At 32.0% G+C, this 72,089-nt stretch overlaps 1 protein-coding gene across 1 annotated transcript; it reads left to right on the forward strand.

The window, feature by feature from the left end:
* Positions 1 to 29,337: 29,337 nt before the first annotated feature.
* Positions 29,338 to 49,603, forward strand: ChAT (Choline acetyltransferase). The gene is made up of 10 exons (XM_089639341.1): positions 29,338 to 29,526; positions 32,026 to 32,198; positions 34,231 to 34,423; positions 35,644 to 35,824; positions 36,292 to 36,497; positions 37,142 to 37,368; positions 37,564 to 37,686; positions 44,428 to 44,599; positions 46,129 to 46,332; positions 47,930 to 49,603. Exons 1-10 carry the CDS (start codon positions 29,368 to 29,370, stop codon positions 48,134 to 48,136), a joined length of 1,845 nt encoding a protein of 614 aa, XP_089495467.1. The 5' UTR covers positions 29,338 to 29,367; the 3' UTR covers positions 48,137 to 49,603.
* Positions 49,604 to 72,089: the final 22,486 nt, after the last annotated feature.

The following is a 72,089-nucleotide window of genomic DNA, read 5'->3' on the forward strand; positions in this document are numbered from 1 at the left end:
CAGATTATTCCAACTTTCCATTTTTCTTCCTAAATGGGGAGTGCCATAGTCCCACTGGCTCCAGAAATCTGAGATTTCGTAAATTTAAAACATAAACACAAATAACTATAACTGTTGATGCAACTAAAAAAACCTCCCTTTAACATGTTTTGTTCCTTCATTCCCCCTCCCAACCTGTTACCCAATTACCTGTCCATTTCTGACAATGTTGGAATACTACTTGAGTAACCTTGCAACAATTCTACCGGTCAGTCTATTACGGAAACTTGTGCAGTGATCATCCCAGTGATTCTTAAGTGTCATAATACCGATTGTCAACAAAAATTTGCAAGTCTAAGGACGGGTTGTTTCGGAGAATTTGAACAATTCATCAAATTTCAACCTTCATTTCCAGGTTTTGTGAGAGTCCTATTCAAGTTCTGTTATTATATTGTCGTAGGCTAGTTGCATGACAGAACTGAATTGATAACAGAACTTGAAAAAATCTTTCACAGAACTTGAAAATCAACTTTGAAATTTGAAGAATTGTTCAAATTCTCCGAAACAACCCGTCCTAAGTCTAAAAACTAAAGTAAGTCAGATTCCTCTATTCACCGTACTATACCAGTTGTTGAGTCACTTTTTTGTGACAGTCCACCTTATGTATTAAAAAAAATATATATTGCAGATAAATATTGCTACTGCAATAACACATACATAAAGTTTAAAGGAAAAATAAAAGCATTTTTCAAACCCCAGTTAGATTTGTGTCCATGGAATAAATTTGAATATGTTTATAGTAGACCGGGATAAAAGTATTCCCCATAGACGTAGATCGGAATGGAAACACATTTCCAGCACATAAGTGACATCTATCACTTTTTCTCGAAGCTCGACGAGTACATTTGAATACCAAATGTCGGAGTAAAGAGATCGGTTTTCTTTAAGGCTCGTAGTAAGCGTTCAAAGATGGTATGAAATGGAGATATATAAATACGATTAGCGGGAGCGCGCCAATATTAAAAAAAAAATATATTGAAAATGGTGAAAATATTTAATAAAACACGACTCGTTTGAAATAGAGCAAAAATCTCTCGAGAAATGTTTTAGTTGCATTGAAAGATACACTGTGAATTTTTTCATGCCTATAACATATTAAATAAAAGAACAAAAAATGTTTTTAATAATTTTCGAGGCTTTCTTTGCGATTTTTTTCTATCGAGTGAATTTTATATAATTAAAGTTTTAGCTATAGATATTATCTTCAGAGAAACTTGTTATAAATCAGTAGAAATTGGGAATGCTGGGGCTCAAATGGCTTGCTGTACGAAGAAAGTTACGTTAATAAATTTTGTATTCGTGTATTTCGAATACTGTCGAGTATTTTGCAAATATTTTTAATTTACTGAACGTAAGAACGTTTGTCCTTGAACACAATTCATTGGAGAATACGAATAATAAATAGTGGTTAAACAAATATTTATTACATATAAACTTGAAAAAACTACTTTTGTTCAAACTAAATTCTCGGCGAATCAGTTCTAATTTTTAAATTGCAATTGAAATAGTTTTCGGTTAAAAATATCATTTTGTAGGTAGGTACTTAATTGTTTGTCGGAATTCTTAAAATATCACTTTCAATTTTGAAAATGACACTTAAATTTTAAGCTTAAGGCGATGCCATACGTAGTAATGCAAAATCATGTGTTTTTGGTTTGAAAATTTGGTCGCCAAGAAATGTTTTAGATGCTTTAATTAAATACTGCGAGTAGAATACATCTTGGCCTTTGAAATAATCGAAGATTTTTTAGATTAGTCTTTTTATAAGCTCAGAAAAAATAATATTTAACACCTATGAAAACTGCTTTAAAGTTCAAAATCTCCTACTTACGAACCCATTTTCGGTTATGATTTTATTGTATAATTTGGCACATTAAGTTATTTATAAAATGATCAAAAAAAATTTCAAATATTTATGCCTGAACAATGAACATCCACAAAATAAAATAAAAGGCACTTTTTGTCCATGTTTTTTTATTGAATAAATCAAAACAGGCGGATGGTGTTATGCGAGAATTTAAACCTTATCGCCATCTACGTAAGGGTTGTTATTGATAGCGGCTCATTTTAAAATATTACATGACGTAGTGTATCGCATTAAGTATAAAAAGTTCATCGAACGGTAGTTACAGGCAAACAGAATTACCACCCAAATGTTATATGTATATACAAATATCTATACCATATTTTCACTTCTAGAGTGAAAGATATTTCAGTATCGCAATTGTTAGAAGCCAACATTCAGAAATGCAATTAGAGAAACATTTATTTTTAACTAACTACAGCTGTTACCTATAGTGATTTGTTTTAGTGGTTTTACCTATTTTACCTGTTCGTGCCTTATTTAGCCAATATTTCGGAAAACGTTATTGTCCATCATCAGGGCAGACCATGAAAGAATATGATGGACACTACCTGTCCAAAACATTGGCCAAAGAAAGAGGAAGCGCCACACGGCATAATATCCCTAAAATAAATCACCATAATACTTTGCTTGAGAAAATCATATATTTTCAATATTCAGCTACAGCTGTGGTTAGTTAGCGACCGCACCTGTACAGTTAGTACCCACCTACTTCAGACAGCCATACTTTCATAATATGTCAGAACTTGGATAGAACTTTCACAAAACATTGTTCAAATTGATTCACAGAATTTGAACAATTCTGTGAATCAATCAATCCTTCGTGTCTTCCAAGCATAAATGTTGAGCTCTGATTTTATTAAATATGCACAGTTTGTGAGTCAACGTGGAATTTTCAACTGGCAACGTCACTTTCATTATAAGCATATATTGTATAATATTCATTCGACGTCTTCCGTGATAGAGGGGTGAGGCTCTCGACTAGCAAGCTAGAGGTCGCGGAATCAAATCTTGGCGTGCGCAAGTAATTTTTGTTTTGATTGATTTGTGTTATTTCACAAATTACTCGTTTAAAATAATATATAGTATATTTGCGGCACGTTTCAGAGTGGAAAACACTCTCAGCATCACCCTGGTGTAAGACCACCATTCAGAATTGAAACGTTGCATAAAATGACTTAGGCCACGTTTGGTGATCAGATCTGACTTGCCAGGTACTCCCCCACATTCCTCTTCTGCGTCTCCTTCCCCTCCCCTCTACCTTCAGCCTCATAACATACCCCGATTGGGGATGCCATAGCCTCACTGGCTCTAGTGGTTGGGAGCAGTAGGTACTCTTGTGCGGTGATCACATAAAAATATGTCATTTTAATAATATCACATTCTTTGCAGGAAAACCTTGTCCTTAAATGACTGTATTATAATACGGACGAAAGAACTCGAAAATAATACATGGCTAATGTAAGTTAACCCCTCGAGGCTCGGAAGGACACAACAGCCTGAGGGGTTAACTTCCATCATAGCCTTCTGCCTCACAACATACCTCGATTCAGGATGCCATAGCCTCACTGGCTCCAAGCGGTTGGAAGCAGTCTGTCAAAATGCTATTTATAAATTGAATAATTTCCAAATTTGCGCCATTCAACAGAAGTTTGTGCTACTTGAATAATAAATCATTAGCATTGATTTAACTTTATGTTCGACATGGAGCGGAGTTTGTCATTGGTTATACCAAGATTAAACTTTGTGTGTAGTTTGCAACTTGGAGACCTCATTACGAAATGGAACAATGCCAGGATTTAAATGAACAGTGTTGTTTTAAACACGAACGTGCTGTCATGACTTTGTAACAGTTTTGATTCCATTGCATGGTAGAATGACTGAGAAGTAAAATAATATTACTTGATCGAAAAAGGTAGAGTAAACTACACAATGCTTGCCCGTTACTAATGATTGTCCTCTCTCACTTTGATTGTTCTTTTTTAACTAACTGAATGCTAATATTTCACAAAAATCAGTTGTGTCTATTAGTTTAGGGTGAATTTACAAACTGCCATTTCGGCAGAAAAGTTGTTGAAAAATGAAATCAAATTTCGCGAAGTTTTTATCAATTTTGCAGATATTTATAATGTTATCAATTTACTATCTATAATTATTGATAGTAATCAAAATGAATATGTCATCTTCTGTTTTATTAACAATTGTTTATCGAATCACTATAGTGGGCAATTACTCCCATTATTGTTGGAATCACTGCAAACAAGTAGGCAATCACTCTGATTATAGTTGGAATCACTGCAAACAAGTGGGCAATCACTCTGATTATAGTTGGAATCACTGTGAACAAGTGGGCAAATACTCTCATTATTGTTGGAATCACTGTTAACAAGTGAGCAATCACTGTGTATTTAGAGTTTTTTTTGTCAATTTAAAAGATTTCATTTAGTTATGGTGTAACATAATCGATGGATGGATTCTATAGATAATTAATTAAATATTACACAACTTTTTATTATTTTGGAATATCTTTGGTAGTACCAAACCTACACCCTTTCAAAGTCAAAATATTCGTATGTTGGAATTCATTGACTTTTTCATACCTACTTTAAAGATTTTTGAAGGTTGATGAATTCTACGGGATATTTTTTTATTTTATTGATGTTTTTTTAATGTGAAACCCCACAAAGTCCTAAATGTTTTCAACCCTCTGGAGCCAGTGAGACTGTGGCATCCCCAATTGTGGTATGTTGTGTGGCTGAAGAAAATATATGAGGAAGAGGAAGGTGGCTATTCAGATCTGGTCATCAAACACGGCGAAAGCCATTTCAAGCAATCGATTAAACACAATGTATTTACAAACATCAGATGAAAGACTAAAATGGCTTAAGAAGAATTTGGTGACCAGATATGAATGGCCATCGCCCCCTTCCTTACTTCCTTCACTTCTTTACTCCCTTTACCCTTAAAAATATATTCGGTATTCACATAAAAAATATCCAAATCGTGTAATAAGTATAATAAGTATGCTATTTTTTTTGTAGGTTTCGCTGTATACTCGAGTAATTTCGGCCAAGTATTGTGTAAATTGCTTAACTTTATCCATTTCAAACATTTAAGAGTCATCCTTTATTTTGAAAGTACTATAATAATATCCAAGTTAAAGTGAAGGAGGCGCAATATTATATCTTGGAAACTAAGCCGCACAGAATTCTATGCAAGCGGGACTCTATTTAATTTGAATATGGTAATATTAGCAACCAAAATCACTGCGGGGGATATTTATATGAAGAGAAACTCGACCGTCTGAAAGCAAAAGGACGATTCCACAAAGTCGTGAATATCTGTTGAAATTATATTATTTTAGGTGGTAAGCTATTTTTGGATCTCGCCACTCGCATAAGTTTATTCAAAATAGCTAAACATACGTTTTAAGAATGTATGAAATGATTTGTGACAGATAATCATTGAAACCACAATACCAATAAATTTGAACCTAACAAGAGACAGAAAAAAGATAACGGTCTCAATTGGCAATCGAACCCAGGATCTTTGTCTTTCGACCGATACCTTTTTTATTTAGTGTTCTCTTTCATGTTTCGCCAAGACTTAGGCACTAGTATTGTCTCCTTCTTTAATTTTAAGATTTGTAGAAAAAGTCAATAGGTGTTTTATGTAATTAAAAATCTAATAGATATATCCGAGACGCTATCTAGATTACAAATAAATTCATAAGGAATGTTGTAATCATACACAAAAAGATAGCAGAAATTATAAAAAATTAGGTGACCGAAAAATTGTGATTTTTGAATTTGAGATATTTGAGAAAATTACGTAAAAAAATCAGGTCACAGTGGCTGAGTGATTAGATGCGTTGTACCCGTAAGACTGAGATCATGTGTTCAACTCGCAATTGCGACTCTTACCTATTTATTGTATGTATCTTGTCTTGTTCTGTTTCTACCTCTGCAATGATTAAATATTACATTGATGGGTATAACCTCCGAAAGTACTTAAATTAGATAATACATTCGCCATGCTGTTTTTAAAATGCGCAAGCAATTGCTTGGCGCATGGAATATGTTTTAATATCAACCCGTCCGGGGTATTTCAAACGAAAATAATAATATTAATATTATTATAGGAAACTGAGTGATGCCCTCAACGGGGCTAATGCTTGAACAGAGCTAATCCCTAAACAGAGTTAATCCCTCAACAAGGCTAATCTTTCAACAGAGCTAATCCCTCAACAAGGCTAATCCCTCAACCCGAAATGTGCTTTATTTCAAATAAATCCATTTCAAATGGAAACGCAAAATGCAAAATGGGTATTTTCCATTTTGCATTTTAAATGCTTTTCTAAAAACCATTTTGCATTTTGCATTTTAAATGCTTTTCTAAATGCATTTTCCATTTTACATGCTTTTTTGCAACATTCTTCCTACTATCTCCACTCTTTTTTTAATTTTTTTTATTTTTTTTTGTTTTTTTATATTTATTGTAAATTTTTAAAGATACAAGTTTTATGCAGTCCCACAAAGCTGTCACACATGACGGCTTGTCTGTAGGTTCTACAAATAATATATATAAACATTTTTAGTTTTTAATACATGTATGACACAAAATTATACAATAAACAATATCACAAAATAATATATATCAAAGTACCTACCTATATACAAATTATTTAGGCAGGTACGTTGAGATGTTCAGGAATACATCAATAATAAAGTTCAGAGATACATTGATTCGTCGCTTATTACCCAACGCTTAGTGTTTTTGGGGCAGGGTCTCTCATTATTCTGAGGTTTAAAAGAATTATTAAATTTATTGAAAATCTCTGGTATTAAATATTTAAGCGTTCGGTTTCCATACTTATTTGTTACTCTTGGAATAATGAGGCCCTTATTTTCAGTGAATCTTGTTGTGTGATTATGCACCGGTTGCTTTTTATATTTGCTATCTCCCTCATTATCCATTATAATAATGTACCAAAGAAGACCCTTTATTGGAAGTAGGCCCTCAGAACCATACAGTAGTTTTAGATTACTTCTTTTTCTGTAGATATTCGGTGGTACAATTTTTTTTATTATAGCAATTTGTAAGTTTTGTATATATTTAATATAAATATTGCTTGAGTGCCCCCAAGTTCGTATGCCATATCTGAGTATGGATTCGACCATAGAAAAATAAATTATTTTAAGAGTACAATGAGGCAAAACAAATTTCAGTTTATAAAAATTACTTGCAAAAGATCGGAGCTGGTTACAGATTTTAGCCACTTGTTTATCCCATTTAAATTTATTGTCTACTATTAGTCCCAGATAAGTATATTCGTTAGTAAAGTCAATTGTTTCACAGTGGCAAATATTTTCAATTTTTCTATGAATACATTCAGAATTATGAGCAATTATTTTGGGTATATTCCATATTCCCAGGCTTGGTGATTTTACATACATACATTTTGTTTTTTTAACATTAATAATTAAACCAACATCATGAGCCCATTTAAGTAGCTCGTTAAAGTCACTTTGCAATTGTTGAATAGCTATGATAGGATTTTCATTGGATACTACAAGTGCAGTATCGTCAGCAAAAATGAATCTAAAGGCCTTTTTAAAGAGTTTTGACATAACAATAACATATATAATGTACAATTTTGGACCTAAAATTGATCCTTGCGGTACTCCTGATTTAATATGTCTTCCTTTACTCATATCATTTAAAATCTTTACGTTCATTTTTCTATTAGTTAAGTAGTTTTTAAAAAATGAGAGGAGTTTACCCCGGATTCCAATGTTTTCAAGAACCTTAATTAATTGTATATGGCTGAGAGTGTCAAAAGCTTTTGAGTAGTCAATAAAAAGCACCAGTACATGTTTTTTAGAATTAAGTTGAGAATTTATAAAATCAGAAAAATTTTCCAGCAATTTATCACAACTTTTTTTTTTCTGGAACCCGTACTGGCACTCATCTATAATATTGAAATTATTCAAATATTTATCTAAATTTATCAAAATATATTTTTCTAAAATTTTTTCTAGTGCCGGGAGAATAGAAATTGGCCTGTAATTGTTAATTTCGGAGTGATCTCCATTTTTGAAAATAGGCCTTACAATGCTATTTTTTAATTCATCGGGGATGAGGCTCGTATCGATTATTCTGTTGATAAAGTGAGCAATAACAGGGCTAAGTAATTTGACATGTTTTTTTAAATCAAACATACGAATTAGATCTATGCCCGGTGACTTTGAATTTTTCATACCTCCGATAATATATTCAATTTGCTTAGCATTAGCTCTAGGTAAGTACATTGAATGCGGTAGGGATTCTTGCAAGTGATTAGACGCTCGGAAATCACATTCATGTAACAACTTATTAACTCCTTCATCAAAAAAGTTAGCAAAATTTTCTGCCACTGCATCAGAAGATTGTGACTTTAGGAAATATTTAGATAAGACTTCATCGCAACCAGATTTATTTTTCCTACCCAAAATTGTATTAATTTCATTCCATGTTTTTTTAATGTCCTTGAAACAGTGATTAAATTTGTTATTATAGTATGCCTTTTTTGTGTTTAATATTTTTTTATTAAGTTTATTTCTATATTTTTTGAAAGCGATTTCATATTTTTTATTATTAGGCGTGTTTTTCCACTTTTTCCACATGGCATCTCGTATTAGAATACTTTCAGCGAGACTGTCATTCATCCAAGTTTTTTGGTTATTTCGAAATTTTTTTGTTTTTAATTTTGTTAAGGTACTTTTTTCATAAATATTTTTAAAAATCGATTTTAATTCTGCATAAATAATGTTTGGTTCAGACAAATTTAACATTACATTCCAATCGGTGATTTCGATCAATAAATCAATCCTTTTGTCCGATAGTGCAGTGTAATACTCTTGGTGCGATTTGTCGACGGTACATTTATCATAGTAACAGAAGTTAATACTAGCTGCAGTTAGGTAGTGGTCAGCTATTATTGAATCGCATACGCATGAACTGATTTCGGTCGTCTCCTTCACTCTTACATAGATATGGTCTAAACATGAAGCCGTTACATAGTTAGTCAATATCGCTTCTCTAGTCACATCATTTATACATCTGGTCATTCCAAAATGAGACATGAGGTTTTCATATTGCATAGTTATGGGTTCGTGTACATTTAATAAGTTAATATTCGTATCACCTAGAACCAATACGGATTCTTTTATATCAATATTTCCCAATATTGTCTCCAGCTCATCAAGAAATAATTTTTTTTTGTATTAGGCGGTCTATATATTGCTAAAAGATGTAAGCGAATATGTTTGTTTACTGAAATGGTTCCGTAAACGCATTCAAAATTATTAGTCATAATATTTATTTTTTCAAATGTAAGGTGATCTTTCACGTACACAATAATACCGCCACCCGATCTTTTTGTTCGACAAAAATGGTACGAATTAAATCCCGGTAATTTATAAAGATTTATATTATTTTCATTAATAGACGTTTCGCATAGCGAAATTAAGTCGATGATTCTCAAAGAGCTAGAAACAATTAATAGTAAAGTGTCCCAATATTTAGATAAAGATCGTATATTTAAGTTGAGGGCAGTTATTTTATTATTTCCTAACACATGTTTGTTTGTAGCCCAGTTTTCAAAAATTGACGTGCGTTCATAATCTATTTCTGCTGTATCAAAATCACAGTTCAAGTCACCCATATAGAATAATATTTTAATTGGCAGCAATAATATATAAACATGTATTGGGATTTATAAATATAAATACGATAGATACATAACAATATAGCAGTAAGTATTTCCGATATGTTCCAGGTTAGATTATAGTTTTGTACAGAACAAGGTAGGTTTACTAATTGGCACCAATAATTACATATTGAACTTTTTCTACACATACGAATACACGAAGAGTGCGCGAACATCAATATAATCATAGATTTCAGTTTACTAGCGTTTAACACTGTGGCAATGGGATAATGCATTATAACATAAATGGCAAAATTTTTCGGCAAGGATATTAAATATTTATGTCTCAATAAATTATATACATTACGATGCATAAATGAAAGTGATAATATGAAGTTAAAAAATGAAAAAATTGTGATTAGCATTGTAATTGTTTTTTAGAATTATAATACATACCTAATCATAGTCTATACGACTTTGAGCGATATGCATCATCTTTTTGTAGTAAGAACAATTAGTATTATTAGCTTTGTGATTGGTATTTAGGGTCATCTTGAATAAGGTGTTCTGATGTGCACAGTTACTACATTTTTCTTCAGTGTTTTTGTTAGGGCATTCCTTCCATTCGTGATCTTTTGCGCAATGTAAACACGTCGCACGTTTGTCCTTATTAAAACATTTTAATGCAGTGTGACCAAATTTGAGACAATGGTAGCATTGCGTCAAGGGGCTGGCATCTTCCACTCGTACTCTGCTAAAACCAATGTTAATTTTTTCCTTTTCCATGAGGTATGACCTTACTGCTCCGCTGGTTTCAAATATATAATTAGTGAGTGCATTTTGGTTTTTTGGTTTAAACATTTTTATTAGTTTAATCGTGTTTTTAGTATCGCTATTCATGATATCTTTTATTCCATCGTTTTGTGTTTTTATTGCCTCAATTATGTCCTCTTCAGTTAAATCTACTTGAAGATTTCTTATGAATATTTTTGGATTTTTCTTTCTTAATTCCTCTGCAACCATGTTTTTTTTAAGGGTTTTATTGATTTCATCTGTCAATTTCTCTGCATGTTTTTTTGAAGGACAAGATATAATTAATTTATTTTGCGAGGCTTTTCGTATTCCGTTCACTGCGATACCCAAGTTTGCTATTTTAATTTTCTTTACGATTTGTTCTTTAATAGCATCCGATGTCATGTTCGAATCTTCACCTTTGATGATCAATGAGAATTTGGATTCCGGGATTACTTTGAGACAACTTGCGTATGTTTTTTTTTCAAAATTGCTCGTATTCTCGATTTTTTTTTCTAATTTTTCAATTAGTTTTGACTGGAGACAAACAATCTCGTTTTGGAAAGATATTTTTTCCTGAGTCCATTTTTCTTCTAATAGTTTAATATTTAATTCCAGATTATTTTTAGCTTTCGAGTCCTTTACCGTAGAAATATTTGAAATTTCTAATTTTATGTTTTCTATTATCGACAGCACGTCCATAATGGGTTAAGCTTGTGACCGCCTCGCGGAACACCTCGCTCCCGGCAAAACTTAGATAAATGTGACAATTCTCTAATAATGTATTGTCTTTCTATAAACACGTCTACACACTACCACGGTAGAATGACGAATGTCATTTCATTATTAATCCCCAAATATCAGTCGGTCCTCAACCTCGCTATGAGAGATAATTTACATTTGTCAAGTTGCTCCCTGGTAGGAGCCCTGGCAATTGAGGGATACCATTACACAAAATACTGATTCAAATACTGAACATGGCCATGACGCTATAATATTAAATGTTAGATAGCAGTTTCTATGTTTTTACGTTGGCAACATTAGTCCCGCGCAAATTTTTTGTGGTTTCATAATCTGTAGTAGTGTTGAAAAAAATACTGATTCAAATACTGAACATGGCCATGACACTATAATATTAAATGTTAGATAGCAGTTTCTATGTTTTTACGTTGGCAACATTAGTCCCGCGCAAATTTTTTGTGGTTTTATAATCTGTAGTCGTGTTGTGTTTGGATTTACCATCATGTAATATGTTTGTTCTACATTGATGTCCATTATTAAATGACAAAATTGATTAAAAATCCTTTAATTATTTTAATTGTTTGACTTGAGAAACCATTTTGCATTTTCAATGCATTTCGAAAATAGGTATTTTGCATTTTGCATTTCAAATGCTTTTCTAAAAACCATTTTGCATTTTCAAATGGAAATGTTTTGACCCATTTCCATTGTGCATTTCAAATGGTTTTGGGTACCCATTTTGCACATCTTTGCCCTCAACAGAGCTAATCCCTCAACAGGGCTAATCCCTCAACAGAGCTAGTCCTTCGATGGGAAGGCCGAAATTCACTGTTACAGTCAGAGTTGATTTCATACACCTTATTTTTCCTTTTTGACTACTCTACTGTTCGTTGTGAATTTTGTTTTTGTTATTTATTTGCTAGTTCGGAAAGGCACCCAAAATTACAAAAATGATAAAATTAAATACCTATTCTAAAAAAATTGTTTTACCAGAGCGCTCGAATCGTTTGACTAATTTTACTTTGATTTATCTTCATTCTAATATTCAAAATCTGCAGATATAAAAAAAAAATTGACTTCCAATCAATTTCACCCCGTCCTTGTAGAGCTGCCGATACCATTACGTATCAAAGCCTTCGACAATGTTCACATGTAAGCCCAACTTTTCTGGGGGGTTGAGAAGGAGGGTAATATGGGGTGACTTGATGAATTGCTGTGGATGGGAAAAGTTAGGGACGGCCAATTTGTTACTTATTTTGGATGGAAGAAAAAGTTTTATTCTTATAGTTACATCTTTAATACTATCATAAACAAAGTTACTTTTTTCATCTAATTTGCAATATTACAGTATTTTTCTTTGTAAGTGTTAAAATATTTTTACGATAGTTTTTAACTTTAGGTCGTTGTATTTATGTAGTCAAGATTTTGTTCATAAATTTTCCGTTATTTCTCGGAAATCGATTACATATTTTCAAAATTATTCTGTTCCGTAAGAAAGAAGTTTTGATTTATAAGCATAACCTAAATTCACAATTTTAATACTGGAATATTCTAAGATACATATTTATAGACGCTTTTAATATTAAATATATAAATTGTCTAATATTGATAATATGTTCTACTATATATTCTATATAAATAAAAAATTAAATTATTTTACAAGCAATAATTATTCGCCTGAAACACTCATCCACATTGAAAAATCTCCTGATAAAAGATACATGACGCCAACGGGACTCGAACCCGTGTCCCTTCGATTTCCGGTCGACAGCTCTGACCACTGAGCTATGGCGGCTTATCTCTTACCCGCGAAATTATTCAATATATACTAGTGTTTCATTCAACAATTACTGCTTGTTACATTTTTTCACCTGAAAACAACCAACTTTATTTTATATGACAAAGGCATTGTAAGTGCTAACTCTCTCACTAGATGGCGTCGAGACAAATTGTCTACATTTTTAGGTGAAATACTTGAACTTGTCAAATATTAATTATTATTTTTTTGGTAAACTAATGTTTTTAAGACAAGATTTTTTTTATGCATAGCACATAGGGTAACAATTATTTTACATTATTTAAAAAAAAAAAAAAAAAACATTAGTTTACCAAAAAAATAATAATTAAAAATTTAAATGTTCGTTTATTCAAAATCTTAAATCTCTGAAAGTTCGTTATCGATTGAATTGAAATTTTGATACAACGTTGCATTTGAATACACGTGTGTTTTAATATACCCATATTATATAGATGTAATCTGTGACATTGAAAAACAGCGCCATCTGTTGGACAAACATGCTTTTTTTAAGCATCAAGCATTATTTTTTCTCTATCTGCACAGACAGACTGAGTCACAGCAACACGTGGCTTGGTACAGCTAGTACCAATATAATATCATACGAATCTAGAAATTGAGAATTATTTTTTTCTTGTTATTATAACATTAATTATGTTATTTATAACATTTGAGTTTTACAGAATTATAAAACAGTAATCCTGTGAATAGAAGATCTCACGTCGCGTCTGATTTTCTCTTCTTTTAAATCAAAACAAACAATTTCCTCTGGAATGATAAGATTTGTAAGTCGACACATAAATCTCACTTATTTATGATTTTAAAAAGTACTAGGATTTCACATTTGAAAAAAGAATCTTCACTGAACCATTAAAACGGCCACCATCTTGAACCGGAACCGGAATGCGAGCTGGGGAGTTAAAACCGGACTTCGATACCCTCAGTTAAACTTTTGTGCAGTGTAAATTTTCAGAAATAGTCAAACAAAAAGTGCGTCTATAAATACTATAAAGTCCATTATTTGGTATTGTTGCGAGAATTGCGAGGAACGGATAGTGAAATGTACGTACTTGAATACTTTAACCAGGGATTCTTGAAATTATTTGGAGTAAAAATATAAAATTAATTTTCGGTCTCCGGTGACGTTAACGATGTTTTTTAATACTTAAAACATTAAAAAATCTGTACGCATGAATGGATGAATTTTTTTTGTCTAAATTTGAAAAAAAAAATCCGAATATTGTCAGGAATCTCTGGTTAAAGTATGTTAAGTACATTCCTTAAAGCCCCCTAGTAAACGTTCAGTGGTGGTTTGGAAGGGAGATATGTAAATACTAACGTTAGAGCGAGCGCGCAAATATTAATGAACCATAATAATTAAACGGAAATGGTGAATATATTTAATAAAACAAGACTTGTTTGAAGTAGAGCAAAAACCTCTAGACAAACGCTTTATTTGCCTTTGAAGATACACTTCGATTTTCTCATGCCTATAACATATTAAATAACAGAACAAAAAATGTTTTTAATAATTTTCGGAGCTTACTTTGCGATTTTTTTGTATCGAGGGAATTTCATATAATTACCGTTTCGGCATAACAAATTTATAGATATTAGCTTAAAAAATAACTTCATTTTTTTAACTTAAAAAATTAAAAGAGTTAACGAGGAGCTTAACATCCTGAATATTAAAACAATAATTGTTATTTTTTAAATTATTTCTATTACTGTTCGTCTCCCGGCCCTGTTTCTTTCCAAGGCAGCCAGGGGTAATTTGTGGAACAGATCGGTCATTTAGCCACCAGTCTTGTACATTTCCTTGGGTAGGTACCTATCTACTCTATTCCCTTCGTCTCTTTCTTTATCCGGCTCCTACCCAGATGGGATATCGCGTCTCTTTGTTGGATAAATCGCCAGACACGAATTCCATTTGTTCATTTATTGAAGGAACAAATTATACTTTAGTTTCATCGTAGAAAAAACTACGTACATACACATTATATAGGTAAAATGTTTATGGTTTTAGTTCGTTTGTAGTTTTTATGCGTCTCGTTCGTGTGGTTCTTTTCCTCCACGTCTGAAGTTGGACGTAACTGAGAAAGTTAGCGAGCTAAATTAAACAATATGGGAGTTCGAGGCGAAGTATTTAGCCCAGCTTTAGTCAGGGGAACGTAGTAGTCAAACGTGGTTGTAATTTAGAATTAAAGTAAACGTGTTAGTTAACTTAACCCTTATTATGCCGGGGGTAAAATTCCAATCGACCGCCGTATTATTAACACACTATTTTCGTAATTTGTTCCCTGTATTTTACAAAATTATGTTTTTATAAATTGTATTGTCTTACCAGATAATGTGTATATATATTAATCATTTTTTTGAATATATTTATCTTCTGTAGTTTCAACAGGATGCATACTTATATTCAGAGAAAGGTTTATTTCTATATAATGTTATAAAAAAATATAATGTAATGAAGATATAGGAAAATATTCTTGTTATTAATTATACATGTTATCCAGCTAAATAAGCAATCTTCACAGTTAAAATAAGTGGTTAAGGCGATGCCATACGTAGTAATGCAAAATTATGTGTTTTTGGTTTGAAAATTTGGTCGCCTAGAAATGTTTCAGATGCTTTAATTAAATACTGCGAGAAGAATACATCTTGGCATTTGAAATAATTGAGTATTTTTCAGGTAAATCTTTTTATAAGCCCAGAAAAAAATAATGTATAGGCCTATGAAAACTGCTTTAAAGTTCAAAATCTCCTACTTACTAACCCATTTTTGGTTATGATTTTATTGTATAATGTGGCAAATTAAGTTATTTATAAAATGATCGGAAAAAAAATTAAATATCTATGCCTGAACATCTACAAAATAAAATAAAAGGCACTTTTTAGCCATGTTTTTTTCTTGCATAAATCAAAACAGGCGGATGGTGTTAAGCGGGAATTTAAACCTTATCGCCATCTACGAAAGGGTTATTATGGATAGCAGCTCAATTTAAAATCCCACCCAGGCGTAGTGTGTTCAATTCCTCGACTGGCTAAATCCTCCATCAGAACACAAGTAACATTTTCCGCTTAATGTGGTGGTAGTAGGATATTTTCAAGTTTTGTCAGATTATTCGTAACCCGGGAATGTTTATCTGTAGTTTTTAATTTACGTTTTGATTTCTTCATAAAACTGCCTTTGTCCAAAACTAAAGAAGTAGAGTATTATCTACTTAATAAAGTTTAAATTAATGGTTATATACTTAAACATATTGAAATAATTATCTGTCAATCGAGTTTTTTGAAATGGCTAAAACATTAACCTACTTCTCACCTAATTTGTTAGTAGTTGATTAAGAAACATTGTAAAAAAAACAACTTAATGGCAAAACAGGGGGGGGTGTGTTTTTCCCCTTTGATTGTGTCTGATGATGTTTTGCATCTATTATCCCCCTAGTGAAGTGTTTTCTCCCCTGGGACCGCAACAGAACATTTCTATTATAGCTTACTCCCCAGAAACAAAGAATGGTGGAACAATTCGATTACTTACTACTTATTCGATTGCTTATCTTGCCATAGAACTCACCAAGTGGTTTGCTACATTTGGTGACTTAGCAGGGGTGCCCGGGTCCATAGGGTGAGGTTTGTATTAAATTAGTTATGTATGTGACCGGTCGGTGGCCGAGTTGACATCGCGCTTGGGTCCCACTCAGGCGTATTGTGTTCAATTCCTCGGCTGGCTAAGTCCTCCATCACAACAAAAGCAACATTTTTGTATTAGAAGATTTTCAAATATTGTTAGGTTATTCGTAACCCGGAAATGTTTGTCTTTTTTAAAAAAAAAAAAATTAAATAAAATGTTGAAAAATCATGAAAAATGTTACAGGATGGGTTGTTTCAATGAATTTGAACAATTCATCAAATTTCAAAGTTGATTTTCAAGTTTCGTGAAGGTCCTATTCAAGTTCTGTTATTATTTCAGTTTTGTGAAGCAACTGGCCAATAATGATGTAATAATAGGAATTGTGTAAAACAAACAACAAAAAAGTGTAGTAATTGTTCACTGTGGGTATGAGTTGAGATTGCTCGGGTAATTTGTGAGTTATTGTCTTCGTTTGTATTGTTGACTTCTATATGAAAAGTCGTATTGTGTCTGGTATGCCTCATTGGAACATTTAAACCAATAACGGATAGCAATTCAGAACAATCTATTTTATCATTCATCAGATTATTTAGAAACTAATATATAAATGGGGGATACTCTTTCATGGGAAAGATTATCCTTATTTACGCCATGGGCTCCATTTGCGGTCGTGGTGAAGACGTGCTTTAAAAAACTGCCTTTGTCCTAACAGTAACATTACCATAGCGCTGCAGTACCCCGGGAGCCAAAAGAATTGGAAAATTAATTTTTCACTTTCGCAAAGCAATATATTTAGTTATTTGCATATTTTTTTAACATATTCTTTAAACTACACAGTGAAATATACTTGTCTCAAATTTTCAGTAAAATTGAACAATTTTGATTAGAAACCATATTTATTTTATATCCTTGACTTCCTGCCATCCCGTAACAAAGGCTGCGTTGGATTGGGTGTGTGAAGGGATGACGCCACAAAGGGATGAGTTTAAGTGGCGTCGAGCCTTTGAAAAGAAATAAAAGGCTCCCCCGGAGACTCCCCCTTTCGCTACAGCCGCTTTCTCGTCACCAGAGTAAATCCTTTAATACAAGTGACACTCAAGCCACTTAAATGTAAAAAAATTACAGTTCTTTACAGAAACACAGAAATAGTAATAAAGTTTGTGTGTATTGGATTCGTTTTGAAAAGATGATAAAGGTTAGAATAGGTTATGAACTTGAAAAACAGTGGAAAATATCTGGTACTAATAAATAACAAAATAAAACTTATTTGAGCGAGAGAGTTTCAACACAAGTTTTTTTTAACAGTATTTTGAAAATGAATGAAAACGAGCTATCAGAGAAAAAAATCATGTTTTCTGTCAAATTTCCTTATAGAACCATTACAATTTTTCTATATATAGAAAAAAGAGGAATTGGTTGTAAGTTTCGACACTGTTCGTCTATATTGTTATCTGACGTATCCGTTATTTTACAATTCGTGCAACGCTTGACCATTAACCATTAACGATTATGTGCTTTAATAAAAAAGGGCCTCTATACCCCTATAGGCAAAAGTTAAGAATGTAAACGAGGTGAAAATGTATGTCGTTTGACCTTGACATTATCAAACTTTGTTACATACTTTCTCAAGATTTGACCTTCAAAGATATTTTTAACAACATTATTTACCTTATTAAAAATTTTAAAAAAATCCATAAGATTTTTAGGCTGACGGTTTGTTACGAGTTCAAACCACAATTAAGGGATTCTCTTCATCTCATTTATCTGTACAGGGTGTTTTTAGGGACGTATTTGACTTCCTTACGAATGAATTTTTGGTTTCCGGTGACCAAAAATCAAAATTTGATTTACATTTTTTCCTCAAAATAATGTCAGGAATCGCCGGTTAAAGTAAGTCAAGTACGTTCCTCGACAACCTGTAATACCTATATATGAAGAAGAGTGTCTTTGGGTCTATTTTTTAATACAAATCTACAGTTTTATTCCGAGATTAATGAAATTTTTTGCACTTGATCTTCAAAAGAAGAGCAAGATGTTATAAAGTTTCTAAAAATCATCCTCATCTCCTTTCACACCCTGTAAAGCAGAATAGAGCCCGGGCAACGCCGGGTGATTCGGCTAGTTTAAAAGATTGGGGATTTAGTGTAGATTGATAAGATCGACTTAATTTTTTTTATTACTGCCACACCTTATATTCTGTAATATCCTTGAAATTAGTACGTGAACTCACCCACAGATGGCAGTAGATTAGTCTACTAGGTTCTACGCCGGAGATTTATTGAATAAGAGAGCAAACCCCGGAGATACAACATTTTTTCTTGTAAATAAGTTCCAGTGTAATCCTAATGCACATATTTAAATTGAACTTAAAACTTTTTGGGGCCTAGAAGTCGAAAAGTCTATGTAAATTTACGAATTTAACTTTTTATCACTTTATAGTGAAAGTACACACTACCACACAAATACGACAAATTTTAGTCATAGTTTAGAATGAATCATTAAATAGGTTATAGTGCTGCGCCAATGTAACAAGCACGTGTTTGTATTTATTGACCAGAAATCTATGTAAGTATTAGCTTGGTATTGTTCTCATAGGAATCATAAATTCTTCCAAACGCCGGAATTCACGGGAAACGCCGACGATTTCCTCCGGAAACACCCTTGATTAGTTTTGTTTTCTCGGTTCGCCTTTTGGAGATAAGTCAACTGGAAAATTCTCCACCCTTACTTGAGAGATAAAACCTTCATAATTAAGTAAATATATAAAACAAACTAACCATCATAATATTAAAAGGAATCACACAAAAAAATATTTATTCCTATTTAACCCCAAATTTCTCGTTATTTTAACAGCACGAGTGTAACCTGAAAAAATGTGTACTACTTTTGATGTCGAGTACAGGTTTTATTGAGAGGTGTTACCCACACCTTTCGATTATTTCGTTTGGTATTTTGAGGATGATTATGGAGAGCACCTTTGACTGTTATAAATGAATTTATTGACAAGGACATTCGACATGTTCTTTCAACAGGGAATCGATTATCCAGGCCGCTCGCAATCGCCGTTGAAAGTACATACATTGGTCGACGTTTTTATTCTTGAGTCTCTTCAAAGGTACATACTTAAATACGCCAAATGTCAAAAGTCATTCCACTCGAACAACGAGAGGGTCACATTTGACCGTGATAAATGACTTCATAACGGCATTCGACATGTTCTTTCAACAGGGTATCGATTATCCAGGCCGCTCGCAATCGCCGGTGAAATTACATACATTGGTCGACATTTTTATTCTTTAGTCTCCTCTAAGGTACATACTTACATACGCCAAACGTCAAAAATCATTCCACTCGAGCAAAGAGTAGGTCGAATCACTCGTTGTTCAAGTCGAATGACTTCGTCGAGAATCGAGGCCCTCATCACCAGACAATAATAATCTCACTACCCACATTAGTGCTGTGACCTACTTAAGAATAGCGATGTGACATCCTCTTTCTTAATTTATTCAATAAAATACAATCATAAAATCAGTAACATAAATAAAAATCTTAAAATCCATCCAGTTAATATAGAGTTACAAACACGTTGAACACTGAACACTCTTTTAATAATACCAAGTTCTTTAATAGTTAGAAGACCTAAGATAGTTTGACATTCTATTTTAGAGACAAAGAATTTAATGTTGTTTATGACTTTTCGATTATGGAGAACACTTTTGACTGTTATTAGTGACTTTATTGAAAAGGACGACATTCGACATGTTCTTTCAGCAGATCACTAGACAATAATAATCTCACTATCCGCTGTAGTAATGTGACCTAATTAAGAATGGTGATGTAACATGATAAATTTATGGTCGTGTAATATATAAATATTTACAGCCCCTTAAAAAATCGCGAGGTATTAAAATTCAAATTTTTAAAAAGGCAATTGAAATATTTTCTATTTAAATACTTATTTTTTGCATAGACAGGAGATAAAAATCTTATCGCTTGTATGAATTCTCAAAGTGAATACTTCTAATTTTCTTTGTTATAAACATAAATTTTGTCAAAAGGAAATAAGATTTTTTTTAATCACATTAATTTCACGCATGAGACCCTGATAAAAGTATTTTCCCTCGAGGCCTAAGTCATCTTTGGGGATACTGTTGGAAGGGTATTTTTGTGGAAAAGAAGGAGTGAACCTGAGTCTTGGTGGAGTTCACCAAATCGTTCCACATCCGAGATGTCAAACTCAAGAACGAGTCGTAGAAACAACCCGTTCTCATGTGACAAATATCAAATCTGTACATATGTTTGGCGTTCGTTTGGCATGATTCCCGACTATGCACCGGTGCCGAAGGAATCAATGACGCTTATTTCTCTGGGCATCTTCCATTGAAATACCGGTAGAAAATGGAAAGCATTCCCACCCGACGCCTGTACTCTGAAGATTACACTCCATTTTTAAGCTGGGAGAATCTATCAAATATCCCGCCCGTTCTGCATAGAGTGTTGTGGCAAATACATAAACTAAACACACTAACTAAATAATTTACGAAGGATTAAAAAATGTGACTCGTTGCCCTAAACGATGCTCGTTAAAATGTCGAATGTTATTTATTGTTATCAATATTAATTTGTAGAACTCTGTTAAGTTCTTCTATTATAATTAAATAATATTATTATTCAATTTACAGTAGTTAATATTATATATTTATATTTTATAAAAAAAAAGGTCTGCTGGGTATTTATAATTACGCGTGACAGCTATTTGTCCTTCTGAAGGAATTATCAAACTGTTGTGAAGCTACCTAAAGACGATATATTTATATGTTTCCATATAGGTGCGTGTAATGAAAATACAAATTGATTTTAATTTTATTACCTTTTCCATTGTTGATTTCCGAGTAATAGATCGGAAATTATCAATGGTTATTCGTCAAAATATTAAAAAAATAAAAATGAAATCAATTTGTTTTTCATTATAAGTACCTAAATGGAAATAATATAAATACATCCTCTGTAAAAGGCTTCACCGCAGTTTGATAATGCCTTCTGAAGGCGAAACAGCTGTCATGCGTAGTAATAATAATAATAATAATTGATGATTTGTGTAGAAAATGTTTGGCTTTTCCGGAAACTATAGAACATATTATATCGGGATGTTCTATATTAGCACCGTCCGAGTATACATTTAGGCACAATCAAGTTTTAAAAATAATTCACCAAAATTTGGTAATTAAACATAACTTGATTGACTGCCGTAATGTAGTACCATATTATGAATACGAACCAAATTCATTTTTAGAAAACGAATTTTTTAAAATATATTATGATAAAACTATACTAACAGACCGAGCGATTAGTCATAATAGACCCGATATAGTTTTACATGACAAAATTAAAAAAATAACTTATATCATTGATGTTGCTATTCCAAATTCCTGTAATATTCAAAAATCTGTTAGTGAAAAAATAAGAAAATACACAGATTTAGGAAATGAAATAAAAAGAATTTGGCATTCTCAGACTATAAAAATATTACCATTCGTTATTTCGGCTACTGGCATTATACCTAGCTCTCTAATTAAAAATTTAGGCGTATTAAATCTATCAAAAAATTTATATATAAAGATGCAAAAGTCGGTCATTTTGAATACATGTAGGATAACAAAAGATTTTTTAAATATTTATGTTGAGGGATCAGTAGGATTTATAGGCCCTGTTAGAAGTTCTACCGAGCCGAACCCTCTGATATGAAAATATCTGGAGACGGTGAATTTTTTTCCCATTTGATATCTGGTGATTTGACGTGTTATTGTTCTTGTATTGTTTTGTATTTATTTTACTTATATAATGCACTTACATAGTGTTGATTGACTAGCTGATCATTTATGGAAAAGTGAGTGGAAGGGTTAAGTTTTTCCTTTGGGGAAGACTTAACCCGGACAACTAAATCGGAAGTTTAAAAAAAAAAAAATTACATAGTAGAAATTGTTTATGAAAATTCTTTTTTTTAATGAAAAAAACACTTTGTATTAACGAATAATATTATTGAATAATAAAATAAAAACTTAATGTCAGTGATTTAACGTGTGGGTATATTTATGAGGTTTAAATACTTATGTTCATCTAAAAATTATAATTAATCAATGGGCTAGTTAAAATTAATCAAAAAGTTGTCATTCTGTTCACCCACACAAATTATTAAAATTGAGAGTGATTATTCACTACCACTATGTTGCTACACATCATCGAAACCCAATCGCGTTTCAACATAATATATATTCAAAATCCCGGGCAAGTAGTAAACCTTGTATGTTAAGAACATCTACATAGTAAATCAATCAATCTACAGACTACAACGAAACAAGTTAGAAATTACATCTCAAAAGGAAATAAAACGCTATGAAATTTGAGGAATAAAATTCGTGGAAAGTGGAAATTTGCGTTTCATTGCATTATGTGAATTTCCGTGCATTTTATCTTTCCTCGAGCTTCGTGAATTTCCCCGAGTTGGTAGTTTAACAATCTCCTACTTTATTTCCTCCGAGGAATATTGAAGCACGGGGCTATAAAGTGTGCAGCTTTCGCGTGCAAGAGATGTAGTCTGAAGCTGAATTGAATTGAGTTTATGAGCGAGATGAGAAATTGGTACATTTGGATATTCAGAGCGTATTTTGGTGAAACGAAGTAACAGTTTTGATAAAAAGAATATACGTTATACTAATTGAAAAAACACACTTTGTAATACACCACTTTTTATTTGAATTAATAATAACAGCCAACCGGGTTTGACTTCAATCTCAAGCTTCATCAGGGCTTATTATATTAACTTGAAGCTTGAGATAAGCGACACCCGGTTGGCTGTCATTATTGATTCAAATAAAAAGTGGTGTATTACAAAGTGTATTTTTTCCATTAATGTATAATGTCACACCCCAAAGTGTTTGCTTCCTTCTAAAATAGAATATATTATGTTGTTCAATCGGCAGAAATCTATAATAAATAAAAAAATAGTCGCAAAGCACCACTAAACACCGAACGCAATAATTAAAGAACAAACTCACAGAAAGTATCTTTCATATTTGATTCATAAAGAAGAGTGTCCATGGGTTTGTCTTTCATACAAATTAACAGTTTTATTCCTAGTTGATAAATAATTTTTTTTTAATTTTCATCCATAAAACTAACTGTCTGTATGAGTTTTCATAAAAATAACTGTCTGTATAAGATTTCATAAAAATAAATGTCTGTATGAGATTTCATAAAACTAACTGTCTGTATGAGTTTTCATAAAACTTACTGTCTGTATAAGATTTCATAAAACTAAATGTCTGTATGAGATTTCATAAAACTAACTGTCTGTATGAAATTTCATACAACTAACTGTCTGTATGAGATTTCATAAAACTAACTGTCTTTATGAGATTTCATAAAACTAAGTGTCTGTATGAGATTTCATAAAACTAACTGTCTGTATGAGATTTCATAAAACTAACTGTCTGTATGAGATTTCATAAAACTAACTGTCCCTATGATATTTCATAAAACTAACTGTCTGTATGAGATTTCATACAACCCTATTCCCTTTTCCCAACTCTTGAAACAAAATAAATTCCGGGCAACGCCGTAGATTCAGTTGCAAATAAAGACATTTGTAGAATTTCATGTTAGGATACATTTATCAGAGAGCTTTACATTTTCTTGTTAGACGTCTCAAAAGAAAAGATAAAAACTAATAAATTGACTTGGCCGATTATACTAAGTGCATAACTCTTTCTGTGCTATGTTTTCAAAGCGCAAAGTAATATATGCTTTTTTCAATCAGAAAAACGAGTCCATTTCAAAGAATTCATGTAGTCCTTTCGTTAACTTAATATCGCGTTGCTCCATCCCAATAAGGGATTGGAACTCGTACTCAATAAAATTGTATTTTCTCTTCGCGTTGATTTCTTCGATATTGCGACGAATGAATAAGGTTATAGCGAGCGGCTGTGAGCGGAGTTATGTTAATCTGGCCAGGAATTTATTTCAACTCTAGGACAAAATTGCCCAAGGTCACATTCAGAATAATTCAGGGATATTATGTGCTTAGTGGCTCAAAGCGTACATTAGCAACATCAGACGGTCTGAGGTATCCCAATTCACGTGTCAAATTTTGGCTCGAGTCAGAGATACCACAATACAGATTATGCACTAACAATAATGTTTTCCTTTGTCTCTGAACCCTAGACATTATTCTGCAGTACTAAATGCTTCTTCGTCATTCTTCAATTCTCCTCTACAACCATTCTAACTCTTTCCCAGTGTCTCTAGATTGCTTCCACTGCCAAACCCACTTGATCATAGTTTTCGTGGTCTGTCATCCGGCATTTTTTCCAAATAACCAAACATTTGCAGTCTTTAATTCTCGATTTGATTATTAAGTTAATAGTTTAATTTTATTATGTATGTTCGATATTTCTTCTACCTCTTTTGGGACGCTTAAACTTTACAAATTTCGGGGTATTATTATTTGAAATTACTTCAAGACACCTTTGGCTTTCTTACATCACACTGGAGTACCTGGAAGACCCAGTGCTGAACATCACCCACAAGTCCGGTCTCCACGAACGCGGTGTAGAACCACCGACTTCATCGCCATGATAACTCCACCACCGTTAATCTCCACTTCATATAGTGTTGACCATCGATCAAGAGAATTCTCCATCGACTACATCCACCGATGCTGTGTCGATCTTCGGCCTGGGGAATTCAGCGTCGAGCATCGGTCCGGAGTCATCTCTACAACCACACTGACCTCAATAAACGCTGTAATACTACACCTCATTTTTCATTCTTCTCTCCTTACCATCCACAAATATAAACGAAACATGAAACAGAACAAGACTCAGCAAAAGTTAAACGTTTAAAGGTGTCAACTGAGAATCGAACCCAAGACTACTCGGTGATTGGGACATAATTACTATATGTCATTTTTGTCGATCTCATATTTCAAATTCAGAATTATCAATATTACCTCGCATATAAATATTTCCTTGTTTTCGGCAGCTATCTTTTTGTATGATTACAAAGTTATAAAGAGTTGGTTAAACCTAGGTAGCGTTTCTCTCTATATATATATATGTATGTTTTTAAATATTTGTTTATTAATCACTGTTTCTTTACAAAGATTTTAATTATTTCAGGATGGAAGGAGTCTCTGTTTTCTCTGCCAAAAAAGTGGCTGAGTTCAGACGTGGACACAACAGAAAAACCAGTTTCAGAATTCGATGATGGAACGGTAAGTACTGACAATTCCGATGAATTTTTTTTTTAGTTTTTCCTTTTTTAAACTATCTTAATTAGACACTTATTATTCTCCTGCTTTCCTAATCTATTCACATCCAATCTTTATCACAAATTTTGATATAACGTTGTCATGTTTTTTTCTTATTTTCTCTTTACTGTCATTTATCTCTCCAAAGTTCATGGTGCATAATCGTATTAATAATCATAAGCCGCTCATCTCACTAGGGCATTCTTGTTTTGAGATGCGCAGTTTTACATTGTGTAAACAAATATAAACTTATATAAAAAAATATATCGAAAAAATTAATTAAAAAAAGAACTGTAAATACAGTTATTCAAACGAAAATATTGGCAGTTCGTTAAAATCTAGAGAGACAATAAGCCGATTGTGTCTTTTGGATGTGCAGCATCGTCTCCCTGATCCACGGCTCCGGATGAAGCCACCGTTTTCTCTTGAAACCGTTGGAAAACCCGTCGAACGGCAAAACGGCTTAACTTTAGTATCCGAACAACATCATTATGAACATTATTCACGTGTGTATTGAATGACCTACATTTAACTAAATTGCTCCTTTCATAGCCCAGAGTATCGATTCTAAATACAGTCGAAAGTACATACATTAGTCGACGTTCTTATTTTTAAGTCTCGTCGAAGGTACATACTTACATACGCCAAACGAAGTCATTCCACTCGAAGCACTCGAGCCGGCCTCGCTTCTCGACGAAGTTCGAGTGGGTCGAACCACTCGTGTTCGAGTGGAATGACTTTTGACGTTTGATGTATGTAATTATGTACCTTCAACGAGACTCAAGAATAAAAATGTCGACAAATGTATGTACTTTCGACGGGGATTGCAAGCAGCCTGGATTGGAGAATCGATACCCTGGAAGATGACACAAGTTTTTTTCACCTGTAAAGAATATAAGCGTAACATTTTTTAACGTTTCGTACTCGGAAAATTATTATATTTTATGAAACTAAACTAGTGTCTGATAAAAGGACGTTAAATGTACTTTCAATTGATATAAATATTGTTAGGATTAGACGTATTGCCTCGGGGTTCTGGGCTATAGGAAACTAAGCTTCAAACTTATTTTCGATGATGTAATTTTTTGTGACTACGACTGTATTTGGCAACAATAAAAGTCTACTATAAACTAAATAAATATTACAAAGTACCTGTGGTGGCGCATCATAATTATAGGGCGGCCATATTGACAATGACTAGAGGGATAATATAAACAATTATTTAATAATAAAAATAAATTAAATTAAAATTGAAAGATTTGAATTCTTACTGTATCTTATTTATGCAATTCCATTATCTTAAATACAGTAATAAGATACATAGTAAGCAACAGTTATAAATGCAGTTTAAATAATAAGTACCAGTTATAAATACAGTTTACATAATAAGTACAAGCATAATAGCGCAGTTTATTTTCATTTCACTTCACGTGCGCTTTACTATAACTAATTAAAATATAGTAATTTAGTATTACCTAGTGTGCATGTTCTTTAAATTATTCCTAAAGTGCAAATTACCCAATACATATCGAATAATTATATTTGGCTAATTTATACAGCGCCTTTTTCCTGAAAATAACCTCAAAGTGCTAATAAAGGGGCAATAATGTAACACTAAATGTACTGTTTATTAAAAACGATAAGTAAAAATTGTTACACTAATCCAAAATCCTGACTGATCTCAATGGAATTGTCTCACTGCTGGATGTATGTATACATACAATGACCTTACTTTTATAGAAGACAAAGTTTGAAAAATGATACTAATATAATATGTATTTAGAAGGAACGCTTTAGTTGCACTGGATCCGGCAGTTAAAACTCATGTTTAAATTGTTTTACGTAGTAATATATACTCTCAGTATTGCCCTGTTGAAAGACCACCAATCAGAATCAAACATTTCTTGAAATGTCTTCCCCATCTTCTTTTCCCATTCTCTTCAGCCAAACGATATAAATACATCAATTGGAAATAGCATAGTCCCACTGGCTCCGGGAGGTTGATACTGTAGGTTTTCACATAAAAAATAAGAGTCTGTTAATAACGGGCGTCGTATTTTCAGTGCCACATGTAAAAAAAATATTTTTTTAAAAAAACCAAGCAAAATTTAACCGTTAAACTACGTAATATGTAGTTTTTCCACCGAGTTCCAACATTCTAGGTCAAAACCCATCGTGTGTATTCGTTTGTATAAGTTTTGTACAGCCCCATTACGTTCGCGTAGCACATTCGTAGCTGCGTAGAGGGCACGATCAATACCAACTACGGACTTCTACGGAGCGTAGCGACGAATCCCGCTGCGGAACGGTATTTTCAAAAGCTTTATTGAGCTTTTTGTGTGGACCATTGTAAAAGTTTTTTTTATCTTAGCGTGAAAAGCTCAAGTGAGATTTTCTATAAAATGATTTTTGAAACAGTTGAGAATATTTTTTTAAATATTTTATGTGGTAATAATATATTATCAATAATGACACTAGCTACATTTGTGGAGATCATCAGAAATAAATAAAAATATAATATTTTCTAGTCGTTTTGCAGTTCTGAGTGGAAATATTATTTAAAATAAATTGTAGACGAGAAGACGCTCGATTTGTTTGAAATTCATATACCTTTGTTTAGTGACTAGATCTGAAGTTCGGGGTACTTCCAAATATTCCTATTTCTTCCCTTATTTAGCCTCTCAAGAGATATTATGTATTAGTTGTCTAGTATTTAGCTATCTTTCTTATTAAACCGTTCCCTCCCTGTGACAACAATACCACCAATTTCACAGTCACATTAAAATTAAATAGAGGAACTTTATGTTTAGGTAACGTTCACGGCACCTCGAATATAGTTCATTTGAAGTACTGAAGTACGCCATTAGCGCGTGGTTTGACGCGTTGGAATTCCATATCAGCTCACATTCGTTCCCCAGTTCACATCCAATTTGAGAAGCGGGTCTGGGTACCGTTTATTAAATAAGCTATACCTCTGCCATAGCACGCCAAGTACTTCGCTACGTTTGGTGAATCAGCAGGGGTGCCCAAGTTTGTGAGGTGAGGTTCGTCCAGGATTTGGTAGCGGATGTTTCTGCCCACCAGCTGCGTGGCGGGACGGATCGGGAGAGACCGGTTGACCCAGTAGACCCTTTGACCTCTCCAGTCGGACTCTCTTGACCCAACGCTTTGCACCATACATTGGATACATACGTTACTTCTGGACACAATGATCCTCAGTTTCCTACCCATCCTTTGTACCTTTTTCTTTCCCAGAACTTTTACTTTTATTGTTTTCATGGGTGTTCGGAGGTATGTGAAGCCTTCTTACCTATTACCATCAAGAATCACATTGGAGTGTCTTCCTCCACATATTCCAAACATTTCCTACATCTACTGGTATTTTCCCCTTCGAACAGCTGAGATATTAATCCTTTTGTTCTTTATTCAATTTACTAAATGAATTACTCTGTTCTAGAATCCCCAGCTGCCAAAGCTTCCCCTACCATCACTGGAGCAGACCATGATGCGCTATCTGGACGTGCTCGAGCCCTTGCTAGGCGCGTCCAGCTCCAAGATGGCAGCGGTACGCGGGCACGTGCGTGCATTCAGTTCCCCGCACGGGCCCGGCGTGCGCGCGCAAGCAGCGCTGGAGAGACGCCGGGAAGAGGTGGAAAATTGGGTGAGTCTTATAGTCTATAGCAAAGGTCGTAACTGAGTGGTACTTTTTTACAGGATTAATTTTCAAAATTATGTATACTTATTATTAAACTGATTAGATTTCGAACCATGCATAACATATTAAATATATAGCACCTGATATTATAGAATTTGCTTTCATAACACAGCTATTTTTTAATATAATTATACATTATAATTTCGGTTGCATAGTAAAGTAATATTCTAACATGTGTTCGTAATTGTAAAATTCAAAAATTATAATTTTTATATTTTCAACTTGTACAAAAGTATAACGAATTTAATCCGCCGTGCCGTTCTTACGTTACTTTGCGGTGTAATGGTAACATAAATGCCTTTCATCGAGCTATCACAATTATGATTTATTTTTATTTTTATAAAATATTTTATTTCCCCTATTTTTTCAAGGGTCTGTACGGCAAACAGTAAATAAACCCAATAGTAACTATGTTTTCAACACAATTATGATTTTTTGTTTCCAACGGCCTACATGATAGAGGAGAACGGCCCTGAACTAGCATGACTCAGTACCATTCTGGTATAAGGCCACCATTCAAACCCTGAATTGAAACCCTGCTTGAAATAGCTTTAGTCGTATTTGGTGATCCGATCTGAAAATCCAGGTACTTCATCACTTTCCTCTTTCCTACTTCTACCCCTCTCTACTATCTTCAGTCTCACAACTTACGCCAATTGGGGATGACTGGCTCCAGACGGTTGGGAGCACTTGTGACTTGGGAGCAATTAAAACAATGACGGTGATATTATATAAAGGATATAAACTCCACTTATTCCCTCTCTAAGGGTAGTTATTTATCTTTGCAGTCGATCGATTTGATATTAAAAAGAACAATGAATATTTCTACGATATCAAGAAAGCACTGGGTTTCGGTTGTATAATCCTGAAAACATCTAAAGATAACCATATAAACTGAGAAACGCATAAAAGCGAGAGCCATAAAAGATAAGTCCTGGAATAGCCATGCCCCAAATAATTTGTCTTTCTTTCATTTAAGGACAAGCACTTCCACAACCTTTTTCTATTCATCTCTCTGCCCCTTCATTTTTTGTCACACCACTTTCATTTGGTTTGGGGACACTTGTTTAATTCCAATCTAGATGTTTGGGAAAGTTTTTTTTTTTTTCATCACTTTAGATTTCATCACCAGATGTAGATGATGAAATGGAAAGAGGAAGAAAATAAAAAGATTGGAAGGATTAAATATTAATGATGAATGGGTAACTGAACATTTTTATTTTTTGTATTCTATTTAAATTTAATTAATTAATAATGTCATTAAGTTAAGCAAGAACTTTAGTTTTATTTATTTTTATCGTGACAGCTGTTTCGATGTTCAAGGCCCTTTTTAAACTGTAGCTAGGTCACGTTGAGATGAATTTATAATAATAATGATAATATCTGTCCAATTTATATAGCGCCGTTTATTAACAAATATATTTACTAAATAATAAATACTAAAACTACTGACTTCAAGTTAGTGACTTACATTTAAGACTTCTATCTAGTGACTTACGATTAAGGCCTATAACTACCGTCTTAATAAGATATATATTTACATATAAAAACTTATAGCTAACATACTTACATTTAAAAATGCATCGATAAATACTCTTTTTATTTTTACTAGCGCCAGAAGAAGAAGGAAGTTTTATAATATTAAGGTGTTTCATAATTAATTTTAGAACACGGGTACAAAATACGCCCAATGTATGTATCTTAAATGAATGAATGAAATTAATCGACGATCTTTACGCAATGAAGATGATTCGTCTGCCGACAATTGAACCGGTTGACGTGTGATGTTCCCACTGATATTGTCAATTGTAGGCAAGTCAATAGCATTTTGACTTTATCATGAGTAGTTGAACGAAATCGCCACTGTGCTCGCCTAATTTCAATTTTTCTAATGTCACACACTCTTCACCACAATCTACACACCTGCCCTGATGTTGGACACTGTAACGCTGTCCAATACGTTGGCTAACGAAGGAGGAAGCGCGGCACGTCATAAATACCCTAAAAATTACTAACGATGGTAATTTTTCCCGTGAAAATTACAAATCTCGCGTAAAGTTGATTGAATATTACGATTCCAGACCGCATGATTCAAGAGTTTTTACGGCTTCTAAAAGTGTAAGCTTTATAGTAAAGATATGTTTTTATGCTAAGATAAATATTTTCTTCATAAACGTCTTAAGAAAATTTTTGGAAACAGTTTCAAAAGAAATAGTTTCAAACTTCAACTATAGATAGAGTGTGCTGAAGTAGACATTTTTGTAGATAATTTATTTGCATTCATAAAAAAATATTGCTTACTTACTGTTATTGCTTCAAAATATGTATTATAATATTAATTAATCCTATATCTGAGTAAATTTTTTAATTGTTAATAACTGGATTGTTCTCACCTTTAAAAATTCTAGTATAAATAAATAAATAAAAACTATGTTGATATTCCAGGCCTTCGAGTACTGGTTCAACGACATGTACATGGACGTCCGCCTACCCGTGATGGTCAACTCCAGTCCCGGCATGGTGTTTCCGCCCAGGAAGTTCCTGACGGTGCACGCTGTAGCCAAGTTTGCCGCCAGCATGGTTGATGGCATCGTGGACCACAAGGAGATGTTGGACAGGTAGTGTTATTACAATATTAAAGCTATCATTTTTAACTTTCTCTCTTGGTCTTATTCTTCAACATACTTTGTGCAGATTAAGTAATCAATGCAGAAGTTCAAGAAAAGAATTCTTATTGTAAGCTGTGTGAAGTCTCAGTGCATTATTTAATGATACGTTGAAGATGTCAACTGACTCGGTATAATTATTTCCTTCTAAGCTGGACTTCCTTTTTACGGACATTTGTTAAGACATCCAGGAATGTAGCACCGTGTTATTTCGAAACCAAAAAAGAGAGTCCAGTATATTAGTATTCTGGGCAATGAGGAATACATATTATGGTATGTAATCCCAGAATGTCTGCACTGAAATAATTCCCGACGAATAGTATTTATCACCTAGTGGAATCCAAAAGCTTATCAATGCAAGCAATTCTGAACTATCATACGCCTCATTTAGGATTTTATATTAAAATACAAGTCAGTGAAAATCCTTCTGTCTGACAATTTAAGCATATTCATGTTATTTAAAAAAGTTTGTTGAAATACTCATTTTAAAACTTAAGAAAACGTAAGAATTTATTTTTTATTCTTTAAAAAGCTTTTACCTACATGAATATTGTAATGTGGGTTCCAGTCGGAAGAATTGCTCTCAAGTAGGCTTCTAACCAAGGCGAAATATAACAATTCAACTCACTTAATATTGTTGAATTTTCTAGACAACCTATATAAATCTCAAAATATGTAAGCCCTTGTTAGAGATTCCCGTTATGTGGTTAACAAATGGAAGATTTGATTGAGCAGCCATGCCTAAGTCTTTAATTTGTGGTTATGTCTCAAGACCATTTTTTTACAAGTTTCAATTGCAAAGTTTGTACATGATGTAGGTATAAAGTATAATATAAGTATAAATTCTTTTTTTTCATAGTCTTCCTCACTAGGGTTTCCTGTTCTGAGGAGGGCTGTAGTTTACTTTCGTATTTAGTTTCAAGTTGTCTTTACATCGTCTTCATAATGTTTGTAAGTTGAATATCACTTTGTTCTCTAGGCCATGTTTTTACCTTTGTTTTAAATATATTCATTCCCGTTTATTTATTATTTTGAAGAACATTACAATAATTAATAAATTAAATAATTATGAAAATGTTGACGTCTGTTTGTCATCAAATTTTATATAGTTCGTTTAGACATGTGATTTTTAATATTTCTAGATTATAACCTTAAAATTGAAAAATTTTCACTTGTTTTAGTAGGTGCGTAAATAAATATGTACTATTTGAAAAGGACAAAACTACAATAAATTGAACAATGCACATCGATAAATAAACAGCAGAGCTAACTTTAGAAGTACTAACTGACATCACGTTCTGAATAATTCATGACGGTCGTATTACAATGGCGAAGTTCTTCTTGGCATTAATGTTGTTGTATTCAAAGCGCATATATTTGAATTTTATCTTAAATCCATTTTATATTTTGTGCAACGAGATCAAACTGCAAAAAAATATTTATTAAAAAGGGATGGAATATTATAATGCGATGCTGGAAACCATAAAAAAAACACCAATAAAAAAAAATAAAAATAAAACAGATTATAAGAGAGATAAAGAGTATGTAAGTTATAATTATTAACTTATGTATAAGTATGTACATTTAATTCGGTGGTTAAATCTAAATTTTTCATTAAATTTGACAAATATATTTTTTTAAACTTTTGCTTACATTAAAATCTGACAGTTTGAAAGGTTTTTAATTTTAACTAACCAGAACTAAATCAATTTTTTTTTATATTTTGACAACCGCTTTAGCCGTACCGGTTGGAACAGTTGCTGTTCTTTAGCAATTTAGCACTTTTTAATATTTTGTATTTATTACTGGAATAGGTAGTAGTGTTTAAAAAAAACTAAATATCTTTCTACCATTGTAGGTTGTTTTAAAAATTAAAAAATTATTGAATACAAAAATAGTTTTAAAATTTTTTAATAATTTGTTTCAGCAATGATATTCATAAAAGCAAATTTAAAGTGAAAGTATTATTTTTCTTTATTCCTAGGGGAGAGCTTCCCATCGAGCGTTGTGCCTCTCGCGAAAAAGGCCAGCCAATGTGCATGGAGCAATACTATAGACTGCTGACCTCCTACAGAGAGCCAGGAGTTGGGAAGGACAGGCTCATCACACTCCCCCGCCCACCCCCGGAGACAACCGACACAAGGGATGAACACATCATAGTGGCATGCAGGAATCAGGTAAGACCAAATCATTGTTATGATATTGTAATTTTGGGGGTATGTGTTGATTGTTTTGACCAAGTAAGAGAATTAAACATATAAAAAGAGAGGATAGCTTGCTGAACAATATGTGTGTCTTTTCTTTATTTTAAACGAAGATCTAAATTTTTACGTTTTAACAGAAGATTAAAATCATTTCTCAAGAACTGTTGCTTATGGAGAAAATCTGATGTTATGTGTAATTTTGGGGGTTTGTGTTGATTGTTTTGACCAAGTAAGAGAATTAAACATATAAAAAGAGATGATAGCTTGCTGGAAAATATGTGTGTCTTTTCTTTATTTTAAACGATTAAAATTTTTACGTTTTAACAGAAGATTAAAATCATTTCTCAAGAACTTTTGCTTATAGAGAAAATCTGATGTTATATTTTTATAAAAACTTACCTAGTAACACAATCCATTAAAAATTGCATAAAAATGATGGCCTCCGTGGTCGAGATGTAAGGCACTCGACTAGCAAAGCCAAGGTCGCGGGTTCATATCCCGTCGTGCGCAAGTAAATTTTTCACAATTAATTAATCAAAAATAATATAATGTCTACTTGCGGCACGTTTCAGGGTGAAAATTTTAAGAATTTAAAAGTTGCTTGAAATGGCTTTAGCCGTGTTTGGTGACCAGATTTGAATATCTAGGTACTCCCTCACCTTACTCTTCCTCATTTCCTTCCCCTTCCCCCTACCTACAAATTCACGACGTACCCCAATTAAGGATGCCATAGTCTCGCTGTTTCCACATGGTTGGGAACAGTTGTGACTCTCTTGCGGTATTCACATAAAAAAAACGATATCTTTCAGAAAAAAATAACGAAAATGTAAAACATGCCATCAATTTACGTACGTGCACCTATCAAATTCACTAGATATCAGTAATATACATTTATTAGATTTCTAGGTATTTATATTAGCTATTCACAGTACATTTAAGTTTCCTGGGTTCATCTTTGATAATTTCTTCTGTCAAACTTTACGTAACTAAAAGAAAACTACTAAGTAATTTAATTCCATGTCGATCTTAATCAATATGTACATTAAACTCAATGATCTAAACTGATTACTAATAATATGCCTTGGCTAAAGTTAAAAAGGGTGATCCGATGCAGCAAGGAGAAAGATGAGAAAGAATGTTTCTGAAAATAATAATGTTATTTCTTACTTGTTTCATGTCAATTTTTGTCGCAGCTCTATTGCGTGGCAGTGAAAGCAGCAGACCGCGGAAGACTAACCGAGCAGGAACTGGCAGATCAACTCCTTGCGGTTCTCAGCGAGGCTCCAGGACTTCGTCCGCCACCACTCTTAGCCTTGCTCACAGCTTCCGATAGGGACACTTGGGCAAAAGCGAGAGAAATACTATTAAACCAAGGTAATCGTAAGATATTCATTATATTAAAACTTTCTTTTTTAAAATGAATATTGAAATATTGCAGACGAAATAAAATATTGAATTAGGCATGTCGGGAATCTTTCTTTGTGCGAAGTTCTAGTTTACCTCGATCGTTGGAAAGAATTCAATGTTTCACAAATTATTAATACTTGCGTGAGTGAGTGGGCAGAAGATAATAGTGGAAAGAAAGAAGATTAGTCACGCAAGATGTCATCTACATATTGTGCCGATGTTCCTCCTGATTGCAAAAAGACCTAAATTCCAGTAAAACCACGATGTGAAAACAAGAGATAACACCAGGTCCTCAGGAGAACCCTGGTGAATTTCATTAATAAGAAATCATTTCTGTAAAAGGGACGAGATGAAACACATTGGACCTTTGATCTAGACGATTTCGAAAGCTTTGCATACTGTCTCACTATCTTTTATATCTATTTTATCGACAGACGAGTCCAACAGACGCAACCTCGAGCTCATAGCTGGCGCCCTGTGCGTGGTGTGTCTCGACGAGCCCCTTCCATCAGGCTGGGTTAGGGAGACCTCCCGCTCTGCCAACGTGACCAGGGATGATACCAGCATGCTGCATCACGCCATCCACGGGGGAGGCAGTGGACTTAATACTCCGAACCGCTGGTTTGATAAAACTGTGCAGGTGAGAACTCAACAATTTATATTATACTTACTTGATAAAGTTCTCAGAGCAACCCTATGGTTTTTGTGATGAAAAATTTTTGAGTTTCACGTCTTTCAAATTCATATACATACTTACCGCTACGTACATACCCTTCTCGAGGCAAGCCTCCAAATACATTGCCAACGAAAGTTGACGTGTCGACTTACGATTATTATCAGCTTAGTCTTGAGCGACATTACTTTTTAATGGGAAGATATGATCTACAAAATGCCTCCGATGAATGACTGATTGCGTATTTATCGTTAGGTTGGATTTTTAGAAGCAAATTTAGAATCAAAACGTTGCTAGATTTTAGTTGTGAATAAATTTTGTTTAGCAGTGAACAGCCAAGAACTATTCTTTCCAAACTCAGTGCATCTATCTATAACTCAGTCTATCCTTGCCAGCCTCACAAAAGTTCCCAATTGAAAAATGCTATAGTTTCACTATTTCCAGATATTGGGAACACACTGGATAAGCGCCAAAAAACGTTAATTTATTTTATATCCACGCGTCAATGAATGTCAAGCATTTGGTTGAATGATTACTTGCTACCTGGATAATTTAAAAAAATAGTTGTTTGTTTTATTTATCACTAATCTTTTTATTTCTTTTTTTCCCAGCTCATCATATCCAATGACGGCACCTGCGCTCTCTGCTACGAGCACTCTACTGCAGAGGGAGTGGCCGTTGTCCACCTGTTTGAAAGCCTTCTTGCCAGAAGTGAGGGACGTCCACCACCTTCACCGAGGGGAGCCCCCGCCCATCTTCCTCCACCGGAACTATTGTCCTGGAGCGTCACACCAGAGATAGAGGGCATGATCAAGATTGCTGCTAAGGAGGTTGATAGGTGCTAATCTGTCTTATTTTATGATCTCCGGGTATCTATATTTAGTTTGTTTGCATAAATCTGGATTGTAGAATGTTCTTCTCTTTTCCTAAAACTGCCTTATATTAGCTTTCTCTATCTTTTCACTAGAATGACCGATTCTTCAAATAAAGTAGTTAGATTAAAGAATAAATGTAATTATTTTTGTGATTTCAGGCTGGTGGAAGATCTCGATATCTACGTGTACCGCTACAAGGGGTACGGCAAGGACTTCATCAAATCATGCCACGTTAGCCCAGATGCCTTCATTCAGTTAGCCCTACAGCTCACATATTTCAGGTAATACAGCAAACTGTCAAACATAGGTAATAATTATTAGAAAATATTTTAAAAATTATTTTAGACGTATATTAGAAACGCCACATCTTAGGGTCAAAAACATATCTAACAAGCAACTACAAATACAACAATTGGGAAAAAAATCTTCTTATGCTATGTTTCTAAAATCTAAAAAACACACTCCAACGCTCATTCAAAAATCATAACAATATTTTAGCACTTAAATCTGAGATGAAAAGTTGTATACAAAATATAGGGAGATCAGAAATAGATAAGATGCAACAGTAAATACAGACTGAAACCTAAACTACTCAACTGCACTAAAAAACACAATGTCCCAATATATGTATTTATAATTATTTCAGAAAACTACTTCATAATATATTTACAATTTCTTCATAATATTCATAACACTAAATTTGAATGAAATGTATATTAAATCAGTTATTGTTATATATTAATTTCGGTGGTTCTGTGCGTCTGTGATGCGCAGAATAGAGAAGAACACAAGAAATGCTTTGTGGGCGTGTTTCGTAAATATTTTCCCAATCGGGGGTTAAATGTCTAATACAAAAACTGTGTTTATGAAATGAGATGGAAACCTATGATGACAGGAAAGTATAAGTGAGACAGGGGGCTGGGCTATCGGGCTAAATGGAACTTTTGTTTCCAATCAAAATTGCAAAGTCGGCACTTCTGGTTTTCTTCTTTGCTGTAATGTAACTCTGGTTCAATGAACTCGGATTTTTTCGAATTTAAGTGTTATTTTCAAAAATTGGAACTGTTTTTGTCCAGAATTCAAACAAGCGGTAAAGTACTTAGAGTATAATTTTTTTAACTTATAACGTATAATTATTTTTTGTTATTCCACTATTAAAATATTTATCCTGGACTTGTACAAAAGTCAACAGATTTCGCACATTAAAATAAAAATACATATATTTATCCAAGACACTGTCTATATGGCATTTAGTTTGGGACCCTCTTTCTCCTTCCCCTCTCCACTACAATATCAACCTCAATAAATACCCCGAATGGGGATGCGGTTGTTTAATTGGTTTCAGATGGTTGGGAGCAGTTGGGACTCTTGTGCGGTTCTCATATTTAAAAAAAAAAGTGAAATGCAATGTCGAATTTTTGCGATCTTGTAACTTATAGATCTTCGATTGTGTAATAACCGAGATATTAGTTTAAGAGGTCATTCGTAGATGGAAGAGAGCTATCGTTAATTCAGGGAATGAGACTTTCAATGAGAAATAGGATTGCAGCCTCAAAGTCGAAGCCCATAAACATTCCTTATGCCTACAAATAATAACTTGAGCGAATTGTTAACTGTCACAAATAAAGCAGAAGGACTTTTTTTTCAAATTTAAAAGATAATTTTCAAGTTCTGTGAAAGTTCTTTTCAAGTTCTGTTATAATTGAAGTTCTGTCAAGTAACTGGCCTATAATTATATAATAACAAAACTTGAATAGGCCATTCACCGAACTCGCAAATGAATGTTGAAATTTGATGAATTGTTAAAATTCTATGAAATAATCCATCCTTATTAGGACGGGTTGTTTCGGATTGAACGTTGATTTTCAATTTCTTTGAAAGATTTGTTCAAGTTCGGTTATTATTTCAGAAGTCAGTTAACTGGCCTATGATGATATTATAACAGAACTTGAATAGGGCATTCACCGAACTCGCAAATGAATGTTGAAATTTGATGTATTGTTCAAATTCTATGAAACAACCCATCCTTAGTGTTTTGTTGACCCTGGAGTTTTTATTTAAATAATTTGTGAGACAAACCAGGAGTTACGAAATATGGACAATTCTTAGGTTTTATAATATTTTACAAAACTTTATGGTGACTTATGTGGAATGTCTTTATTTAATTTTGTCAGGCATCATGATTATTCGTTCGTCATTCCCATAAAATATGCTACCATAAGTTCTACTGGCTTTCAATTACGTTTTTAATAAACGAGGTCATTTAAAATAATCTAACAAAAGCATCTTAGATAAAGAAGCAAAGCAAGTTGATAATATTATGTTTAAGTGAGAACATTTCAACTTCATCAAAATTCTACTGCCACTAAAGGTAGGCGAAGCGAGTTCCGAGCGAAACCAATTTAACGAAAATTACGAAAATGTTTTCGTCACGCAAATAAACCACGTCAACTGCTAACACAAAGCGGCGACTTATCTATAGCGACTTTTACTAAACTCATATATACGTCGTGACCGTTTATTTCCAATATTACTAACTTTGTTAATTTAATGTGGAAACTTTTATATTCCCATGTGTTGTTCGCAGCATTCAGTCATGGGTAATCTTTGGTATGAAGGTAAACTATATCAAATTAAATGGTATAAAATTTAGAATTTAAATAAATCTTCAGTTAATTTCGAATACATTACTTTTGCACTAAAGCCGTATGATGACGGTTAATACAAAATCTTCATGAAATTATTTAATATTTTCGACTCGCTGGGCAGGTCATAAGACCTGTTCGAAAAATAAAATTTTATTTCTGTAGAATGATATAAATTGACACTTACGAATATAAAAAAAAGTTCGTTATAATTAGAACACTCCTGTAAGAATCAAGATAATATTGAAGAATATTACGATCATTGCTGGAGGTAATTGTTTTGTAAATCTTTAGGACATCGGCAAGCAAGAATATGTTTACTCCTTCAAATATTGTTACAATATCGTTGATAAATATCAAATATAGTATAGGTCCCAAGTGAGAACCTGTGGAGCTCCATTGGAAGTCTGAAATAGCTCTGAAATGTAATATGAAACTTTAATTTTAATTTTTCTGGATGACTAGTTAATGTTTATGTTTAATTTATTCATTTATTGCCTTTATTTTAAACCCTTTTTTGGACATTAATTGATCACTACCCCATTTACACTATACTTTGTGTTATGCGTGTTTTATTTAAACAGGTAAATGGTGTCATTAAGCAATTATTACTATAAATTTTCGGTGCTCCGGACATCAACTTTTTTATTATTTTTCGGAATAACTTTTATTGAGTAAAACCTCAAATTGTAATATTTAAATATTGAAGACAATATTAGTGATTTTTAAACGAAAATCTGAAACAGAAAAATCAGAAAAGGAAACGGTCACGGTTTTTTTTCTGAAGATTTTTTTTCTGTACATTATTAAGTACTGGACAATCACTGAAACTTTGCGAACGACCTTCTCTTTTAAAAGTTAGATGTGTACTTATATTAAACCTTCATGTAGTTCAAAATGATGACGGTTTTTATAGCTTAATCGAAATATCCTCAAAACAGTTATCAATATTTCGTATATTGAACTGTCAGGAAGGTTTAATGAAAAAACTCAACCCTTTCAAAATGAACCCTTATTTTTTTCAAGCAAAAAATATTGAATCCGTCCTTTTACCTGAGTGCTGATGAATTGGCATTTTCGGCAAAATTTTGTTTGGTTTCTTATAATAAGCAGAAATACAAATATCTTTATGTGTATAAAAATCTCTTTTGCCTTTTGCCTATAGTTGAAATTTCAAAAGCCGGCAAGTACTGCAATTTTCTTTTGGTGATTTTTTTTTCACTTACAAAACTGATTTATACTGCAGATTTGTTCTTCATTTCACAGAAAAATATGCTCTCAGTAGCTATCTGGTGAAATATCACTTGCAATGTACGTAATAGATACTTGGCTATATTCTACACTCCCACCTAAATCAAGAGTCAGAATGTGAATATGAAGATTTGTGAATATGAATGGCGCAAGGATAGTGTTCCAAGACAAAGTTTGTCGCGGTCTATCCAATCTACCTACCCTTCCGGAGTAACGGTGTGATGGTTTTTTAGTCAGTTATTTATCTCTATTATTTTACCATAACAAGGAATAAAACCTACAATAATAATTAAGAATAAAACCTTTGTTGTAAAATAATTGCAACTACAAATAAAAATACTACATTTTAAATACAGCATACAGTAGTTTATAAATTAAATAAGCACATAAAATTGATAGTAGAAAATAATAAATAAAATAATGTATGTAATGTGTAAATAGAAGTAGAAATGCATAATTATAAGTTGAAGTCTATCATAATCCACCTCACTCGGCTAGCCAAAACAGTGACTAATATCTAGTAATTTTGCAAAATATTCGCACACAAAACTAAAATAACTCTCAAATAGTTATCTATTTTTTACTAAAGAAAATTATTGCATTTCAGTATTTTCAGCGCTAGCCATTATACGCAAAGAAAATTGACATAAAAACAAAATAGTTAAAGAAACTGAACGTTACAACAGATAAAAAGAATTGAAAGAAACGGTGGAACTCATTAACAGCCCTCATAAAAGTTTACTGAAAACGTAATCTGCAGCAGTAGCGTGGTTTAATGTAATTTCAAATAATCCCTTGAAATATGGCTGTAACATTCAAAAGAACTTTTCAGTCTAAGTACCTAGTTCCCATAGCTTATTGTACGGTTTTTAATACCTTTTTGTGGTAACAGCACTAAATTCCAAACTTCCTGGATTGTGTAAACTACATAATAAGCTTCGTACGCATTACGCGCACCTTGAGCCGCACCGATTTTTCAAATTAATAGTTAAGCATATAAATGTTGCAATATAAAATGGGGATTAATAATGTGTTCGTGCCCTCCCATCAAAGGACCAGCCTTTTTTTCGGCTCATTGTTTCCTATAGTATTGTTTGCACTTTTTCCTATAGTATTACTTGCATAACTGACTACTAACCGCTTGCGCAATTATAGAGGGGCACGGTAAATGTACCGTCAGTCACGGGTAGTCTCATATACTCCTTTGACCCTTTCTTGCAAAAGAGTGCAGCTGCGTTGGGAAGCAAGTATTACTTCGTTATACTCGCACCGATCCCAGCGGCCTAGAAGGAGCAACGTATTTGTGTTTCTTTAGTAGCTACATGGGTTTGCGGTGAGGATAGTAAAAAAATATGAGGTGGTTTATAACCGATGGTATATTCATTTTGCTGTTTAAAAACATTTATTTGAATTTCACTCTTGTTTTCGTTAATGATTCATTCATAACCTTGAAAATGGAAATCAACCCAATTCCCGACGATATAAAACTCGTAGTCGATGATAATGCATTTTATCAACTTTTGCAGGAAATCACGTTTATTTTTTGCAATCATTTTCCTGAAATTTAATGATATCACAGCAGTTAATATCACAGCAGTGTGTAAACGCGGTTGAATCCAGTCCCTAAGAAGTAAAGTTCAGTCCGCAGTCAAACAAATTTTTATTTTTGTATGTTTTAAAAGACATTTAAAATTAGCTCAACAGTTAAAAGCCAATCCTTAGGAGGAGGAAGGTTCATTCCCCAGTAAAAAAAAAAATAGTCTTAATATTTGTAGTTTTTAATAAATATATTTAAAAAAATTATGAATGTGCGAGTGATAGTTTGGCGCGGGGAACATATTTTGTTTTAATATATTTACTTTAATATTATTACAATATCACCACAGGAAACTGCACGGAGAAAACTTACTCATATAAAATACTGTTCATTTATTAAGAACCTGGTCAAAAAAAAAAAGGGACTGTAGGCCTTTACAAATGAATTGACAGAATTCCTAACGAAGAATCAGTTAAATGAGGAATGTTTATACAAATAATGATATTGATATTGACACACTGATGTTCTCACAATCAGTATTGATATGTATTAGGAAAAGAACGCATGTTCTCGATATATGCTGAATGCCTAATATTTTATCAAGAAATTTTTTTAACAAAAAGTTGCGGTCAAAAGAACGCTCTAATACACTATTAGTCACAATTGATTTCATACATAAGTCTTTCAGCGTCATGACCGGCTCTAATCAGGGCGTAGGTAACGAACAGTAATCCTGTGTGATCAACCTCACCATAAACATAGCTAAAGTTACTTCAAGCAACACGTAACATTTAAATTTTGAACGGAGATCTTTTTGTTCAGGGTCATACCTACCCTCAATCTTACGGGTGCGGGAATCTAACGACGTTCAATTTATAAGTAATATTTTAGTACCGATAAAGTAAATCTGTTTGTTTGCCTGGAAAATTACTCTCGACCATTGAGATATTTTTGACGCAGATTTATGAAATGTCAGTAACTTTTGGTATTTCTTCGACATTGACTATGTAACAATTTCTAGATGTTTTTTTTAAGAAGAGTTTTGTTAGTTTTAAACTCGTTGGAAACAGGCCATAGCTTCGATAAAGAAAAACTAAGTTAGAACAAAGCAATATTAATAATTTTTTCAAATTGTCCGTCTCAGAATCTTTAGAAACTAACAAAAAAATTACTCAATAAAATCTAAATTTAATATGGTACATAAAATAATTGCACCCTATAAATTACCCCTCCTAGTAATATGTATTTTTTTCTGTAATTTAGTTTTGAACGTTAATGATACGGTTGTATCGAAACTGGTAGCCAAATATAAATAAACAAGTAAAAAATGTTAATTAATAAATCAAACTCTGCTTTACGAACTGAGCAAAGGTACGTTGTCCAAGAAACTATGGACAGAAAAAGTTTTACAAATTGCTTGTGGCTTAAGTTCCTGCACTATTTTCTGCTTTATGTTATCTATTTACTAATATCATTATTAATTTATTCTTCCGGGGTCGTTTAAACCGTGGATATACAATGGTAACTTGTTCCACATCGTCCCATGTTAGTGATTGCAGTGGTTTTAAATCTGCTAATGATAATTTCAGCATGTACGGCCATTTGGTGTCTACGTACGAGTCAGCCTCCGTCCGTAGGTTCCTGCAGGGCCGCGTGGACAACATCAGGTCTGCCAGCAGCGAGGCGCTCCGCTGGGCCGAAGCCATGTGCGCGGACAGGGACCAAGAACCCTCCAGGAAGGTTTCCTTCAGCCTCTACACCGTAAGTTTTCATGCATCATAACTGGGTCATCAGAACGCTGCAAATGAGCCTAACACCGTTGAACAGTGAGAATATCTCTCAATCTATAGCCATATGGTTCGAAGAAGATTTAATTCAATTACATTCAGTACAGTACCATCTACAAATCAGTTCGAAGAAATCTGACCCACAAATCTGGTCCACTCCGCAGATACCAAAACAAAGTCAGTAGAATAAATCCATTCTCCTTCAGGTAGAAAAATCTGTGAAATATCGTTTTGAATTCTCTCCAAAATGAGGGAATACTTTATTTGAAATGGTCTCCAAAGGAACGGTTTCACTTGTGGTAGTATGTATTTATGTAGACTCGATTCTAGCCATTTAGCCGGTGCAGATATTATTGCTACTAGTCTGAAATTTTCCACAAAAGTCCAGTAGCTGACGTGAAAATTTTCCATCACGTGTTAACTCCACCGAAGGTTATCTCTGTTTTGCAAATGTTTGTATTCTGTCAATTGGATAAGGTGCTTTGACAGCCGTTGTCTTCACATTTTTCAAAAGTGGGGCTAAAAGATTGGGCGATGTGTGAATACGGTGTGGTGTGGACGTCCAAACATACAATCTAGGAATTCTCGCCCTTTTATTCCATGGCAGAAATGGTGAAGCTCACAGATCGCGATTATTCCTTTTGACTCCTGACTACAGAAGAACTAGGTCATCATTTTACTTAATAAAGATCACTTTCTCAGACAGAGTTCTGTCTGAGAAAGCGACTGGTAAATAAACAAATAAAAGCATGTTAAAATCTTTCAGGTCTTTTGCCTAAGATTTCAACTAAATTACTGAAGGCGATACACCAAGTCGTGTAACATTTGGAATCGGGCCGCTAACAATAACACTTCTTGTGTAGATCGCAATAAGGTTTAAAGTCCCACTCAACACCAGGCGCTTGTTTTGATTTATGCAAGAAAAAAACATCGCCAAAAGTGTGGGCACAAATATTTAAATGTTATACTATCATTTCCTAATGATTTTAATTATCCACTGTATACAATAAAACCATTATCATTATGTTGAAGACTTTGAACTTTAAAGCAGTTTTTATAGGCCCAATACTTTATTTTTTTCTAGGCTTATAAAAATAACAGAATTTCAAATGTGTGTTTTACTTGCTGAATTTAATTGAAAAATCTAAAATATTTTTAAGCAATCAAAATTTTAAACAAAAACACATGATTTTGCTTCAATACGTGGTACTTCGCCAAAGTACATTGGTTAGGTTTGATTAGATTGTGCACTGGGAATTTCATCCACTATAGAAATTTGTCGTCCTCTAATATCTGAATAGTCAAATTATTCCTTCCTCTTCTGCGTATGCTCGTCCACTTTCATGAGTCTCAATAAATTCCCCAAATTAGAGATATCACGGTTACGGGTAAAGGGGAACTGACACCCTTGCGGTCGTTAAAAAATATAAGTCTTAATACCAATGTCCTATTCGAAATTGTTCGTTGTTCACATTAATAACAGTTATCTTTTCTTTTATCCAGGAGCAAAAAAAGATGGAACTCTTCGAACTGGCCGTCAAAAAGCAGACAGAAACCATGGTGCAGAACATATTGGGTCAGGGGATAGATAACCACCTACTGGGACTTCGAGAAACTTGCCGGGAAATGTTTAACGGCAGACTGCCTGACCTCTTCACGGACGACACCTACAAGATGTCTATCTGCTACAAATTATCAACAAGTCAGGTAAAAATTAACCCAACCTGTCAAGAAATCATTTTTAATACTGTTTGCGACTTTTTACTTTTATCAGAATCGGGCTAGTACAAGGGTAGTCTCAAAAGTACCCGACCTGACTTATAGATGACGGTCGTTGATTGAAAAATAACTTGTGGTTAAAATTACCAACCTTGTATGGCTTAAATTTTAATTTCGAATATGCTACGTTGTTTTTCTTTGAAAACAATCAATAGTGAACGGTCTCAGTGATTTTTAAACATGGAAAAAATAGTATTCGTCATGTGATACAATACTTTCATTTGAAAGGTCTCATTCATTCATTCTTGCGTTAGTTCGTCCATAAATCCATTCATTTATTAATGAATTAATTCAGCCATTAATTCATTCATGGAATCAATCATTCTTTCACCTTCCCTCTTTGTATCACCATTTTATTGTTGCTACCAAACTACATTTATTAATTTATTTTGACATTATTTTCCCTACTCGTTTTCAGACTCACCCATTCAGTTGTCCACCCACACTATCATGTTTATGTTCTGTTTCAATACGTAACATGTAATTTTGTTATCGGGGGAATCCTGGATGAAGGTAATGATATTCTATTATATTTTAATCCTGCGATCTATATCTCGATCTATAACTATTCAATAGATTTTTTGATCATCGTGATAAAAAATACGTAGATACAATTTTTACACATAAAACAACTCTAAATCACTCACTTTTTCTTTAGTTTATGGAGTCTCATTGCTATGAATAGTAGTTTGTAAAAAAAACAAATATAACCCTTATGAATTATTTGGGTGCATTCATAGCAATAAAGTCATTAGTAAATAATTAAGAATCCATTACCATTTACTGAGGGGAAAACATAGATTGGTTTAACCAACAATAGATCATGTCATCGGTGTAACCAGTAATAAATCAATGTATGCACCTTCAAAATTTACATTTGAAATAGTATAAAAACGTCGTCTCAATGTGGACTAACCACAGTTTGAAAATGGCCTTGTAAGCCGAAACAGCTGTCACAATAATAAAAAACTAAAACACTTGCAGAACTTAATAATAATATTATCAAATTTAATCTAAATTAAATTTATAAAAAAATTAAATGGAGTTCTACGAATTAAACACAAAAACAATAAATGAATAGATTTTGCTCATTCATGTCGAGAATCGCAAATGTCAATGTTGCCCAAACACGCCCGGAATACGTATTTACGTATCCTTTACCATTTCAGTCAAAAGTGATGACTTTATATGTTTTGTTTGTATACTTAACATTTCAATCCAAAGTACATTATTTCATTAATGTGACTGAAAGATACATAATGATAGCAAAGTCTTATATGGATTAGACTAGGTTGGGCTTGCATAAAAAATCTAATCTATTATTATAGTTGGTACTATGACTGAACTGAAGCTACTTTATTACAATTGTCTCCGTGACTGAAGTTGTAAAGGTCTTGTAAATATTAATCTGCCTTGACGGTTTCCCTCTGGTCCAACTAGTAACTGGTAAGTTACTAGATATTTTTATTTCTTGCCAGCATTGACTACAGTTGTATTGATTCTTACATTATTATTATTATTGTAGGTGGCCTGTTCCACGGACTCCTACATGGGCTACGGTCCTGTGGTGCCAGACGGCTATGGGGCCAGTTACAATCCCCATCCCGACACCATCGTGTTCTGCCTGTCATCATTCCACTCTGCTGAAGAGACTGACTCGGGCAAGTTCGCTGCAGCACTCGAGCAAGCCCTGGACTCGATGAAAGCTCTCTTTGACAACAAAAAAGATTAATTCAAATATCAAAGCCGCGTTCCCACACGGTTCGGTCCGGGTTCTTGCTCATTCATCAAATGAGTATTTTAGATTCTTGAACGGATGTGTGAGAACGTGGTCTTTATTTTTCAATTATGTATTTAGAATTAAATTGAAGTTTAATCAGGGCTTCTACGTTCGAGTTTTGGGGGAATCGCATCCAAATGATACAATTGTAGGTCAATATATCATTACATATCATAGAACACTAATTTTCGTTGTTATGCATTAATATGGTGTTATAATCTAATAAGGAGTCTTTCATTCGAGTTTCAGGGGAATTCTGTCGAAATTATATGATCGTAAGTCAATATATCTCTACATATCATAGAAAATTAACTTTAGTAATTTAAACACGAGTTTTTACGTTTAAAATGCACTAATTTCGCAAATATCTTAACGAAAACCAGTAGGGTTTTTGTTGTTGAATATATATCTGAAAACATTCGTATTTATTTACACTTATCTGCCTGACGTATTTTGAGTAGGAAATTTTTTTCCACCATAGAGAATTCTGAAATTTATTTTAAAGTCAGATTAAAAACGTGAATAATAAGCAAGAGTTTTTTCCTGTTTAAATCGATAAAATCCACTGAATACATTATCTACTCGCAAACCTCCTATAAAAATTCATTGAATTTTGGACCTTTAAAAAAAATACTTTAATCAACTGGAGATTGATATTACCTACTGTTACTAAGCAAAACATGCGTTTTAAATATTTTATCTCTTACGTTGCAGCATTGAAGGTCATTTTGCTGTCGTAACTGGTAACTTGAAAAAAAATCAAATCATAATATAAAGAATGATGTCGTACTTAATTGAATATAAATATAAACAAACATTATTTATTGAACATTAAATGTTCTTAATATGTTAGAATGTTTTCAATAGAGGATTTATAAAAAAGAATATATTTCGTTCATAAAGGAGTTGTTGTCTTTTAAGAGACTTGAAAAGAATGATGATTAAATAAGCATTTTTCTGTGTGCTTTAAATACTATTTGCAATATAGTTATAATAATTATTATGAATCGTACATTAAAAAAGAATATTATATGTGAAAAACTGGGCACACACGTACCGTAGAAAAAAATCTATGCCACTTATACAAAAAACATATCGAGATATTGCAGTTAGAAAAAAAATCTATGCCACTTATACAAAAATATATCGAGTTATTGCTGTTAAAAAAACTATGCCACTTATACAAAAACATATCGTGATATTGCTGTTAGAAAAAAATCTATGCCACTTATACAAAAACATATCGAGATATTGCTGTTAGAAAAAAAATCTATGCCACTTATACAAAAACATATCAAAATATTGCTGTTAGAATATTATGACTAATATTTTTTTAATGTTGTAATTACTAATAACCATAGGTCTCATTAAACTAAATAATTGTAAATCACTGCAAAATAAACATATCAAAATGCTTTTCACCATTTATAAACATTAAATAATTACATTTTTAGATTAATTATGATAACCTTTAAATTGTAGCGCAACATATCAATATTGCCTTTAAATACATATTTGTCCAACTGTATAATCAATTACTAAATAATATTTAAATATTGGGAGATAATGCATAATCATAATCCATGTTATAAAATTTTATCCACTATTATAAAAATATTTTTTGTTAATATTTTGGGTGTACCTACTAACTTTTTAAAATATATTTTGTTTTACTTCCGACTATTGGAATATTTTAGTTGTTTTTAGAATACATGTAAGTATTATATAACTTAATAAAAGTACCTACAATTGTATTGTATGTATTTAACCGTTGTTTAATCCCTCCAGCGTTTGAGGGTCTTATACGACCGGGCGTCCATATTTATTTTTAAGTATTTTTATCTTTTTTTCTATTTAACGAAAATATATAATTATTTTAATGATAGAAAGATAAATAATAATTCTTTCCAGTTTGTCTCAAATATTTATACTGGAATCCATTAATAAAATCCTAAAATTAGCCAAAATAAATTATTCATATTTCGCGCCGCTATCGTAACAATAGGTTTAAATTTAAAATGTATTTCTTATTATTTATTATATGAACGAGATAAAAGTGAAGGTATAATTTTCTTTAAAAATTCCCAAACAAAACGAAAATGTTTTCGAAGTATCACGTTTTCTCAATTTATCTATGATTCCAGTAAAAATTGAATTAAAAGGCGTTTAGTGTTTTTGACAACTATTTCACGTTTAAATTTAAATTTTCAATTTTTATTACTTAGAAATAGTCATGTTTATTTTAAATACATACACCAAGTTGAATACAAAAAACAAGTTGTATAGAGCGCATTTGAAATACACAGAAAACATTGCAAACCGAACAAATATAGTGAAAAGTTAAACCAGTATAAAAATGCATTGCAGGGGCGTGCAGTGTAAAATGTTTCCAATAAAAAACTTACGTTAATGAGAAATATTTCAGTCAGTTACGTACCACGATTTTGATTATTTAATTAATTAAATTTGAATAGTAATATTTTGGTTGCAAATTGGGCAAAAAAACTTTTCTTGATGAAAAACAATAAAAACATCAGGAATGTTTCGATGGGACAGTAAAAGTTAAGGACGAGTAAAGCATTAAAATATATGGACAACTTACAATCCATACATTTTCTATCAAAATAGATGCTTCAGAAACACGGTCGCCAAGCAAGTTGAAAGCCTTCCAACGAATTGATTTGACGGTTAAGGTTAAAAAAAATTATTTTGTCGTTTGATGTTTTTTAAAATGAGAGATAAATAACAAATACATTTAGTAAGACTTTACGAAGAAATTTGCAACAATAAAATTTATTGAATATTGCGATACTACGCGTTGCATGCGTACGACAAGATAGCATGTTGGTCTGGGAACGTAGCAATGCACACGTTACGTACGTGGGTCCAGTGTGTTCTTACCTTAATTCTCGAAATTTTCCACGCGATATCGTAAATAAGGAGGTTGGTATAAAAAACGTCCTAATTGGTCGCCAAATAAGCAGTTAAACTCTGAGCTTTTACTTAAAATATAATTAATAAATCTACATCAAAGATTTTACTTCATCGTACCGTGAATACTGATAATTTAGTTTATTTGCCCCCGAAGGTTAAATAATTAACAAGGTTAACCCGCAAAACGGATTGTGTATGCAATGTTCCTGTTCAAAACCGTTTTTAAGACGACGCATCATGTCGTGTAAAATTCGGAAACGTACCACTTATAATAACATTCCTTATATACAACAACACTCCTTATGTAGATGGCTTTAAGATTTAAATTCCCGCTTAAAACCAGCCGCCTGTTTTGATTTATGCAAAAAAAACATCGCCTAAAATCGTTTTTTAATTTATCTTGCAAAGCAGTTTTACTTATTTTTTTCTAGGTTTATAAAAAGACTTGAAGAAAAAGAAAACACTCCATAAAAATATTTTTTTGTTTCAAAGACCAAGAGATGTGTTCTACCAAAACCACTTAGATTACAAGGCCGGCACACTCATTCGAAGCAGCCTCCTAATTTGTGTGAGATTCTATAGAAAAAAATCCATTTGTTCTTATTAATTAAAATAATTTAATTTAAAACAAATAAACAATCGTTTTTTAGAGTTTCTCATACAAGTTAAGGGGTTGATTTGAGTCAGTTCTTGTGATCTAGGAGGTTTTACTACGATTTTTGTACTCGAAGTATTTAATCAAAGCATATATCTATTAAAATAGTTAGTTTATAACTTCAAGTATCTGATAAAAATATGTGGATAATGGAAAATAAACTTCAAGCGTTTGGAATTTCATTTCTTAAAGTATTTGCAACTTTAATATATTGTTACTGAAAATACATTAGAAAATTAAATTTTCTAATCGCTTTAAGCTGCTTATAAAGAAAACAGGTTTGATGAAATGCCTTGGGCAATTTATGAATGTTATACATATTACATATCATTAGTATTAAGAAAATTTTTAAATAACATATTATGTAATGTAGTTTTAAGTGAGCTTAAAGTTAATTATTATACTTATATTAGTAATGTATACATATCACGAGGGATAACCTACATATCGATCAAGAATATCAAAACATATCAATTAATAATATTTAAAAAATGTAGGTGCTTTGTAGAAAACATATATTATCTTAAAATTGTAAATAGAGTACATCAAATATAAACATTATATAATGTTATTTTAAAATATGTTTTTTCTGCATTTAATCGGTTAACAATGTGTTAATGTTTTCTCTTTCTATTTTTTATTACAAATTATAATGTCTATGTATAACACAACATATTGAGGATTAGAAAAATATTTACACATATCATGTTTCAGATGGACTATTTCCATATATATTTACACTTATTATATATTTACATTTATTCTTGTTTCTCGAAGAAAATTTGATATTGATATTTATATTATGTATCTTTTACGTTAAATATTGTCAAATCGGAGATATTTCCATATTGAATAGAGTGTTTATAAAATAACTTAAGTTGTTGTAACAAACTTGCTAAAATGAAATTTATTTAATCTTACATAGTTCAGAAATATGCATGTTTTGAACAAGGATTGTTTAAACAGCCCATTGTTTATTTTGATTATAATTTTGATGAAACTGGTCGTATTCGACGCAAATTTTTCATTAATGGTATCTACGAGTATGTATTGTAATTTAAATGTAGGTACCTATATGTTTAGTTAGTAGGTAGTGGTTTTATTGAGAGTGAATAGTAATTTATAATCTATTTATGAAATCACCAATTTATTAAAATATAACACTTGTTAATTTAAAAGAATTTACTAATTATTTCGTTGTTTTGTATTTCTTCGGAATTAAATATTTCATTATTTATTTATATTTTGTTTTTGAAGAGTTTTAAATAAGTTAAAATTTAACGTTGTTAATTTATTGTGTCTCGTTTTGAATTAATGAATAATTGTTTAAATTTAATATATTTCCTGTTGAAAGCGGTGTTCTAAGATTATATTTATCAAAAAATTGTAAAATTTAATTTTATTTAAGCAAATCTTTAAAAACAGATGAGATAACATAACATGTGAGGGTATTTAACCAAAACCGCCTAGATCACAAGTCCGGGACATTCAAAGCAGCCTCCTAACTTGTATGGATTTATAGCAAAGAAGTTTGCACTGGAAAAATAGTGATTATAATGCACAATTAGTAATAGCTATTCCGCCAACTTCCCAAATCAAATGCTTTCAAGTAATAATTATCATAATTGGTTTAGATGTTACAATTGAAATCATCATGCCTTACTTACAATAACAAAGTGATTTTTATTAATTGTTCCAAGTTTAATATGTAGAAAATCATTTTTTTTTATTTTAAGGCCCCGTAGTAAACATTCAAAAATAAGAAAAAGGTCGTTTAAAAAACGATAATAATTGAGCGACAATATTTAATAAAACATGACTCGTAAAATACAGCAAAAATATCTTGAAGCAAAAAATCGCTTTTGTTGCTTTTAAAGATACACTGTGCATTTTTTCATATCTATAACATTTGAATAACAGAAAAAATGTGTTTTTAATAATTTTCTGAGAATAACTTGCGATTTTTTTCTATCAAGGGAATTTCACACAATTACCGTTTTGGCTTTACAAATGTATAGATATTATCTTCAAATATAATATATTGTTTTTGGGAACTTAAAAACTTATCATGTTCAAGAGAAATTTGTTATACATGGGTGGAAAAGCGGGGACTTTAACGAAATTTTGGAAAATTTAAACAATTTTATAATCGGGGGAAACTTTAAAGGGTAATTATCAATAATATCCGATATTTTACTCGGAAATCAGAAATTGCACTGGGAAAAATAAAATCAATGTGATTTTCACTGTAAGTAGGTATCTTAAATAAAATAAATAAAGCGTCTGTAAGCAAAACCTCACACAAAAAGAGATCACAAGGCCGGAACACTCATTCAAAGCAGCCTCCTAACTTGTGTGGGATTTTACAAAAAATTCGTTTTAATTTTTTTTCAATTAACTCTTATTTATTGAAACATCTTAAAATGTTTTACTTCTTTAAAAAATAAATAAAAATATTTTTTTAGATTCCCATACAAGTTAGTTGATTTGATTCATTGCCCCGGCCTTGTGATCTAGGAGGTTTTGCAGTAATTGGCCTCACCACACTTTGATAATGCCTTTAGAAGGAGAAATAGACGTCACACGTTATAATAATTACACAGCAAAACTACACACAACTAAATGAACAGTTTTTTTTTAATAAATTCAATAGTAATAATATTAAATAAGAAAGAGAAACTTTTTGTGTTTTCTCACCAAGAGTGTCCCTGTATTATGGTGGATTCATTTTGAAAACAGGTTTTTTCAACAACAAAAAAAGGGATACATATAAAAAACACGTTTTCGTAGATTTCAATTGAATGTTAAGTTCTGTCCTTTGATATAGAATCTTTAAATGTGATGTGGTTCTCACTATAACTTATATTATCATTATTTTTTTAAAACACGATATCATAGATTTCAATTGAGTGTTAAGTTCTGTGCTTTGATATAGAGTGTTTAAACGTGATGTGGTTCTCATTATTTTTTTTTATACATTTTTATGTCGTGTATTTTATGTCTTGTCAGGTCGATAAATATATATAATTTTTGTTTTATTTCCTTATAAATCAAGAACATTCAATACATAGGTAAAATATATAAAGATTATTTTAAAATAAATGTGTTCTGTTACAACCTACCATTTTTGGTAAGAACGCTCGTGTAAAAAATGCGGATTAACGTAGATTATGTGTGATATTTGTATGATGGTTAGCAATACATTAGCAATACGTTAGAATCGATAAATGATATTATTTATATCATAACAGCAAAATTATTTGAAACTGCATTTATTATACAGGGTGTTAAGAACGTTCTTGACTTACTTTAACCAGTGATTTCTGACATTATTTAAAATAAAATAAACAAATATTGTCAGGATTCAATCGTTAAAGTGATTAAAGTACCCCCTTAAATAAAATTTATATAAAAAAGTTAGTTGCTAAAGTTTTCTCATGTTATAAATTTTGCTTTTATTAAAAAAACATATTTCAATATAATTATCATAATCTCGGTTTTCGTGGTATATAAAGATATTTTAATTAATTACTACATTTCAAATATTTAAACGGTGCATATTATGTACACTTTTTGCATGTCAGTATGAAGGTTAAATATTTGTATTAAATGTTTATGAAGCTTACAACCGTACGAAAGTTCGGTCACAATAGTCTATGTTTAGGGCAACAATACGTGTAGTAGCAATACGTGTCGTCTAGACTGCCTTAGAGTGTATGTTTTAAACATTCCTCTAATAAATTAAAGCGTTCCATTTATAGATTTAAACATTCCTCTAATTTATTTAAATATCCCACAACATATTTAAACATTCCACTTATATATTAAAACATTTTTTTTTAAATAAAACATTCCATTTATTTATTTAAACATCATACAATATATTTAAGCATTCCACTAATAAATTAAAGCATCGCTCTAATAAATTAAAACATTCCACTAATGTATTGAAACATTGTAATAATATATTTAAACATTTCAAAAGTATATTTAAACATTTTCACACCGTGTTCCTCGCTCATACCGTGAAACTTTAGGGAGTGGTTTTTCATGATAATCTAAGAAAAAAATTCTATAATTTTTTTTAATCAAATCAATAAACTTTAATGACCAAAAAAATTTTCGAGTGTAACCGTAGATTTACTTTTGTAAGTAATGCACATGTTCGGATATCAAAATGGCCACCTCAACATTTCAAATCTTCAATAGAACAGCTGCCATTTCCTCCAAGCAGCTGACCAACTATATATAAAAAGTCGACATTTTTTGCGACTTTATAAGTTTTTCACGAATGAAAAATCACTTCCCAATGTTTCGTGGTATAAGCGTGGAACACGATAAATAAAAACAACGTTTTTCTGTTAGTTAATCGAACGCTGTACCGAAAAACTTTAAACTTTGAATTCAAAATTATTTTTAACATAAAAAATCACAATTACATATATTTTAAAATTTAGCCATGTTAAAAATAGTAATATTAGTATTAATGAACATATTAATGCGCAAACAAGTCCCAGCGAGAGCTCGTACGGACGTCATCGAAGTTCATCCTCTTCCTTCGCACCGTCTTGTTTAAAAACGAAAAAGACAGAAGATACTAGAAATACGATTTCTTGCTAGAGTTAGTACACAAACGTTTTCCGATTTTTTTTGCAATTCCTTACCAAATCGCAAAACGAAAATATTAAAAAGTTGCGAGTTCTGAAATAAGTAGTGCTAAAAATTTATTCAATGACTTAAAAAGTATTTCCAAGTATGTTTAAATCGTGAAAATAGAAGGACAACGGTTAGTAAAGACCTAATTACACCAGCCGAGTGCTCGGCTGAGTAACTCGCTTTATCACTCGGTCGAGCAAATTATTGGAGAGTAGAGGTGATCACATGAAAAAGAGACTGTGGGCGAGTCAATTCATTGAGATTAGTTTAAAATGATGTTAACGTGGTTTCGCGGTAGAAGAAAAAGTAAAAAAATAAAGAGAGTTTTACAACAACAAACGTCACACAACCCTAAAAAATTCTAAATTTTTAATTTAATTTTTTCACTGACTCAGTAGGCCAATCGCACTGACCGAGTGGAGATCGATTGAAGCGTCGAGTTGAGTATGCATGTGGAGAGGGTACTTACTCGACCGAGACAATGGGACTTGCTTCTGTCCAATATTCCGCCTGAATCACTCGCCCTATGCTAGGCCGAATACTGACTACACAGATCACATCAGCCGAGCGCTTGACCGAATGCACTGTCCCGGCAGAGCACTCAGCAGGTGTAATTCAGGCATTGGATGGAGTGTGAAAGATGTAGGGGTTAAATCCCATCCTATTTCTAAAAACATAAATTGAATCAAACGCTTTAAAGAATGTTGCTGAAACTTTACTTGACCTAGGACGGTTTTTTTCACAGAATTCAAACAATTCATCACACTTCAAAGTTGTAAATCAAGTTTTTTGAAGGTTCTATTCAAGTTCTGTTATTATTTTATTTTTTTGAAACAACTGGCGAATAATGATATAGTAATATAACTTTAATACAACCTTAACAGAACTTGTTCAAATTTGAATGTTTTTAGTAATGTCCGCCTCATAATAAATAGTTATTTTACATATAGATAAATGATTGCTTGATTATAAAACTTGCCGAAACTATCCTAACCTAACCTTCTTTAATATTATGAATAGTAAAAATCCAATTTAGTTGATAATATACGCTATACACTGAAAAGGAAGGCAATGTAAATCATACAAATTCAACATTTTAACAAAAAAATATTTATTTCATTGTTCATGTAAATGCGTGTTTTTCATGCTCTCCCCCTTTCAAATAATTTTTTTTAAATACAAAATTTTCGGAAATGTTTTCCGCAAATCAATATTTTACTATTTTTTATTTATTATAATAACTTTACATATCTCAAAACATTTTTTGATTTTGTGATGATAATTTAACAGACCACTGTTAGAAAATTTAGAAACAATTAGAAGTAATGCCACAAACTCCGTGGAGCTCGCACAGTGTGGTCTTGTTAAAATAATTAGTTGGTTACGTGGTTACGATCCTTGACTACGAATCAGGAGGTCTCGGGTTCAAATCCCAGCGTGCGCAAGTAAATTTAATTAAAATAATTTGTGATATTTCACAATTTATTCTTTTAAAATAATACACTATAGTGTATTTGTGGAAGGTTTTGGAATGATAGATACTTTCAGTATTAACCTGGAAAATATCACTATTCAGAATCGAAACGTCGCTTGAAATGGCTTGAGCCGTGTTTGGTGACCAGATCTAATGCCATAGTCTCGCTGGCTCCCGACGGCTTGTAGCAATTGGGACTCTTGTGCGCTAGTCTTACACTATGTGCTTTTATTGTATTCCTCAAATGTACCCAAAACCAAATAAATATTTGTATTAGAAATTAGATTCTTCAATTTATTGAGATATATTGTGCATAAATATTTAAAAAAATTATAACTGTTGTGTAGAAAACGTCAAAAGAATATACTCATAAGTCAATTATTATAATATTCTTATATCACCTACTTCAAAATATATATTATGTACCTCGAATTACGTACCTCGAATTTCAATTTATGTATTCGACTTTTCAAAAAGTAATATTATAATTGAAATAATATCTTCGATGTGTTTGTAAATGTCCAGTAATGGAATAGGTCATATTGTATTATTGATTTAATTATTTTTCAATATAAAGTCAATATTTATATTTGTGTGCAATTGTTTGATGTTCTGTCAAAGGTACTTTTGATAATAATTGATGTTATTTGTGTTATTTCAGAGTGTAACTTGATGTTATGAAATAAAATTATAGATAATTAGTGAAATGTGTTATTATTTATCGTGTGAAGAATGACAAAACATAACATTGAAGAAGAATATAATAATAACAAATCTAAATGAAACATGAAGTAGAACAAGACACGGAAAATAAAACAAGACAACGATAAAGAACCGAGAATCTTCCACCATTAACTTCCGCATCATATATTTTCCCTAGAATCTATTCTTCGACCATCCGCTCTACATGCCAAACTGATTTTTCCAGATAAACTACAATCATTATATATAACTGTTGCCAAGGTTGAAGATGTGTTCGGTGCTGAAAGTAAACCATGTAATATTTTATAATATATTTCTTCAGCAAGGATTATTTAAGTAAACGCCGCGCTAAAGGAGTAAGTGTTTTTGATTAGCGCTTTAAAACATAGCGCGAAGTAAACTGACAGAATACCTTCCCGCTGTCGCTTATATAAGGTGCCAATACGATTCAAGTTGCACCTGAGAACTTTCCCGAACATTCTAGTTACTAAGGCTACAAACATTGCCACCCGTAACGCTGAGCAACGGCCGAAATTTCCAGTATGTTCTATGACGGCCTAGGTACCTTAGCACTTGGCACTGTGTACTAAGTAGTACTTGATACCATCCGCTACATAATTCCTTTATTTATCCATATTTTAACTACTGTTCAACCATTCTTTTATTATGTAACGACAATAACAATATATAATAATAACAAAATAAGTTGAAAATTATCCAAAACAGAGCAATGAGAATAAAAATTAGGTGAAATAGATTTTTAAAAGTATCTGAAATGTTAAAATAAATAACTTGGCTAACAGTGAAACAGTTGAACGCGATGATATTTATGCATAAAATAATACATAACATTTTACCGAAATACTTTCCAAACGGAATTATACACGACAAGGATATTTGCAGGCGAAACATAAGAACGTCGAATGAAATTAGACTACCAAAAGAGGACAAAGCCAATACACAAAATAGTTACTATGTAAAGGAATGCAATATTGTAATGTGCTGCCGTAAACTATAAATTCTGCCCCAATTGATCGATTCAAGCTGGATTGTAGAAGCCATATTAATCAAAATAAAATATTAAAAATGTGATAATGTTTGTATGTAAGTTTTAATAAATTAAACATTTATAAACTCGGATGTACAAATTGTTAAAAAAAATAATTAATAATAATTTAAAATTCTAGGCGTCCCTTTCTAAAGCTTAACCATTGCGCTAACATCATATTATTACATGTTCAAAATTAAAATATTAAAAATTATTGTGTTTTCGACGTTTTCTGTTAAATAATATGATGTTTGGATTCACGTCAATCACAGTCTGTCTGGAAAGTTTCATGGGCAGCTGTTAATAATACGTATTATGTTTAATAATGTGTAAACGTATGTGTAATACAGTGTATTCTATGATAAATCAGAAAAGCAACATTAAATCTCTTTTGGTAAGTGTTTAAGATTTTTATTTTTTTTTATTATAGTGACAATTTAAACATTGTACCTTTGTACATACCTAAACGCAGGCATGGAATGCCACATGATTTAAAAATGATTACATACTCGACAGGTTTCAGAGCTAAACTCAAAACTCACCTTGTTGGACAGCCATAGTCAGAAACTTTTCATTTTCATTGTAATTTTTATTTTTATTTATTTTTTATTTATTTATTTAACGCCCAGAGGGCTTTTACATGGTTGGTAGTATAATTTTAATTTGAAAGATACTTTGAAACATAAAAAATAAGAATAAAATTACATTTGATAAAAGCTATGCAACAAGTCATACAAACACAAGAAACAAAAACAGAAAATTACAGCTATTTGTAGGTTTACATGATGTGTTTAGGAGTATTGTTGAAATAAATGTTTTAAATGATCCACAAAACTTGCCAAGTTGGTATTGAATATGTCAACATCACCCAAGTAATGATTTCCCATGGTGTGAAGTCGTTGTATCGGAGAGTGGGCAATGTAGTTACGCTTATGTGTGCTGCTGTAGAATATTGTATTTTGTCGTGTTGTTACTGTGGGTGTATGTATGTTTATAAGTTGCAGAAGTTCACAACAGTCGAATTTAGAGTTAAGTTTTTTGAATAAGAACGTTAAATAGTTTATTTGACGTCTATTTTCTAATGTTTGTATTTTTAGAGTATTTAGAAAAAAATGTATTTTAAGTCTTCGACAGGGATATTTAATTTAAAATTTATAAGACGTAGAATTTTTTTTTTGTATTCGCTCAATGTTGTTAATGTGAATTTTGTAAGATGGAGACCTAACTACTGAGTTTTATTCAATTAGACTTCTTACTAGAGATACATATAATAGTTTAATGGCTTGTAAAGAATTAAAGTTTTTAGTTGTTCTTAATACGAAGCCTAGTGTTTTCATACCTTTGTTCACAATTTGATGGATATGATTGGTGAAACTTAGTTTTTCGTCCAAAATAATTCCAAGATATCTCATTTCCGTGACTCTTTCTAAAGCTATGTTATTGATGCAATATTCGAATAAAACAGGATTTTTGTTTCTGAAGAAAGTAATTTGTAATGAACTAAATGTGTTAAAAATGTTAATGAAAGCTTTGTGAGGATTTTACGGTCATTTCATTAAAATTCTGCGCTCCAAAGAGTCCTAAATTTTCTAGTCTTTTAAAATAAATATCAACTATACTCCTGCCACAAATCTTCCAATAAATGTTATATCATTAGTAATGGCGGATAAGATAGCAAATATAAAATCAATGTCCAGTGTATTTTAAATAAAAGTGTGTTCATCTGAAGTGACCAGCCAAGTAAGTATATTTTTCTGTATCTGTTTGTAAATAATATTATGTTTTTCTGAAGTATCCAGCCAGGTAAGTATGTTTTTCTGTGTATGTTTGTAAATAATATTATGTTTTTCTGAAGTATCTAGCTAGGTAAGTATATGTTTCTGTATCTTTTTGTAAATAATATGTATGTTTTTCTGAATCTGTTTGTGAATAATAAATTACACAGAGACTGGGAATTCGTAATCAATTCTGCAGCGCCCTTGATGTGATTTCACATAACTCATATTATTATAACCTACTAAAAGCAACCAGTTCTACAAAATGTGGTTCTTTCCAGGGTGATACTGAAAGTACCTGCCTATCTGACCATGCCATGTTGATGCTTTAGACCTGATCTGTAAAATCAATCGTCGATTTGTATGTCGGAAAGATCTTCAAATGTCTGTTAAAATTAATTGTCAAGGTCAATGACGATTCATTAGTTTTCCCTATCCACTAGCCTAGGCCATGTAGTATTTTTCTGCCACTGAGAGCTCCGTTGTACCCTCTCTTTCTGTTACAATGAGTCTACTATGAGATAGAGGGTGAGGTTAGAATAGAGCTATCCGAGTTAAAACTATATTTAAATTTATTCTGCTAATGGATTTATTGTTGTTTATATATTGGCATTACAAATTATTTAATAATAAACTCATGTTTATTTAACTACGATTCTTTCTGTTGCCAGAGGTCTTGATTAGGAGGTCAAAAGCAAACTTATATTTACAGCTGTATTATGTATGTTTTAACCATGACCTAAATATAGTCATGTGCTAATGAAGAGAAAAAGAACCAGGATATAACATGATGACAATGACCTAATTACTAACGAGAAAATTCTTAACTGGAAGTTTTGTGACCAATAGTAGACCTTGCGGCCTAAAAAGTACCTATGTATTTACTTATCTTATTAAAAAAAAAACGAAAATTTCCTCTGAAATAAGTAAAAGTAAGTAAGTACGTACATAAATACCTACCTGCGTTATAAACCATAAATACGGGTATGTAACAAAAATCATATAAGGATTTATGCCTAAATAAATATGTAGCATGCCAATATAAATGTCATCATCTCAATGACAAGTCTGTTTTCAAACTTCCTTTAGGCAGGTAGGTCCCACAATATTAATTATTCAGTTTTTACAGCTCGTAGAGAACCCACGATCCAGCACGATCACCCCCTTGAACAAGTCTGATGAATTGCCAAATGGTCGAGTTAAAACAGGACTTCGCCAAGCTTAGTCAATCAATGAAAGAATTATTTTATTGTTTTGAATATAGCCAAGAAAGAGACATATAGATGTTTGGCAACCTCCGTGAAAGAACAGTAAACTTCTTGGCTTCGAATCCAAGTAGCTGGTTCAAATCCCGGTGTAAGCAAATGTTTTTTCAAGAATATTCTTAGTAAAAATATTTTACCACTGGTTTATTATATACTGACGTTTTGTCTTTAACGCAGTTTTAAGACGAAACAATACCGTAATATACAGTGCGAATCACAACGTGAGTGAAAAATTGTCTTAAATTTTTTTTCTCGTTAACTCTTGCAACGCGCGGCCCGGTGTATTAGACGGAATTTGCAATAACAGGCCTAGAAAATTGAAATTTCCGCAAAGTTTATTTTAATTAATTCTGATAACCGTATTAATTACTAAGACGTAAGGTATTTCTAAATGAATACCTCGGGAAGTTACTAATTCATCGTCTAGAAAATGAAAACTGGTGCTTACTGGTAATTTCATAGAATTATAAATTTATGAAACCGTTTTTCGCATATCATTTCAAAATAAAGTTACTATTTTTATTAATATTAAATATAAATAATTTACGTCCGTGGGTATCGGTTGAAAAAGAAGTATTATATTTACGAATTCGTTGGAATTAATTAAAGTGTAAACCTTAAGCAAACCCCGTTATTAGAGTGTTGTGTCGCCTTAAGCGTTACAGAGAAAGCATCGTGTCATGCATAGTAGATTCTACTGATGGAAATGAATACTTAAAAAAAAAGTTGTTTACATTAACTTTTATTATATTTTTTTCAATTCCCGGGTAGGTACGCCACAAGACTTGTGGACGGTGTTACTATGTAATTAATACTTTAGCCGTGGGAATCTACGAGTTGGGTTTAGTTGGTTTCTTTAATAACTACTTTTTCGATCAAACAATACAAAATCACTAAGAAAAATTGGTTATTTCTGCGACAGGGTTATGAAGGTCGGAATTTAATCGGGTGACTTATTTAAACTAACCCAACCTAACGAAACCTAACCTAAGTTAACCTGACTTAACCTAAGCTTATCTCACCAAATTTAACATAAAGCCTAACCTAACCTATGTCACTTGAGAACAGGTCGCTTCTACGACTCGTTCTGCTGTTCAACAGCTCGGTTGTGGAATGATTTGCCAGCCTCTGTGTTTCTTTCCACCTACAACATGAATCTCTTCAAGACCCACGTTAACTTTAAAGACCCTCGCACAGCATCCCCAAAGATATTTTTTAAGCTATTTCATATAACAATGTACGTAACTAATTTGTACATGGTTACATTTCGTTATTTATAAAAATATATTTTTGCAATAAAAATAACAATTTTGTTTAAATACATTCATTCTTCCTTCATTTTTCAGACTTTCAGGCCGTTCACGCATTTTTCAGACTATCGGGCTGTTCATCAAACATTTTTCAGACTTTCAGGCTGTTCATCAAACATCTATAATTCTTTATACATTAAGCAATTCTGTTTTTTAACATTGACTAATTTCAATAAATCATATTCCATCCTAAAGTATTTTGGCATTTGGTTATTCATAATTTTATGTGTAAAAATTAACACATCATAAAACAGTCTCTTTTTTTGGAATCCAATTCAGCTTTTCTCTCATTTGATTAACCTTTGTATATTTTCCTGTCCTTAGTAAACATCTCATTGCTCTATTCTGAATAACTTCCAGCTTGTTCAGGTTTCCTTCCTTGGCCAAATATAATATCTTAGAGCAGTAATCTGAATGAGGCTCAACTATTGTTTTTAAAATGAATTCTATAGTGTTTTTACTTAATTTATTTCATAGATTTTTAAGAAACTTAACCTTTTTTTATACCTTCTTCAGCACATATTCAAAATTTAGTTCTTAATCCAATATTACACTGAGGTATTTGATATCATTTACTTTATCTATTTTTTCATCATTAATTGTCTAATTTAACCCTAAGTTATCCGTTTTATTGCCTATTTCCATATATTTTGTATTATTTACATTCAGTTTCAACTTTTTTTTCAGTCATTTTGCTATTTGTAGGTTTTCATTTAATGCGTTAATATAACTTAGATTAAAATGAAACTGAGCGGCACTTTGTCCATACAAAAGTAGTCCTCAATTTCCTCTTTGGATTTTGACACTTGTGCTAATATTTTTTTAAATTTAATATAGTCACTGACCACAAGCATGTTGGTACATTTTGTTTTTTTTTTATAAGTTATATAGAAGTTAGGCCGCTTCGAAAATCCTTAAAATAGCCTGAACGCCATCAACAAACGTTCAGTTTACAAACTAGACAATTTATTGTTTTAAAAGTGAAACGTTCAGACAAAGAACATTTTCTTTTTATATAGTTGGTAAAAAAAAATCTTAAAAATCGGTCTAGTTAATACCGATTGTTCAAATTTCTCTTAACTCTCTTCTTAACGTATCATCTGCGAATAGTCTTATTTTGCAATCTTTTGTTTAATTTTATCATTTATGTAAATTATGAATAAAATTGGGCCTAATGCAAACCCTTTCGGAACACCTAGACTGTTATAGATCGGTTCCGATTCTGAGTTTTCAACTTTTGTTACATGTTTTTTTTTTTAAGATGGCAAGCTCTGACGGAAATTATTTGCCTGAGTGCCTTTTGAGGGTACTCAATAAAAAAATATAAAATAAACAATAGAAAAGCAGATATGATTCCCTCAATATTACTTAAAAACTGTATTCATGTTCTAGCTCTTCCTATTACTATAATTTTCAATTTATTCCTATCTACAGGTTGTTTTCCTGAAATTTGGAAAAGTAGCTTTATAACACCTATTTATAAAAAAGGAGATAAATGTCAAATTGAAAATTATAGACCCATATGTATTATGTCATCACTACCTAAACTTTTAGTAAAGATTATATTAAGTAAAATCATGCATCAAATTAAACCAATTATATCAACATTTCAACATGGTTTTATGCCAGACAGATCTACGTTATCTAACTTATTGCTTTACAAAAATTTTATTTCTAATGCACTGTCCAAGGGTCTTCAAGTTGATACAATTTATACTGACTTTAGCAAAGCCTTTGATACTGTTTCTCATCGCATTTTAATGGAAAAATTAGAACACTTGGGAATAAGCGGCAACTTTTTCGAATGGCTTAGTAGTTACTTATCATACAGAAAATTATCTGTAAAAATTACCTCCACAACTTCTTACACTTTTTTTGCCTTAAGTGGGGTCCCCCAAGGTTCCCACCTAGGACCAATTCTTTTCCTACTATTTATTAATGAAATTTCACTAATTTTCGATAATATTCACTTTCTTCTATTCGCCGACGATCTAAAGATGTTTAAATCGATCGGTAATTCTTCTGATTGTTTAACTCTACAAATGAACTTAAATAAACTTTATGAATGGTGCATCGTAAACAAATTACATCTTAATATCAACAAATGCCAAACGATCAGTTTCCATAGATGTAAAACCCCTTTATTATTCGACTACTCAATTAACAATGCCAATCTAAAAAGAGTTTTTGAATTCAATGACCTTGGAGTTATCTTTGACTCCAAATTACGCTACTTGAATCACATTAATAGCATTACCAGTAAGGGATTACAAATGCTTGGATTTATTCTCAGAATCGCTAAAGACTTTAATAACATAAAAACTATAAAATTACTATACACGTCTCTGGTTAGAAGTCAGGTTGAATATAATGCAACCATTTGGTGTCCTCATTTCAACTCTCATTGTTTAGACATTGAAAAAATTCAAAATAAATTTTTACACTTTATTAATTTCAAAATTGGTATTCCTATTATTGAATTCAATTATGTCCATTTACGCAGTAAACTTAACTTATCGAAATTATCTGAATGGCGAAAAATATTTGATCTTCTTTTATTATGAGTGTCGCCCAAACCTCCAACGGTGTTGGACGCGAGTGAGCGCCGTAAGCGGTGAATAAATAAAATAACACCTTCAACCCAAGACAAATTATATAAATACATAAATTTACGGAAAATATATTTTTTTAACCTGGAAAAATGGAGGAAGCGGTTGATCCGCATGCCTTCATAACAAAAGCGAAACAAAACATAAGTGACTTACATACAATCATAGAAGAAAATAAACTTACCAAAGAAACCAAATCAAAAATGATGAAAGAAATAAATAACATCATGGAAATGATATCGCACATGGCAATAGAATTAGCTAAATTACAAGAAAAGTGTGATAATCAAGAAAAAAACCAAGCACAAAAATACCCATTTTCATACTCTTCTGCAGTAAAAAACTTAATATCACAAACGCAAGAAAAACGATTTCCTATAATAATTAAAAGCTTAAAAGAAGAAGACACTGAAAAAATAAAAGAGAAAATACAAAAGATTAAAATATCGCAGTTGGGAATTCGAGTATGCGAAATTAAAAAAACAAAAAAAAACCTTATAATAACATGCCCAGAAAAAGAAGACGCAAAAAAATTAAAAGATAAGATAAATGAAGTCGACAAAACCATAATAGCGGAGGTACTTCTGAAAACGGATCCATGCGTAATATTCAAAGGACTTGACAAAGACTATACCGAAAAAGAATTCTTAGAAGACATCATTGAACAAAACAACGACATCAAAATGATATGTGAAAAATACCAAGACAAAGAAATATTACAAGTTAAGGCCATCATTACAAACAAAAAAACTAACGGCAAAAACTTAATACTACAAACAAATCCCGAAATGAGACTACATCTTATTAATAAAAAAAAAATTCATCTAGGATTCATGAGAATCTATGTAGAAGACTGCAATCCTCTTACCCAATGTTTCCACTGTCAAAGATTTGGACACACAGCACAAAAATGCTACAATAGAATGAATAAACCAACATGCAAGCACTGTTCAGAAGATCATCCCATCTCCGAGTGTAAATCCCTGGAACTGCCACCCAAATGCGCTAACTGCAACTCAGCTAACAAGAAGAAAGAAATAAACTCCTTGAACAGTAAAATGAATGAAGTAGACCACCGAACAAACAGCGAAACATGTAAGTTCCGATCTTACATGCTTAAATTAGCCAAAGAAAGAATTAACTACGACATTGAATAAAAATCTTATAAATAATTTTGTATAATACAACCGAAAATGCATTAAATGGATGATTTCTTAAGTAACGAATTAGAGTTAAATATTAAAATTCAAGAATATGAATGTATATGTACCGATTCGTGTAACAAAATTATTTCTAAAAACATCAATGATATAATTATTATGCACATAAACATCCGTAGCGTTCAAAAAAATTTAGATGAATTAATTCTAAAAATAAATAATTTAATTAAAAAACCGGACTTTATAGTGTTATCCGAAACATTTACGAACGCTGAGTCACCGTCTTATAACTTACCTGAGTACAACTATATTTCTACCAAAGTAGACATCAATAAAAATTCCGGAATAATAATATTTGCAAGCAATAAATTTAGTATTGTTAACATAATAGAAAATCCAATACACTTAGTAAACTGCATCGAAGTACATTTCAAACTCGGCAAATCCATATACCATCTAATAGCTATCTATAGAACGCATGGCTCGAGTATTATTTCATTTATTAATGACCTCAAATACATATTATTAAAATTAAAAAATAAACTTTGCTTCGTCGTAGGAGATTTTAACGTTAATATTAATGAAAAAATAGAAAATAATAACAAAAATGAATACATCAATTGTATGACTGAACAAAATTTTATATCTTGCATAAATAAAAATACTAGGGAAATAAAAGAACATACTCCATCTTGTTTAGACCACATTTGGACAAATGTAAACATTAAAGATCTTCACAAAATAAAATCAATTGTTTGGAAAACTAACATAACTGATCATCACTCATGCTTACTTCTGTATAATAATAATATTAAACATAAAAAACATAATTTAATAACCAAAAAATCAACAATAGATATGACTATTCTCTCTGAAAAATTAAAAAAGGAAGATTGGAATAATGTTTTAAACAGTGATGATACTGAAATTTGTTCGACTAACTTCGAAAATATTATGTCACAACACATTAAAAATTCGACAACTGAGATAACAACACACATAAAATCAAAATTAAGATGTTTAAAACCTTGGATTACCAAAGGACTTATTATATCTATCAGAAATAAAGAAAAACTTTACAAAATAACTTTAAAAAATCCCCAAGATGAAAAAGCATATATTTTCTATAAAAAATATAAAAATAAATTAACATCTTATATTAAAAAAAGTAAAGAAGAGTATTTTAAAAATAAAATATTATCTTCAGAAAATAACCATAAACAAATGTGGAAAACTGTTAATTTCGCCATAGAAAATACAAAAAAAACACAAAACATTAAGTACATTGAACATGATAAAAAAATTATAGATGCCAATATACAGCCTAAACAATGTGCAAACATATTTAATTCCTTCTTTGCAAATGTTGGGAAAAATCTTGCGAAAAATATTCATAAACCTTCAAACCAAGAAAACCATAAAAATAAAAATATACAGAAACGTAATATACTTTCAATTTCTGAAACAACAACAGAATGTGAAATCTCGAAAATAATAGAAAATATGAAAGGAGGTTCGTCCCCCGGTTTTGATTATATTACGACACACATGTTAAAAACTATGAAACCTCACTTAATAAAACCTATCACTCATTTAATAAACTTAAGTTTAACAAATGGAATTTTTCCAATGAACTACAAAACCACAATAATCTCACCTATTTACAAATCTGGAGATCCACATCAAGCAACGAATTATCGCCCAATATGTCTTATTTCTAATATAGGAAAGATCTTTGAAAAAATAGTAAAAAAACAATTGGTAAATTTTCTAGATAATGATAAAATATTACACAAAAACCAGTTTGGCTTTATAAAATCACTCAGCACACAAGATGCTATTGCTAACGTAACTTCATACATTTACGAATCATTAGATAAAGGTAAAAAATGTGCGGGTATATTTATTGACCTTAGAAAGGCATTCGATAGCATATCCCATGAGATGCTATTAAAAAAATTGAATAATATCCACAGACATAGGAATTAATAGACGAGAAGATAAAGGCGAGGGGTAAAATCAACTGTTGAAGAACGAAGGGAGTGAAGATGACTGTGATTCGTCAATAAATCAATCTGACAGTAAATAGGCATCTCGCATTATAATATCACCATTTACTTCTTAAAAGTAAAATCTGCTTTGAATGAATAGACATTTTTACATGGGAGCGCAAATTACTCGCCACGTTATGAACAAATTTGCGAAGTCCAAATTCGGCAAAGTAAGGCAGCTTCTATATTCAGAGTCGTAGTTAGTTTCAGAGTATTTAGTTAAGACACTTTTATAAATGTTCATAATTTACTTCCCAGCAACCAACCAGCTTTGTGTTTCGCGTCCAGACGTTTCTCGATGTGATAGTAACAACTGATTCATATTATACGATGTGAATATGCTTCAAATAAAATAAAATAATGCTTATATATGGAATGTGATACGACAATTGGGTTTATTCTCTTTTTTCGCATCTATTTTTACCAGTTTTCATAGTACAAGTAAACATTTTGCCGTGTTATTTCGTAAAATGAACCGATGATGCCTCGACCATAGTTCGCACAAGAATGATGACGTCACGTTTTCAAATATCACTTGAGGCCGTACGCGAGCCCAGCCGGCTCAATGGAACCGGTATGGGGAGTGGGGATAATACGCTTTTAATCACTTAGGGCAGGTCTACCTAATATTCATATGTCTATGATAATATCGGCATAAAAGGCAACGCGATTAAATGGATCACCGACTATTTAAAAAACCGTCCTCAAGTAGTAAAAATCAATGGTGTTAATAGTGATCAAGAGATTACAAGCTTTGGAATCCCCCAAGGTACAGTGCTTGGACCAATTCTATTTACTATATATGTAAACGATATTTTTTTTCAACCTTTACACGGTCAAATTACGTCATACGCCGATGATACAGTATTAATAATAAGTGATAAGACTTGGGAAAATGTAGAATTAAAGGCCACAGAAGACATCAACACGCTCAAGAATTTTTTCGACACTAATTTACTGTCACTTAATAATGAAAAGACATTTGTAATTCCATTTGCAATCCATACAAATGATACTCCTAAAAATTTTAACATTGTCATACATAATAATACTAAAATTCACAGCCAAAACTATTGCAAATCAAACTGTACAGTACTAAAAACAACAAATAAAATTAAATATCTAGGAGTAATTATTGATAAAAATCTGAAATGGAAGGAACAAATATGTCAAGTAGTAAACAAAATTAGAAAATTAATATATATATTTTTAAGAATTAGAAACTTTCTGTCGATAAAAAATCTATATTTAATTTACTATGCCTTAGTTCAATCCACTTTACAATACGCTATTATTAGTTGGGGATCCGCGTATAAATGTAACCTTCTTCCAATTGAAATTATACAAAGAACAATTATTAAAATTATATTAAAAAAATCCTTTGACTACCCAACAGAACGCCTGTTTGAAGAATTTCAAGTACCTACATTTAAAGACCTATATATTAAAAACTCATTAATCCAAATTATAAAAGAAAAAGATAAATATCAATTTTTAAATGAAAGCAGAACGCGACTTAGACATGTTTTTCTATGCCCAAAACTAAATACGTCTTTTGCACAACATCATTATACTTACCAGGGAAGAACGTGTAATATTTTGCCTTTTTTCTCCATTGTTTTTATTTGTTTAAAACAATATAAAATTTTCTTCTCTCTTGGCTATAACCGATATTTAATTTTTTTCCTAAGGCTTTGCATATGTGTTCGCAGGGATGGGAAATTCCTCCCCTACAACACATAAGCCTCCATGAAAATTGGACCCTTAATTTCTTTGATATCTACAGAAAGCTACTTAAAGCTCTCCTGTACTATATATCTTTATAGACATATGTACCTGACTAAATAATACGTTATTTACGATCTTGAACGCAAATACTTTCGTATTTATATTGTAATTAAATTCCATCAAACGTTGTGTAATTTTTTTGATTTATGATATAGGATTTTAATTACCTTCATTTTTGTGGTAACCCTCTAGGTTCTGATCGAGGCGTCGAGTTTCAAAATTTAATTGGTCTTTCCATTGCAAGCCTAGACTTAAATGAATTCTCTGAATGAGCTAACTTTCCTATTGTAATTATTCTGATTCCCTGCACCCTAACAAAGTCGTAGTTAAACGCTGATAAAAGATATTATACATGTTTATTTGGACAGGTAATTAAATATAACTCAAATGGTTAATTGTTAGTAAATTTGATTTTGGTAAACTCTTGTGTCTGTTTGGCGCCACTCCTTTATGATTCTGCTGCTATAAGGTACATGTA

The sequence above is a fragment of the Hesperophylax consimilis genome, chromosome 14 (genome assembly GCF_061612785.1).
Source record: "Hesperophylax consimilis isolate HC1 chromosome 14, BYU_Hcon_1.0, whole genome shotgun sequence".
NCBI classification, from domain to species: domain Eukaryota; kingdom Metazoa; phylum Arthropoda; class Insecta; order Trichoptera; family Limnephilidae; genus Hesperophylax; species Hesperophylax consimilis.

Excerpts from the sequence above, each read along its gene's own strand:
- ChAT (XM_089639341.1), top strand. The coding sequence starts at position 29,368 with ATGATGCGCTATCTGGACGTGCTCGAGCCCTTGCTAGGCGCGTCCAGC. Across the intron at positions 32,199-34,230 it reads CACAAGGAGATGTTGGACAG|GGGAGAGCTTCCCATCGAGC; the intron begins GTAGTGTTATTA and ends CTTTATTCCTAG. Across the intron at positions 35,825-36,291 it reads AGAAATACTATTAAACCAAG|ACGAGTCCAACAGACGCAAC; the intron begins GTAATCGTAAGA and ends TTTTATCGACAG.